A 72,089-nucleotide genomic window follows, 5' to 3' on the forward strand; every position below is an offset into this window, starting at 1 on the left:
GTTCAACAAGCACTTGGACAGAACAACGTGAATGTGATCCCATGGCCTACTCGCTCTCCGGATTGTCCTCCAATTGAACACATGTAGGGTGAAATGGACCGCCGTCCCCGATGTTTATAACATGCTCCGACTACAGTACAGGAACTGAGAGACAGGCTGGTGGAGATACGGGATGCCATCACACAATACTGTGCTTGCATTCAAGCAAGAGGGGGACACACACGCTACTACTGGCGTGTGAATTGACAATTCTGTTCAAGCATCTTTCTCTAATTATAACGTTATTTCTGTGCTCGACATGTGTCATTACATGTGTAAACTTGTTTTACTGGTCCATTGTCTTTTTGAAAATATGAATACTTTCAAATGTGTGCGTTTACTTTGATCAGGTTCTCGTTTTATAGCGTGTCACAGGAACTTTTGTTGCTGAGTATATGTACATTTTCCTGACTGATCGGTGAATAACAGCTTGTCGCCCAGTATCAGATATTGTGAAATCAGTACGTTTTAATGTTTGATCACTCTTATGATGCGTGGAATATGAAACTTGTTCATAGTTACCTAAACATAACGTTCTTGTTGACAAACGTGAGTCGCAAAACCACGGGCCCTTTTGTCGCAAAACAACGGGCAGTTTTGTACCCAAGATTGAGGCCATATATATTATCATATATACATCTGCTCTGAATGTAAACCCCAAATCCACATTGCTACCTGAAGCTCAGTTGTATAGTTCTGTATCATGGTACAATGAAACAACATAACAGTTAATAGGGAATGTAAGAAACACCTTCATGTCTTCCCTTGTGTATGGCAACGTATGAATTTTACCTTGTTTTGTAGGACTGCAGTATGTTTCTGATATCAAGTACCTGAGCCTCGATCCATCTTCCCGAGGCAAGGAAGTTAACTGACTATACAAGTCCAGTTTCCACCCTTGCCGAAGTAGGCTGGAATTATGGAGTCATGTTTTGGTTGGACTAATGAGTCTGTAAACAGCCCCGATAAAAATCGCGTAACGAAATCGACATCCGGTTTGTAAATTGCAGTTCGGATTTCGGTCGATTGCAGGATTTGCAAAGCATGTGTACCGTCAACATGCCTTCAACAGACATTTTCCAAAACCTTCATGTTTTCCGCAAAGTAAGACTCGTTTAATTACAATATAGATCTCGATTATTGATAATATCGTGTTCACTGACGTCATTTTCGATGAATGATCCATCATGTGATAAATGGCGGCTAAGGTCGCCCCTGTCGCTATGCACCGCGTAGTTCAGGCCAACAAGAAATCTGTTATTGAAGGTTCGAAACCCTGTACCATACCCCTGCTCACGGAATTTACAAAAGAGGTAATTGTCCAAGACCGGCACGACGTCTAGTTTCCCCCACAAATGATCACTGTTCAAAACCTACCCCACTCACTCTCGTGATGACAATATCATATATAGCAAATTGTATTCAATTGTCCATGGGGGGCACGAGTGGCCCAGTCGTCTAAGGCGCCGCGATTCGCTGTGCAGAGTTGCGCCCCTTGGGCACGCCAGAAACCTATGATTGTGGGTTCGAATCCCGGTTCGCCCCGATTATGTTTCTAGGTTTGTCAGCACCATACCGGGTTTCACCGAAGTGGTAAACGTCTGAGACCTGCATAACTTCGGGCTTTCCTCTCACATTAAGCTGACACAGCTCCTACCACTTCAACTACAACCAGCACTACGTCCACTTCTACAACTACGACGACTGTGGCAGGTTCGCTAAATAAAATGTTTATTCCTCTATTTCATAACTTCTATTTCTTTTACAAACCTTTGCAATATGTGTAACCGATACTCATGACGAAACGATACACTTAAAATGATAATATTGTTCTTACACAAAATATAAAGATTTCTGTTTAGATTTAACAACTGCTGGTTCAACAACAACTGCTACTCTCACAACAACTGCTGCTTCAACAACAACTGCAGCTCCAACAACAACTGCTGCTCCAACAACAACTGCTACTCCAACAACTACGACAACCCCAACCACGACTGCAGCTCCAACAACTGCAGTTCTAACCACAACAGCTACTACACTTCCCACTACTACAACCACAACCACTACCACTACAACCACCACTACAACCCCAACTACAACTACGACGACTGTGGCAGCTCCTGTAACGGGACCAGTCACGTACACATACCATGACACCGACACATACTGGAATGAGGCTCGCACAACATGCATACAGAATGGAGGTGATATGGCATCACTGGACACACAGGAACGGTTCGACGCAGTGAAGAAGTTCCTAGATGGTGATTATATAGGCATACTATTGTTTAGTCAGAAATTGTTTTATTAGAGTAGGCTAGCGTGTAATTGTATCTTGCTCGACAGCATGTGGTTGGTATGCCATATATTGATATCTGAAAGCTTTAGCGTACCTTTTGTACTTGATTATCGTATTCAATTTGCGTGTATCAATTTGTTTCATTCAAACAAGTTTTAAATAGTTACCGAAAATATTTAAAGTTCAAAAATATTTTATATGGATAGTCGAATGAGATCGATGATTAGTCGTAAAGGCGCCCATGCTTCATTAAGCCTAGTAGAAACATATGATCGCGGATTTGAATCTCAGATTCGTCCTGCTAAAATGTCTAGGTTGGTCAACACTACATCGGTGCTCGTGGATATCACGAAAGCTGTAAACGTCTGGACCCTTCCTCCCTTCTGACATTCCCCACATGACACGCAGTTTTAACCCTAAACTCACCCACTACTATTCTTTCTTTGTGAATCGACCGCCTCCGTGGTCTAGTGGTAGAGCGTACGCCCGGAGAGCGGAAGGTCCGGGGTTCGATCCCCAGCCGCGTCATACCAAAAGACGTAAAAAGATGGTACTTGTTGTTACCCTGTCTGGCGCGGCTCGGAGTCAGTATACTGTGTCTGAGTGGGGTATTCATGTTAAAACTGCGGCATGGTATCTCAGTGAGCTAGCACTATAAATCGGCATCAGTCCGGACTAGTACAAGCAGCCACACAAACACACACACGTGCATGCACCTCGCTATGTAAGTGCAATAATCTTGGACGCGACGTTAAACCCCATTTCACCTCACCTTCTTTGTGAATCATTTGAACCACTCTGAACGTGGTTGGTTGCCACATCCTGCCATCATTTACACGATGCCTTGATCATTATAAACTATAGAAGTAACTAGAAACTGAAATTGCTCTCTTTCTTTCTTTACAGACAGGAAACGTTTGGTGCAGACAGTGGCCAACGCTCTATTGGTGGGTATCACCCGAAGTGCCGCTGATGGGAAACTCTACTGGACTAACGGCGCCCTCATGGACAGCAACGACATATGGGCTAGTGGATATCCCAAAGCAAGAGAGAGTTGCGGATATACGAACCCTTTCGAATTGATGACATATGGAACCTACAAATGTTTTACTTTCAGTTCTCACTTCATGTGTCAGACACCTGCTTAAGTGAAACTCATCTTCTAATAGTTCATTGGAGGGTTAGGAAAGAACAGAATGTATATTTTATCATAAATACCACTCAGAAAGAACGTTTAAATTCATTATGTAGACATAAAGTTATCATTGTTCATTCCAATTTCCTGAATTACAAAACCTTAAATAATAATCTCTTTTCTCATATACGTTACCCACGCATTGGACATAAGAACACAAGCTCCGTCATAATAAGCTCCGTCAGCTTCGTAATAATATTCGCGTTCCATCTCAGTAATGTCTTGGCACACCATGTAAATCAGACAGGCACTCCTTAAAGTTTGAGGATATTACTTGTAGGGACATGACCATATGGTGCGTGTTATCTGTATATTCGTTGTTTTTTTATTAACATTCCCAAATACAATAAAGATGCATTAAGTACCAACAATTTGAAAACTATCTTTGTATTGTGCTGTAGAACCTATTCGATTGTGAGTAGATGTAGGGTTACACAGAATTCAATCTACCGTCCACCTCTTTATCTATGATTGGCATCTGCATCGCCATTAAGTTGTTTTACGATTTTTTAATATTTTTATGAACTTAACCTCAAATTTTGTTTGAACAAGTTCATACATGTTTCTGTTCTGAAAATGTTTTCATTCACTTATTTCTTACCTTCCGTTCGGGTTTGTTTCTGTACCTGGTGTAGGTGTTCTTCACGGAGACTGTGAAAAAGCAGATTGGTACCACCGAAAGAGCCGTCCATCAAAATATTCCGTGATGGAATTCCACAATAATTTGAAAATGGATACCATTCCTAAGTGTCATTTGTATAAGTAAAAAAGATTAAAACATTCCATTCAGTGCGTGGAATGAACAACACTGACCGAAGATGAATATACGTAGAAATATACACCATGTACCTTCATTTCTTACCGGCGGGTACGTCACATCATGAGTCGCAGTTCGCTGTGCAAAGTTGGTCAAATCTGGTCAAACTCAGCTGAATTTTTCCATACATTTACCTGTCCTTGTAATGGGCTTGTGGTATCGATATTTAAATAAATTTGATTGCTGACAAAGGACAAGTCTGTAATTGAACATGGCTCAAATTGCGAGAATATATATTACTTTAATTCGTGTTTCCAAAGCGGACACTTCAAACAGCTGTCAGAGTTACAACCGTCCATCTCAAACTAAGAGACTAAAATTACGTTTTTATTAAGGTAGGAAAGATACCAGAATTATTCTGATCAGACATTCACGTGTTAATTCGTCAAACCGAAATCAGCCTCCAAGTTCTAATAACTGCCATGTTAAAGTTTTATGGCTATTTTGCAGCCACGTGTTTCATCTATTAGCATAAAAAGTACTTGCAAGTATGAGGAACCTAATTCCCATGAGATGGCCAACATTAAATCCGGCTTTTCGTTCGAGTTAGACAAAATTGACCCATGACTGAATTATAGCACCAGACGAACTGTCCTTGCAATACATAATGTCACGTTTATTGTTTTTCCAGCGGCGTTCGTGCTTCCTGAAACAAGCGGCCCCTCGTCAACATTGTTTTGAACTTTCATGGTGCCCTCTACTAGGTACATAATGTTCAGTTCGAGTGAGTTCTTGTTCAGTAACATCGCAATATTGTATATAAACAACCCTGTGTGTTTCCATATGATGACACACAATAAGCCAGAAGACAAATATTAAACACCCATTCATCCTAGCTGTCTGCAAGCAGAAGGTGCTGGTCCCCGTGAAGATCCGGGGTAGAATAGGTCTTCAGCAACCCATGCTTGCCGTAAAAGGCGACTAACGGGATCGGGTGATCAGGCTCCCTGACTTGGCTGATGCATGTCATCGATTCCAATTGCGTTGATCGATGTTCATGATGTAAATCACTGGATTGTGTGGTCCAGACTCGATTATTTACAGACCGCCGTCATATAGCTGGAATATTGCTGAGTGCGGCGTTAAACAACAAACCAAACCAAACCAGAAGGTGCTGGGAACCTTGAATCTGACACAGACTCACACAGGGTAGTATGTAGTAAACCACCTTTGGTTACACATTGACATCTATGTCATGAAACAGACGTCTTTATCCATTTGGGGCGGTCGGGTAGCATAGTGGTTAAAGCGTTCGCTCGTCACGCCGAAGACCCGGGTTCGATTCCCGACATGGGCATAATGTGTGAAGCCCATTTCTGGTGTCCCCCGCCGTGATATTGCTGGAATATTGCTAACAGCGGCGTAAAACCATACTCACTCACTCTTTATCCATTTCGGCAGCATTAGAAACGGAGTAAAAAATAATACACACTGTTTTTTAATCTCACATTAAACCTCAATATATTCATATTCTACAATATTGGTATATCTTATATATGCAAAGTATATATGCGTTTCGCAGCATCATCGCATGGTATCATATGTTATGTTAGAAAATGTTAAAGGATTGTCGATGTTATAACCTATTTAACATCGTTTAATCCTGAATGGCCCATGAGACTTAGGTAACACAAATGTTTCAAACTTTATTATGAAATAAAATAAATCGATAACGTCAAAAGATACCAAAAACGTTGTCCCCAATGTAACACTTACCATCCGTCCTGCAGATGCAGGTAACATTATCGCATTCGATGCAGCTCCCGTGACTCATCCACATGGAACGAGAAACAATAAAGCTAGTAAACGCTACAGTACAGCGAGGGAACGCGAAGATTATTGCGAGGGAACGCAGTACTACAGCGAGGGAACGCAGTACTATAGCGAGGGAATGCTGTACCACAGCGAGGGAACGCGGCACTATAGCGAGGGAACGCGGTACTATAGCGAGGGCAGACGGTACTATTGCGAGGGAATGTTTACCACAGCGAGGGAACATGGGGCGCGAGGGCACATGGACACACGAGATATTCTCGTGACCTTGACCTTTTTCATTTTCCGTTGTGTGTGTGTGCGTGCGTTCGTGCGTGTTTGTGTGTTACGAACAATTTTAGCGAAAAGAGTAGTTTGGTCAGGGTTACGACTTTCAATCGATCTCTTTTCATTATGGCAAGTGTTTTGTCGGTTTTATTCCGACATGAAACATCTGGTTATGTGTTTTCTTTTCTGAGTATATATTCCTTATTTTCGTTCGGGACAGGTAAAACCTAAACCTTGACGTTAAATAAGAACGAGTTCTGTATCATATTTATTTCCAACGATGATATATCGCAGGAGCAGGTACAAATTATTCCACTCAGGTCATAAACGTGATATGAACTTGGAAAGGTCGTTCAATATCCTATCAATATATTTTGAAGATGCAAAACGGACTTTGTATACATGTTGAAAGAAATAAAACCCTATGAAAATAATCATGACGTTTCAGTGGTGTATTCATTTATGTGCTGAAATCACATACATAGTTGTCATTTATTTGAGACTTTACACCAAAACTTCATGAGGCGCACTTATTCACTCTCATTGCGATATGTTCATGGTTGGATTTTGTTTGTTTGCTTGTTTGTTTGCTTGTTTGTTTTTAACCCCGTACTCAGCAATATTCCAGCAAAATTGCGGCAGCCTTTAATAATCGAGTCTGGAGCAGACAATCCAGTGACTGACAACACGAGGCTCTACCTACACAAATGGGATGCGATGAGTCAGTGAGTATAGTTTTACGCCGCTTTTAGCAATATTCCAATAATATCACGGCGGGAGACACCAGAAATGGGCTTCACACATTGTGCTCATGTCGGGAATCGAACCCGGGTCTTCGGCGTGACGAGCGAACGCTTTAACCACTATGCTACCTGACCGCCCCGGGATACGATGACAACAAAACAGGTCAACGAGCCTGACAACCCGAACCAATCAGACGCCTCATACGACGATCACAGTGTGCTTTTGGCCTATATTTCTGTTATTGTTACACAAATCATGTCGCGTCATTAATCAATATAGCAGTGAAGGGTGTATACCCTTGCTAGTCGCTGACATAGCTGATAGATATACAAGACATGAAGTTGACAACTTCAAAAGCGCCTTGGCTTACAGCTGTACATATCTTTCAGTTGTTTCTATTGTCGGTTACTCATGGAAGCGATGATCGAGAGGGTCATTTTCGAGCAATGCCATCCCTGGCTAATACTATTGTAAAGGATTCTGCTTTGTGGGTAAGAGGAAACGTCAGAGTTAAAACTCTATGCGCCATGATGTGTTTGGCGGATGTGTCTTGTAGTTCCTTCTTCTACAGCAGAGACACTGAGAGCTGCCTCGGTCACTGCAACGTCTTCACATCCACAGCAACAGCTACAGCAGCTGCGGGTACTGCTTACTACAAAAAGAACGTACAAGCAGGTAAATGTGCTGTTTACGTATATTATTAGATGTGTGGTTTTTTCGATGAATGTGTTTATCAATAACCCAGGAGAAATATTGACACTGTCAGCATGACTGCAAAACTGAAATACAGCATGCATTTTTTTAGTTGGCAGACAAGTGTCTCACGAATTTAGTCCCATTAAGCCCAGACATTTTTAATTTCAACGCCCTGCAAAGAACAGAATATAAAATTGACAACATCATATCTGTAATCATAAATTATCTCCACACACACAAGTAAAGTCCATTGTACGATTGCGACCATACCCTAAGCATATGTTTATGAATCCCTATCAAATGGTGATGGTACCAGGTGTTCGCGTAAAAGTGAGCGTATCCTGCATCATCGGCGGCACCTATCACAAACACATGCAAAGGTAAGTCAGTTGATCCCCCGACAAAAACACGGGAATAGGGAATTGCATGGGACATTATTTTTGTCACTGATGCATCAAATGTCCTCCACGTCAATCTTTAAACACATTGAAAGCTTGACTGGGGCCTTTCTTGAATGTTGTAACTCTGATCAAACAACCTGTTCAGTGAGAGTCGTAAAACAGTCTTTGAAATCAACATTGGAGGTATTGTCAGTGAGTACAACTACAAACTTTTTATGTAGGGCAGCTAGACTTTGGACAGCTGGCTGAGACAAAATATATTTATTCTCTTTCTTATTCCTCTTGTGCATTCTACCAATGACAACATCACCAAGGTTCATCTTCTCCTTTGGTCCCTGTGTTTGCATATGCTTCGCCAACATCCTTAATAAGTTACAGCTGTGATCCCAAGTTGAAGGAGGCTGCTTGCGATATTTTGGTTCATATTTGAATAACTGAAGAAGGTTGCTTTTGTAAACAATAGAGAAGTCAACTGTGATTATACGACCGACATGTTAGTTGCAGCAGTATAATGAGTCTGGTTCAGCCACAAGTTGTGGAATTTACATCACGAGCTGACAAGTCCACGTTCTGCAACACGCTCCTATAATGGAACAGTTTGGATGAATTTGTGTTCGTATAAGATAATGAAACTGTTGGTGGTTCCTGAAATTTGAAATATTGTGGGATATTTAGGGAAACTGATGAAGATGTGTAGTGAGTTTAACATGAAACATAAACTCATAGTTTAACTGAAAATTTAATAAGTGGATATTCTCAGGATTCTTTTTTTAAATTTGTCTTTACGTTTTACAGAAGAAAATCATTCACTGAACCTTTTTTGATTTTCTGGAAAAAAATGTGTTGCTGATAGAATCGGGGAAAAATATTATCTATACTGAGTCAAATTAAAAACTTCACATTTTTAAAAGTAATCCCATATATGATATACAATGGACAAATGTATCAGAGAAGGTAATTTTTATCATTAATGTCCAAAGAAGGATTTTAATTAACGGTGGTAACCATAATTTGTTCCAAGCACCTACGGTATTCGGTAATAACATCAACAGTTTATAAATTATAAGTCCCAAGCACGAGAATCTGATGGCACACAAGTTCTGTAGCGTGTATGGCCACCATGTGCGTTGACAACTGCCACACAACGCCTCCGCATGGACCTTGTGCTGCTTGTGAACACATGATTGGGAAGACGACGCCATTGTTGCTGCAGACATCTGCCAAGAGCATGCCAGACGTGTTCGATGTGATTGAGGTCGGGAGACCTTGACGGCCAGCCCATGACGTTGACTCCCGCATTCTGAAGGAAATTCCTTGTCAAAATTGCTGTGTGGGGTCTGGCATTGTCGTATTGGAAGATCAAACCGGGTCCATGTCCTGCCATAAAAGGCAGAAGTTCTGGTGCCAGTACCTGGTCGCGGTAAGCAGCAGCGTTGAGGTTGCCACGGATGGCAAGAAGCCTGGAACGTGCATTGCCTCAGAAAGCACCCCATACCATGACACTTCCGCCTCGAAATCTGTCAACTTCCTGTACACAACACTGGGCGTAACGTTCATGACGGCGCCTCCACAACCTCGCCCTACCATCAGCAAATCGAAGATTAAATCGGGATTCATCACTGAAGACGACTTTGATTCCAATTCCTCGTCCATCGTAAGTGTCGCTGGGCCCACAATTGACGTTGACGTCTGGCCGTCGTGCTTTAAGGTGAGCAGTTCTCAGACGGTTTCGAACAGTTTGCGCACTCAGTCTACCCCTAAACAGTTTATTTCTAGTTGATGTAGCCGTCAAAAATCGGTTACGGAGGTGACGTAAGACAATCTGACGATCCTCTGCATGTGAAGTCACACGTGGTTGACCTGGCCGAGGGCGATCAGCGGTGGTACCCGTTTGCTGTAGACGCGTCTGTAAATCATGAACAGTCCGTCGACTACAACCCATCGTCCTTGCGACTTCAGCTACGGACGTTCCCGTCTGCAACATGCCGATGGCATGTTGACGTTGCACATTTGAAAGGCGTGACATGACACGTGTTTTTCTTTTTTTGTTAATGACTGCTAACAAGTATGGCTGAAAACACGTGCGGTATTATGGCCACGTGACCAGTTGCACGTGAAAAACACTTTTGCCACTATAGTGCTGTGCACACGATTTTGATTGATTCACCTGCACAAAAACGAGTGTTATCTGAAGACAATACGTGTCCATTACTGTTTAAATACACAATAAGGGCCCACAATGATAACTGGTCAAAATGTTAAAATTTTAGGCTTGTGAAGTTTTTAATTTGGTTCAGTATATTTTGAAAAAAGTTTAGTTTTTGAAAATGTGTATTTTGAGCGTTAACTAAACACATATTATGTCTTTTACAAACGCCTCAAGCCCGAGGAACAGTGACATGTCGCTCTTTTTAACGTTTTCTGTGTTTACCAACCTAAACTGATTTACCCACCTGAACTAGAATAAAGGGAACCAGTGGGACAGCCTCGTATGTCTCATATTTCGATCTATGCATAAACATTCAGAGTGACAAATCACTCTCCACAAGACTGTATGACAAGGGTGATGACTTCACCTTTCCAATAATCAACGTTCCCTTCATGTCCATCGATATATTTCATCAGCTGTGTCATTTCACAACTTTTGAGATACAATCGAGCATGCTCTTTCTACCAATATTTCAAAGAGCGTCATGCAACTCTTGCTCAAAAGTTGTTTGATGAAGGTTACAGCATTCAAGGCCTCAGTAAAGCTTTCAAAAAAGTTATATGGTAGACATGTTGAGGACATTTCCAAATTTGACGCATCAGTGACAAAATTGATGTCCGATGCATTTCCCTATTTTGACTTGTACCATATGTTCCCGTGTTTTTTCATGTGAACAATTGACTTGCCTTTGCAAGTGTTTATGACGGGTGCCACAGGTGGGGCAGGATACGGCCACCTTTTCGCGAACTCCTTGTATTATTACTATTTGATAGTGATTCATAAACACATAAACACATGCTCATGATATAGTCGGAATTGTACATTCGACTCTGATTTATGCAGGTGATTTCTATTGGATATTGAAAGGGTTTTGTCGCTTTAGTTATCGTGATGGGTTCCACCGTAGGGGCAGGATGCCTGGTATCATCACTACTTTGTAAAGTGATCCATAAACACATGCTAATGATATAGTCGGAATCGTAATCTACTTCTGTACGGTTTCCTTACTTGTGGGGTTATGTGATTTAGTGGGTAGTGATTCTAGCTAGCCAGATGTTTATCATATTCACAACAACTTTAGGGATATTAAGGGTGTGTGTGAGAGAGAGAGAGAGAGAGAGAGAGAGAGAGAGAGAGATATATATATATATATTGCTAGTACCAGCAAATGTTCTGCCAAATCCTTGTATCAATGATTAACCACAATCCTTAATTCAAGGAGAGAGAGAGAGAGAGAGAGAGAGAGAGAGAAAGAGAGAGAGAGAGAGAGAGAGAGAGAGAGAGAGGGAGGGGAGCTATATCACGGCGTGGCAGCTTAATGTTGGAGGAAAGCCCAAAGTGATGCGGGTCTCAGACGTTTACCACTTTGGTGAAACCAACGGGCACGAATATGGTGCTGACAACATTTAAACATAATCGGGGCGAACGGGGATTCGAAACCATAATCACAGTGAATTGCCGTGCCTGATGCGACTGGGCCTGAAAGTAAAAGAACTCAAATTTAATATGTACTGACTTTGTGCCTTTTGACTTATGTTTATATATATACTCAACACACTCGTGTATAGTTCAATTTATTTCACCGTATTCATACCCCGGATTTCTGGCTGAATAATAAATGGGCGCCGAAGTGAGAACGTAAAGAATATCAGCACAGTGCACCTTTTTCGACCACCAGAGAAATGATTAATTTGCCTGACTAAATACACTGGCAAAACGCAAGAGAGCTGCTGGAATTGTCTTGAAGTACAAAGACGCGCAAAGTTGTGCTTGGCATTCAAAAGGCTTCGGAGACGCGTGTGATTACTATTCGATTTATTCGAAAACATTTCTTGTATCCGTACCAGTATATGTGTGTGGGGGGGGGTGGGGGGGGGGGGGGGTGGGGGGGGTGGGGGGGGGGGGGGGTGTGTGTATGTGTGGGGGTGTGTGCGTGCGTGTATGTATGTGTGCGTGCATAAGTGTGTGTATGTGTGTGTTTATGAGTGAATGGATACGAGAGTCTGGCTGATTAGTACATGTGCGGTTGAAAGAACGTAAAGAATACCAGCAGAGAAAAGACTGATTTGCCTGACTAAATACACTAAACAATTCAACCCCAGAGGGGTGGAATAGTCTTTACTTGGAAAATTACAAAGACGCACAAAATTCTGCTTGGCAAAGCGTAAAATATTTCAAAAGGCTTTGGAGAAGGGTGTAATTACTGTTCGATGTTGCTTTGTATTCGTATCCGTTATTGTATCCGTTGGTATACTGCCACGCAAAAGAAACGCAAGTGGTTTTAAGCAAATAGGTAACAAACAAGGAACCATAAATTGATACGAGTTTTAGCATGTGGTGAAGCCTGATGGTGTTATCAATATTTTTTGTTGCATTTTGGAAGCCCCGAGTAAAATCGCAACATAAAAAACGAATCGCCAAAACGCACCATTTCAATGAATATGTGGGTATCATGCACCCATTTCTCGCGAAATCGAAAATGCACGAACTGTCACGAACTGTAGTGGGTATAAAACTGTGGCCGATTCTTGGACCTACCACTCCTTGGTCAACAATGCCACGCCTAACTCAAATTCAGAGAAACCAGGCTATCGGACGTTTGGAAGCTGGACAGTCTGTCCAAGATGATGCCCGTCATTTCAACGTTAACATAGCCACAATTTACCGTCTCCTGCATCGATACAATGCTACACAGACCACAGATGACCTTCCTCGGAGCGGTCGTCCTAGGGTCACCACACCTCGACAAGATCGGCAGATTACCCGTCAACACCAGCGACATCCGTTCCTAACTGCAAGTGAAAGTGCTCGACAGACCATAGGAACACATAATCGACACATTAGCCGGGACACTGTGATCCGACGTCTCCGTTCCAACAACCTCAGATGTCGCCGACCAGCACGTCGTCCTGTTCTCCAACCACGGTATCGACAAGCACGACTTCAGTGGGCACAGGGTCATCACAATTGGCGTCATCGTGAGTGGAGGCGTGTCATCTTCTCTGATGAAAGTTGCTTTTGTGTCTCCAATGCAGACGGAAGAGTCGTTTCGCTGACAGGAACGTTGTGGAAAGGGATCCATGGGGTGGACCCCTACCGTCATGATATGGGCATGGATTGGCCTTAATGCGAGACTTGGACCCATGTGCTTTCTGAATGTTGGTCAAGGTCGGCGTCACTGCTCAGCGGTATATCGACCAAGTGATCAGACCCCACGTTGTTCCATTTGTTGCACAACATCAACAACACATTTTCAAGCAGGACAACTCTCGTCCCCATGTTGCTAGAGCTGCCATGGCCTTTCTGCAACAACACAACATCCGTGTTCTACCGTGGCCAGCCCTCAGCCCTGATCTGAACCCCATCGAACACTTGTGGGGTGAGGTTGAAAGGCGTCTGCACAATGTGCGCCCAGTCCCTACAACTGCCGATGAACTACGCACAGATGCTCTGGATGTGTGCAGGAGGATTCCTAGGGCCTTCACAAATCGTCTGATCCACTCAATGTACAGGAGATGTGTGGCAGTGATCAATGCTAATGGTGATCACACCAGGTATTGACTGACATTTTGGGTATTGACCCGAAACTGTGTAAGCCCTTAACATTTGAAATTTTTTTTTTATGTCATCTGACTTTTAATCCATTAAACTGTCTTCAGTCAAATCTTTGTCAATCTTGCCCTATTAGTATTTCTTGTCTTTACTGTTGAAAATAAATAACATGTATACTGCATACTCGACTTGCGTTTTTTTTGCGTGTGAGTATATATATTTATGTTCCACCTACAGAGTGACGAACTGTGACCCTTTTTTGCATCCCACATTTTGTATGTATGTGTGTGTGTCTGTCGGTGTGTGTATGTGTGTCTCTCTGTGTGTATCTGAGTGTGTGTGCGTATGTGTGTCTGTGTGTATGCGCCTATGTGTGTTAGTTTGTGTATGTACGTATGTGTATCTGTTTGTGTGTATGTGGGTGTGTCTCTGTGTTTGTGTGCGTGTTTGTGCGCGTGCGTGCGTGTATGTGAGTGTTAGTGTGGCCGTGCGTGTGTGTGTCTATGTGTATGTGTTTCACAACGTGTGTGCAAGCTTGCGCGTGTGTGTGTGTGTGCGCGTGCGTGCGTGCGTGCGTGTGTGTGCGTGCGTGTGTGTGTGTGTGTGTGTGTGTGTGTGTGTGTGTGTGTGTGTGTGTGTGTGTGTTTTCGCTTATAGCAATACTGAACCAATATCACTGCAGAATACACAAGAAATGAGTTTCACACAATGTAAGCATGGGGACAATTGAACCCAGGTAGTCGCCATGAAGTGCAAGTGTTTCAACCAGTCAAGTTACATTCTCACCCTTGTATCCTGTAGCCTTATCATGTGAATTAACCATGGTTGCATGGCTACATACAGCTTGGATATCAAGTTACATTCACTCACCCTTGTATCCTGTAGCCTTATCATGTGAATTAACCATGGTTGCATGGCAACATACAGCTTGGATATCAAGTTACATTCTCACCCTTGTATCCTGTAGCCTTATCACGTGAATTAACCATGGTTGCATGGCAACATACAGCTTGGGTATCAAGTTACATTCTCTCACCCTTGTAGCCTGTAGCCTTATCATGTGAATTAACCATAGTTGCATGGCTACATGCAGCTTGGGTATCAAGTTACATTCTCACCCTTGTATCCTGTAGCCTTATCACGTGAATTTACCATGGTTGCATGGCTACATACAGCTTGGGTATCAAGTTACATTCTCACCCTTGTATCCTGTAGCCTTATCATGTGAATTAACCATGGTTGCATGGCTACATACAGCTTGGGTATCAAGTTACATTATCAACCATGTATTCTAAAGTTATTCTTATCGACCGACCAAACCATAGCTTCATGGTCACATTCACGTTGAGTAACAGATATATCTTGTAACCATGTTCTTGACATTGTTTTCTGGCCTAGGCACAGAAGCAGACGGATGTCTAACGTCATCAAATGCGATAGCCACAACTACAGCAGCAGCGACAGTAATTACTTCTGACACCACAGCATTATCGACAGTCTTGCTCACTACAACCATGCCCCTTACCACAACGCCGGCAACTTCAATTGCAGCTACTTCACCTCTTACAGCTGCAACTTCATTCCTGACACTTGCCACTACAACTATTACCACCCCAACAGGAATCCCTACAACTACCCAAACAACTACATCTCAGACCATTTCTGCTAATGCTCCAGCTCCAACCACTACAACTATTACCACCCCAACAGGAATCCCTACAACTACCCAAACAACTACATCTCAGACCATTTCTGCTAATGCTCCAGCTCCAACCACTACAACTATTACCACCCCAACAGGAATCCCTACAACTACCCAAACAACTACATCTCAGACCATTTCTGCCAATGCTCCAGCTCCAACCACTACAACTATTACCGCCCCAACAGGAATCCCTACAACTACCCAAACAACTACATCTCAGACCATTTCTGCTAATGCTCCAGCTCCAACCACTACAACTACAACTACCATCACCACCACAACAACAACTCCTACAACTACAATTACGAATCCTACCAATACAGCTACAATCACCGCTACAACAACTCCTACCACTACAACTACAACTACCATCACCGTTACAACAACAACTCCTACCACTACAATTACGAATCCAACCACTACAACTACAATCACCACTACAACAACAATTCCTACCACTACAATCATGATTCCAACCACGACAACGCTAACGACCATCACCACTACAACAGCATCTCCTACCACTACAATCACAATTCCAATCACGACAACTACAACTACAACAACCATCACCACTACAACAACAACTCCTTCCACTACAATATCGATTCCAACCACGACAACGCTAACTACCATCACCACTACAACAACTCCTACCACGACAACCACGATTCCAACCACGACAACTACAACTACCATCAGCACTACAACAACAGCTACTACCACTACAACCACGATTCCAACCACTACAACTACCACCACCACTACAACAACAGCTCCTACCACTACAACCACGATTCCAACCACTACAACTACCACCACCACTACAACAACAGCTCCTACCACTACAACCACGATTCCAACCACGACAACTACAACTACTACAACTTCAACCCCCACTACTACAACCACTACAACTACTACCACAACAACTACAACTACTACCACAACAACTACAACGCCTGTGATTGTATTAGGTCCTGTCACGTACACGTATTACCACTACACATTACCTTGGGAATCAGCTCGCGCAACATGTCAGAACAATGGCGGCGATCTTGCCTCTCTGGACTCTGCACAGCGACTACAAGACGTCATCGACTATTTCAGTGGTACGTGAAATCTTGTATCCCACCAAAGATAAAACATTCCAAAACATTCCGAAGTCAATTAATCATTGACAACAAAACGATGATTTCATTGGGCTCTCGTTCATAAAATAATGCATACACATTCGTACCTTTTACGATATATTTTGTAACTAAAAAGAATTAATCTCCTATTATGCATAACTATATAAAATACTAGAGGAAGTCATTACCTTCTGGCTTTTATAACTCGCACATGTATATAAAAGGACCCATCAAATAGAAAACATTCCAAAACATTCCGAAGTCAATTAATCAAAGACAAAACAATGACAATAAAACATTGATTCACGGGAGATTGAAACAAAATACACCCTTTCAAATTGCAAGCACAACAATAACGCATAACATTGAATTCGGGGATATCACCTCGAAGTGAGTCCGTCATTCCAGTCAACATAAATAAAGAAATCTTTCAAAACGTCCACTCCTCCTCAACGAACAGGAACAATATTTCAGTTTTAACATAACATATGTCTAAGATGACGCTAATCATCAGTACTCCTTCCATGTAAGTCCACGTACACGCAACAACGTGACACCTTCTTAAGAACAAATGCAACGTTTTATACGTAACGCCAAAAGAAACGCGAACTATAAAATCATATACAGAAGTTATTACCTTAGAAGAGATGTTTCCAGTGTGTATCACTTAAAAACAAAACTAACAATCAGTCAAGTGTTACCACAGGGTGTCTTTATTCCTATCACGATATGCAGCACGTGATTTCCAAACTTAACACGCTAATCCTACACAAGACAAATGGTGCATCTCGAGTCATGGATCTATGACGTCACATGTGATGCGTTCATGAGCGTCGGCTCACACAACATAACAGTACATGTATATTCGTTTGTGCATCGAACCAATCTGATGTCTCTTGAAAAGGAGTTATTCTTCCTATATTAACCAACATATATGGTATTCGCGTTTCTTTTGTCGGTGAGTATATATAGAAGATGACAACTTTTGGTCTTTTATATCAGCTTACAGATCGATGGGGAAATCTGTTTACAATTCTGTGTATGCTGGCATGAAACGGAGCTCCTCCAACAGCGTGCTCTACTGGAACAGTGGCAACACCGTTGGCAGCGTCACCGTCTGGGCATCTGGCTACCCACGTGTGAGCGATGGTTGTGGGTACACATCGCCATTTGAAAGTTTTCAGATGCGGACCGTTTATTGTACCCAAGCTTTAGCCTTCCTGTGTGAAACACCAATCGTCGCTGTCCCGACTACAACGCCTGTGATTGTATTAGGTCCTGTCACGTACACGTATTACCACTACACATTACCTTGGGATTCAGCTCGCGCAACATGTCAGAACAATGGCGGCGATCTTGCCTCTCTGGACTCCACACAGCGACTACAAGACGTCATCGACTATTTCAGTGGTACGTGGAATCTTGTATCTCACCAAACATAAAACATTCCGAAGTCAATTAATCATGGGCAACAAAACGATGATTTCATTGGGCTCTCGTTCACAAATAATGCATACACATTCGTACTGTTTACGGTATATTTTGTAACTAAAAAGAATTTATCTCCTATTAAGCATTACTATATTAAATGCTAGAGGAAGTCATTACCTTCTGGCTCTTATAACTCGCACATGCATATAAAAGTGACAAAGAACTGTCCATATTCATAAAATAATCTCTCCTAAAGCAGAGACGATTGTAAGATTCCGACTATTTCCATCATCTATATCTTCTGGGCTCGCATTTCGGTAAACCTCTGTAGGTTTACCCAAGATGCGAAAACTGGAGATATAGAGGATGGACTATATCAAGAGTAAGCATGTGTTAATGAATCACAATCAAACCACATCTGCATTTAGTCTACATTGCAATAGGTTTTACATTACTTGAAGTGTCACAAAAGTTTCATTACAAACACGAAGACTTAAACCTGCGAGGACACTTTCCATCACTAACCCTTTTGCCAATACATGAAATGTACATTGATTCTCGGGAGATGGAAAGAAATACACCCTTTCAAATTACAAGCACAACAATAACGCAAAACATTGAATTCGGGGATATCACCTCGAAGTGAGTCCGTCATTCCAGTCAACATAAATAAAGAAATCATTCAAAACGTCCACTCCTCCTCAACGAACAGGAACAATATTTTAGTTTTAACATAACATCTATCTAAGATGACGCTTATCATCAGTTCTCCTTCCATGTAAGTCCACGTACATGTACACGCAACAACGTGACACCTTCTTAAGAACAAAATCAACGTTTTATAAGTAACGCCAAAAGAAACGCGAACCCTAAAATCATATACAGAAGTTATTACCTTAAGTAGAGATGTTTCCAGTGTGTATCACTTAATAACAAAACCAACAGTCAGTCAAGTGTTGTCTTTATTCCTATCAAGATATGCTGCACATGATTTCCAAACTTTACACGCTAATCCTACACGAGACAAATGGTGCATATCGAGTCATGGATCTATGACGTCACATGTGATGCGTTCATGAGCGTCGGTTCACACAACATAACAGTATGTTTGTTTGTGCATTAACCAATCTGATGTCTCTTGAAAAGGAGTAATTCTTCCTGTATTAACTAACATATATGGTATTCGCGTTTCTTTTGAGGGTGAGTATATATAGAAGATGACAACTTTTGGTCTTTTATTTCAGCTTACAGATCGATGGGGAAATCTGTTTACAATTCTGTGTATACTGGCATGAAACGGAGCTCCTCCAACAGCGTGCTCTACTGGAACAGTGGCAACACCGTTGGCAGCGTCACCGTCTGGGCATCTGGCCACCCACGTGTGAGCGATGGTTGTGGGTACACATCGCCATTTGAAAGTTTTCAGATGCGGACCGTTTATTGTACCCAAGCTTTAGCCTTCCTGTGTGAAACACCAATCGTCGCTGTCCCGACTACAACGCCTGTGATTGTATTAGGTCCTGTCACGTACACGTATTACCACTACACATTACCTTGGGATTCAGCTCGCGCAACATGTCAGAACAATGGCGGCGATCTTGCCTCTCTGGACTCCACACAGCGACTACAAGACGTCATCGACTATTTCAGTGGTACGTGGAATCTTGTATCTCACCAAACATAAAACATTCCGAAGTCAATTAATCATGGGCAACAAAACGATGATTTCATTGGGCACTCGTTCACAAATAATGCATACACATTCGTACTGTTTACGATCTATTCTGTAACTAAAAAGAATTTATCTCCTATTAAGCATAACTATATTAAATGCTAGAGGAAGTCACTACCTTCTGGCTCTTATAACTCGCACATGCATATAAAAGTGACAAAAAACTGTCCATATTCATAAAATAATCTCTCCTAAAGCAGAGACGATTGTCAGATATCGACTATTTCCATCATCTATATCTTCTGGGCTCGCATTTCGGTAAACCTATATAGGTTTACCCAAAGTGCGAAAACTGGAGATATAGAGGATGGACTATATCAAGAGTTAGCATGTGTTAATGAATCACAATCAAACTACATCTGCATTTAGCCTACATTATAATAGGTGTTATATTACTTGAAGTGTCACAAAAGTTTCATTACAAACACGAAGAGTTAAACCTGCGAAGCCACATTCAATCAATATCCGTTCTGCCAATACATGAAATGTACATTGATTCTCGGGTGATGGAAAAAAGACTACCTTTCAAATTGCAAGCACAACAATAACGCATAACATTGAATTCGGGGATATCACCCTGAAGTGAGTCCGTCATTCCAGTCAACATATATAAACCATTCAAAACGTCCACTCCTCCTCAACGAACAGGAACAATATTTCAGTTTTAACATAACATCTATCTAAGATGACGCTAATCATCAGTACTCCTTCCATGTAAGTCCACGTACACGCAACAACGTGACACCTTCTTAAGAACAAAATCAACGTTTTATACTGTACGTAACGCCAAAAGAAACGCGAACTATAAAATCATATATAGAAGTTATCACGCGAGTGTGTTTGGGGATGGTAAATATCCTGCATTAGGAATAAACATTGTATTTAGCGAGCCTTGGCGAGCTGAATACATAGTGTTCATTCCTAATACAGGATATTTACCATCCCCAAACACACAAGCGTGATAACCTCTTTATCATATAATGTCATTCTTTAATTCTGTGCTTTAAAATCGCTTTCCCTCTCTCACAAACATTACCAAAACATTGCGAGTTTTGCTGGAATGCGCGCATTTATATTTATTACGTCACAGGGTAAGTGATGTGTCAGTCGGACAATGACAGTAGCCAATATTGTTCCAACTAAAATCTGTTTCTTATACAGAGGCGAAGCAACATATACGCAAAACAACAGTTGTTTTTAATTGCCTTTCGCGGCAATTCATCGGTCTGTCCGCTGTGGTAACTGCCCTTTGTCAAAGGGAAGCTACTCTAACCCTAGTCTATGAGACGTCACGGCCACGGTCAGACGATGTTGACAGTCGGTCTGTCCTGTCATAACGTTTAGAAATGTAGTCAGATGTACACACAGCGACAAAACGAAACAAGGTAACAATTCAAACATATTTCGGCCAAATCCAACTATTTTAATTTGTGGAAAAGGTTTCAAGCCGCAGAGGTCTACAAGCACAGATATGGCTACTGATCCCGCTTGGCTAGGCCTCGGGTCGTGCCCTCGCAAAATTGTTTCGAAATCTCCAAAGTTGCCAAAACTTATAAAATGCCTTAGCTACGTCACAGTAAGACACTGAATTTCAGTATATTAGACTGTTTTGTTTTATAATGATAGCAATTATACCTGTAGTTTATTCAGATTCCCGATGGTTAATTCTGACTCGATCGCCGAATGACGAGGGCGACGCCATGTTTGTTTATAAACAGTGAAAGTAGTCCTACTTGACCTTTGATATTTGCATCTCTATCCGCATATGACCCCAACGGATATCGTTTTTATCCGTTGGCTTTATCCTGCCGAGAAACCTACCTATTATATGATAAACAGAAGATATTACCTTAGAAGAGATGTTTCCAGAGTGTATCACTTAATAACAAAACTAACAATCAGTCAAGTGTTACCACAGGGTGTCTCTATATCTATCACGATATGCAGCACGTGATTTCCAAACTTTACACACTTACCCTACACAAGACAAATGGTGCATATCGAGTCATGGATCTATGACGTCACATGTGATGCGTTCATGAGCGTCGGTTCACACAACCTAACAATACATGTATGTTCGTTTGTGCATCGAACCAATCTGATGTCTCTTGAAAAGGAGTCATTCTTCCTATATTAACCAATATACATTAACACGTCCCATTTTAATTCTGGAAACCCAAAAGTCCAGAAACTCTACGCTCTTTGCCCAGTCTCGGTTAAAGGTATTTACAAAATTAAACATGCCGTTTTCATGGGAACATACCAAGGAAGAAAAAATGAAAAAAAATTGTTTAAAAACTCAATATTTAGACTATGTCGCCCATGGGCCTGCCCATGGGCGAAGTCTGGCCCATGGGTAGGCCCATGGGCAGGCCCATGGGCGAGAATATGTTCCTCTACTTAAAACTCATGTTTTTGTTTCGCAAATACATTTAATGTATTCATTCAAGTATCATGACACAAAATTTAACTCATTTTAACTTAATTCAACGATTTTATAGCGATATTGAAATATTTCGCCCATGGGCGAGAAAAAGGTTTGGCCCATGGGCGAGAATATGTTCCTTTACTTAAAACTCATGATTTTGTTTCGCAAATACATTAAATGTATTTATTGAAGTATCATGACACAAAATTTAACTCATTTTAACTTAATTCAACGATTTTATAGCGATATTGAAATATTTCGCCCATGGGCGAGAAAAAGGTTTGGCCCATGGGCAGGCCCATGGGCGAGAATATGTTCCTTTACTTAAAACTCATGTTTTTGTTTCGCAAATACATTTAATGTATTCATTCAAGTATCATGACACAAAATTTAACTCATTTTAACTTAATTCAACGATTTTATAGCGATATTGAAATATTTCGCCCATGGGCGAGAAAAAGGTTTGGCCCATGGGTAGGCCCATGGGCAGGCCCATGGGCGAGAATATGTTCCTTTACTTAAAACTCATGTTTTTGTTTCGCAAATACATTTAATGTATTTATTCAAGTATCATGACACAAAATTTAACTAATTTTTACTTAATTCAACTATTTTACGGCGTTATTAAAATATTTCGCCCATGTTTTCGTCAGTCCCTTTCAAGCATCAACTAATTATAACTGTTTGCAAATTATATTGTATCATGTGAAATATACTTTATATTACATCATTACATTACTATTTAAAAAGGGCTTTTGGTTGGATGTTTCCTTTAGTTCTTCAAATTTCACCTGTTTTACATATTGTAGCGATCTTTAATGAACCCGGCCTTACCTCTCAAAACGTTTTGACAGTTTATCATACGAATTCATGTGCGTGTACTTAAATTCATTGGAGTTATTTTCCACAACATTAAATTTTAGTTAGTTTCTATTTCATTTCCCATTTTATGTCCCGTTGATACATCACACTGGGCAATTACGTGACACTAGGTATGCAATATACAGGTACGCGTGCGCGTGTTTTAATGAAAAAAACTATTCGTCTTTTATTGCATAACGTTTGGCTGAATATCTTACATTCTAACGAAATCTCGAAATAATTATTTAATTACAAGCAGTGTTTCAATGCGATTGAGGAAAACGTGAGTGAATATTGTGACACTAAAGCAACTTTTAACTGCATTGTCACTTTTGGTATGAAAATGGTAACAGTTTAGAAAAAACAACAGCCTTCTTATGATAATTCTCATTAGTACGTTGTATCTAATTACAGTGTCGGCCTTATTTACAGGTGATTCTACAATACCTGCTCTCGGTCAATTACGATCTACCACACCACGCGTGAATAAACAGTTATGCAGGTGTTGCTGTGGGCAAATACCTAGCCTGAAAATGTTTATTTTTTTTAGGATACATGTTTTACAAATGTTCGTTGATATGTGGATATATTAAGCACAAAGACAAAAAAAGTTTATGAAAGATGAATTATATATATTCATCGAGATGTGTATCATCGTTTAATAGGGTCAATCAATAAACGTTTGTTTGGAGGAGCCGCCCAATATACACAGTGTCGTCCGGTGAACTACCCCCCCCCCCCCCCCCCCCCCCCCCCCTGTCCATTAGAGTTATGTAAATATATATTTGATGCGGTGTCAGTGCGGAAGGAGTTTGAATTACGTCCGCCACTTGCCACAGAAATCCTCAAAGTATAGAAACAATAAACAAGGTCAATCCGTACTAATTACCTAGTGACTCACGCAACAACGACTGTCAATAGGGAAAATGGTGAAAACAAATTGAAATAGATTTTAATAAAACATTATTGTACTAAATAACTCGCAAAAGCAGTGCCTAAAATTGTTTGACCGTGTTATGTGTGTTGTAAACTGACGAATAGCAAGTAATTGTCATGCTGTACGCATGGTTCCATATACAAATTCAGTTATACAACCGGTATGAAACTGAGAACTTAGATACCAAGTACAACCTGCATTCACACACGGAAGCAATATACTTGTGTGTATGCCCTCGTCTCTAAAAAATGTATCACTAAAGTATTTGCATTGTAATAAATATAGTAATGATAAAACTTGGTAATTTGGTAGGTCTCCGACAGATATGATTTTCAGTTTTTTTACACCTTTGATTGATACGGATTACGTACATGTAGTCTAGTCACTGTATCTAATGCATCTGCTTGTTAGAAATTTCAAATGTCTTGTTATAGCACTGTTCCTAAAATACGGCAGTTTCTTTTATCGGGTATAAATAGTTGATTCGTCTTGTCACGCAGTCATTTTTACTTGATCGAATGATTTCCACAAAAAATTACGGCAGAGAGTTTTGTATTTTATTATATTTTTAGAAGATTTTAGAAGATGCTTACATCACTGTATCTCAGAACGTAAAACTGATAATATTCAAACATGTAATTAGTACACAGTTAATTGTTACATATAATTTCCTGCATATTCCTTTTTGAACAAAAAGCCTACATGTATACTGATATCGGTGTCCACTGTTAAAAGGGTATTAGTGCAGTCAGCCATGGTAAATGGAGAGACAATAATAAGGTGATTAATTATAGTCTGTTGCAGAATATGCGGTATAAGTGTAGTCATGGATACATATACACATTACACATATACAGATGAAATACACGATATGATGCAGTGCAAGAACAAATTAAGATACGGTTTCTATTAAAAATATTTATACGATTTTGGATTTAATTAGCATGTTTAAATTTTCATGCCAACACGGCTGAGATACAGCATCGGCATACTCAACTGAAGTTGTTTTCTGCCGGTCGTAAGTTCATTGTTTGACTGAGCACACTCGTGTCGGGGTTGCGATATTTTCTTCTCTTTGTTGGCAGCCTGCCACCGGTCTGAATTTTGAGAAAGGTCTCAGCATGGGACTGTTAATTACTTCTTAATGATGTCTACAAGCTTACAAACTTGTAGATGTTGGGTGTGGTTGGGACCAAACTTTTTCAGCTCAGAGTGTTAGTGGTCCTGGAACCCATAGTGTCAAACAGGTTCTGCACAAAACGTCCATCAGATTCTACTGTTCAGCAACATTGTCACTGAATTTCAGAACTCTGGCATGATATAATAATCAAGGATTTCGAAGGTGAACGAGGGGAAAGGCAGACGCACGTGGATTTATCCTCAGGTTATTATTGTCTGGAGTTCACATTTTGGGGCATTTCATATACTAATTGAACAGAGTTCACCTGCACATGTCCACTTTAGTGATACAGACTGTAACCAAAAATGCAATGAGCCGTAGCTCTTAATCCCTTATAACAACGGTAACAACAACCAGGGTGAGGACACAGTAAGGTTAAACCGTGTCCAACAGACAATCTGAGGTGGCTATCTCCCATCAAGTCAGCTCTGTTTTTAAGCGCATAGTTATGATTTTACATATTGAAATAAAAGGATTTTAAAAAATTATATTTAACAAACCTACACATTGCCAAATACAAAACTTTATAACCCTTTCTAGACTTCGTTCCAATTAACCTGGATCATTCAACTCGCTCGCGAAGGTCGTATGCGACTTTAAAGTGAATACGTCTACAGTGTACAAGTAACTTTTAACTGTATCATATATACTCATGATATGCAATTATTTTCGTTCCTAATTCGAATGAGCACATTCTGAGGCTAAATCTGCAAAAGGACAGATAAAATATTTCTTTGTACAATGCAAACGATACAAACGTAGCGGCTGATAATAGAGACAATGATTTAATAATCTGCAATATATCAAGTGTTCTCGTTCAATCTATTGTACATATTGAAGTGATTGTAAAGTTTCAAGGAGTACTAAAATGTTGTGGTATTATGAATGTATTTAGAATATGAATAGCGAAAAACAGTCACCATATCGGATGTACATGTATAACTTGTCTTCCAACACCACGCTTGTGCCGAGGCCCATGGTAATAAAACTAATCGGTCCCATAAAAGGAGCAAATAGTTTCGCAGATACTTCTTGCTATGGTTCACTCCCAATTGTCAGACGACCTAATCATCAGTCAGACCAGTCAGGTGTGACCAACGTACCTGCCTGGTTTTGGCTCCTAATTACTGAACTGCCCAATACGGTCATACTGTGGGCAGAGTAAGCGGCCTCGTTGAGTGATACAGACTAACCAGATTATGATTGTGTTTGTAAGTTGCGTTTAATCTGTGTCGGGTTGCAGTTGTTTTATAAGTCAAGACTAGGGGTAGTTTTTTAAATGAAACCTTTTGAGTTTGTTTTGCATTCATTTCATTAAATACATTGTTAGGTAGAATAATAACACGTTATATGGATTAAACATCTCCCTAATCTGAGTATAATCTCACATGTACTCTAAGTACCGTGCTATATTACTTTGCGGAGACACTGAGTATAATTTTTTAGTTGGCATTGTATGCTGTCTGAATGACTTTACACAAATCCCTGCATTCAATAGACCCGTGAAGATCTTCAACAAACCATTCTTGGCGTAAAAGGGCGACAGCGCTTGTCGTAAGAAGCGACTACCGGGATCGGGTGGTCAGGCTCGCTGACTTGGTTGATGCATGTCATCGTATCGCAATTGCGTGGATCGATGCACATGATGTCAATCACTGGATTGTCTGGTCCAGACTCGATTATTTACAGACCGCCGTCATACAGCTGAAATATTGCTAAGTGTGGCGTTATACAACTAACAAACAAACACAACACAAAAAGAGAAAGTGTATGAGTACTAAAACTTGCAATAGATATGCGTACCCTACGTACACACATGAGTCCCATTCGACAGTCTACAACACACGAATAACTGTCAAACAAGTTTGGGTACCCCTTCTGTTCAGGCAAGTTATTTAGTTCGATAATTTTGTATTAAAATCCTTTTCAATTTGTTTTCATCCTTTTTCCCTATTCCATGCATGTTTATGTTGCTACATCTTATTGCTCATGTTTCCAAGTATTGTAAAACACTTTAATGTTTCTCCTTCTTAATCTAACGTTATAACATTTCCGGTCACTGCCATCATCTAATACACAAGAGATGATACCAAGACATATTTTATTCGGTTTTATGGTCTATGCGGTCTTACAATTGATTTTATTAGTCTTTAAATCTTATGTCTAGTAAATATTTTCACAAACAGGGCTGTTAACTGATATAAGGAATGTAACATCCAGTTGAGGACTGAATACGACGTACGTTAGTCTGGTAACGACATTTCTACAATTAATATTTTGAATAAGCCGTTAATACGCCAGTTGTGACAGGGATGATGGTATGGTAGATGTAGCAGACATATTGACAGCCGTTGTTACGCGAGTCACTAGGTTATTAGTACGGCATTGGCCTTGTTGATTGGTACTATACTTTCTGTGGCCACTGTCGGACGTAATTCAAACTCCTTCCACACTGACATCGCACCAAATATATTTGTGTACCGATTACATAACTCTTACTGACAGGGTAGGGTGGTAGTTCACGCGAAACGGACGACACTGTGTATATTGGGCGGCTCCTTTGATATCGCCTCACAACATACTTTTAATGAATGACCAATTAAACGATGATCAGGATCGCGGAGAAAATACAAGCTTCGTTCGCGTTGAATATATATATCAAGCCACAAATTCATCTTTCATAAACTTTTTGTGTCTTGGTGCTTAATATATCCACATATCAACGAAAATATGTAATACATGTATCCACAAAAATATACATGTACAGGCTAGGTATTTGCCCACAGCAACACCTGCATAACTGTTTATTCACGCGTGGTGTGGCAGATTGTAATTGACCGACAACAAGTACTGTAGATTCACCTGTAAATAAGGCCGACACTGTAATTAGACACAACGTACTAATGAGAATATGAGAATTATCATAAGAAGGCTGTTACGTTTTTCTTAACTATTACCATTTTCATACCAAAAGTGACAATGCAGTTAAAAGTTGCTTTAGTGTCACAATATTCACTCACGTTTTCCTCAATCGCATTGAAACATAATTCCTACTGGTCAGTTCGACACTGCTTGTAATTAAATAATTATTTCGAGATTTCGTTAGAATGTAAGATATTCAGCCAAACGTTATGCAATAAAAGACGAATAGTTTTTTTCATTAAAACACGCGCACGCGTACCTGTATATTGCATACCTAGTGTCACGTAATTGCCCAGTGTGATGTATCAACGGGACATAAAATGGGAAATGAAATAGAAACTAACTAAAAAATAATGTTGTGGAAAATAACTCCAATGAATTTGAGTACATGCACATGAATTCGTATGATAAACTGTCAAAACGTTTTGAGAGGTAAGGCCGGGTTCATTAAAGATCGCTACAATATGTAAAACAGGTGAAATTTGAAGAACTAAAGGAAACATCCAACCAAAAGCCCTTTTTAAATAGTAATGTAATGATATAATATAAAGTATATTTCACATGATACAATATAATTTGCAAACAGTTATAATTAGTTGATGCTTGAAAGGGACTGACGAAAACATGGGCGAAATATTTTAATAACGCCGTAAAATAGTTGAATTAAGTAAAAATTAGTTAAATTTTGTGTCATGATACTTGAATAAATACATTAAATGTATTTGCGAAACAAAAACATGAGTTTTAAGTAAAGGAACATATTCTCGCCCATGGGCCTGCCCATGGGCCTACCCATGGGCCAAACCTTTTTCTCGCCCATGGGCGAAATATTTCAATATCGCTATAAAATCGTTGAATTAAGTTAAAATGAGTTAAATTTTGTGTCATGATACTTGAATGAATACATTAAATGTATTTGCGAAACAAAAACATGAGTTTTAAGTAAAGGAACATATTCTCGCCCATGGGCCTGCCCATGGGCCTACCCATGGGCCACACTTCGCCAATGGGCAGGCCCATGGGCGACATAGTCTAAATATTGAGTTTTTAAACAATTTTTTTTTCATTTTTTCTTCCTTGGTATGTTCCCATGAAAACGGCATGTTTAATTTTGTAAATACCTTTAACCGAGACTGGGCAAAGAGCGTAGAGTTTCTGGACTTTTGGGTTTCCAGAATTAAAATGGGACGTGTTCATGATTTTATTCGCGTTTCTTTTGTCGGTGAGCATATTTAGAAGATGACAACTATTGGTCTTTTATTTCAGTTTACAGATCGAGGGGATATTCTGTTTACAATTCTGTGTATGCTGGTATGAAACGGAGCTCCTCCAACAGCGTGCTCTACTGGAACAGTGGCAACACCGTTGGCAGCGTCACCGTCTGGGCATCAGGCTACCCACGTGTGAGCGACGGTTGTGGGTACACATCGCCATTTGAAAGTTTTCAGATGCGGACCGTTTATTGTACCCAAGCTTTAGCCTTCCTGTGTGAAACACCAATCGTCGCTGTCCCGACTACAACGCCTGTGATTGTATTAGGTCCTGTCACGTACACGTATTACCACTACACATTACCTTGGGATTCAGCTCGCGCAACATGTCAGAACAATGGCGGCGATCTTGCCTCTCTGGACTCCACACAGCGACTACAAGACGTCATCGACTATTTCAGTGGTACGTGGAATCTTGTATCCAACCAAACATTAAACATTCCAAATAATTCCGAAGTCAATTAATCATGGACAACAAAACGATGATTTCATTGGGCTCTCGTTCACAAATAATGCATACACATTCGTACTGTTTACGATATATTTTGTAACTAAAAAAGAATTTATCTCCTATTAAGCATAACTTTATAAAATACTAGAGGAAGTCATTACCTTCTGGCTTTTATTACTCGCACATGCATATAAAAGCGACAAAAAACTGTCCATATTCATAAAATAATCTCTCCTAAAGCAGAGACGATTGTAAGATTCCGACTATTTCCATCATCTATATCTTCTGGGCTCGCATTTCGGTAAACCTATATAGGTTTACCCAACATGCGAAAACTGGAGATATAGATGATGGACTATATCAAGAGTTATTAGCATGTATTAATGAATCACAATCAAATCACATCTGCATTTAGTCTACATTACAATAGGTTTTACATTACTTGAAGTGTCACAAAAGTTCCATCACAAACACGAAGAGTTAAACCTGCGAGGACACTTACCATCAATATCCCTTTTGCCAATACATAAAATGTACATTGATTCTCGGGAGATGGAAAGAAATACACCCTTTCAAATTACAAGCACAACAATAACGCATAACATTGAATTCGGGGATATCACCTCGAAGTGAGTCCGTCATTCCAGTCAACATAAATAAAGAAATCATTCAAAACGTCCACTCCTCCTCAACGAACAGGAACAATATTTCAGTTTTAACATAACAACTATCTAAGATGACGCTAATTATAAGTACTCCTTCCATGTAAGTCCACGTACACGCAACAACGTGACACCTTCTTAAGAACAAAATCAACTTTTAATACTAGACGCCAAAAGAAACGCGAACCTTAAAATCATATACAGAAGATATTACCTTAGAAGAGATGTTTCCAGTGTGTATCACTTAATAACAAAACTAACAATCAGTCAAGTGTTACCACAGGGTGTCTTTATTCCTATCACGATATGCAGCACGTGATTTCCAAACTTTACACGCTTATCCTACACAAGACAAATGGTGCATCTCGAGTCATGGATCTATGACGTCACATGTGATGCGTTCATGAGCGTCGGCTCACACAACATAACAGTACATGTATGTTCGATTGTGCATCGAACCAATCTGATGTCTCTTGAAAAGGAGTCATTCTTCCTATATTAACCAACATATATGGTATTCGCGTTTCTTTTGTCGGTGAGCATAATTTATTTAGAAGATGACAACTATTGGTCTTTTATATCAGTTTACAGATCGAGGGGATATTCTGTTTACAATTCTGTGTATGCTGGCATGAAACGGAGCTCCTCCAACAGCGTGCTCTACTGGAACAGTGGCAACACCGTTGGCAGCGTCACCGTCTGGGCATCAGGCTACCCACGTGTGAGCGACGGTTGTGGGTACACATCGCCATTTGAAAGTTTTCAGATGCGGACCGTTTATTGTACCCAAGCTTTAGCCTTCCTGTGTGAAACACCAATCGTCGCTGCCACGACTCCAACGCCTGTGATTGTATTAGGTCCTGTCACGTACACGTATTACCACTACACATTACCTTGGGATTCAGCTCGCGCAACATGTCAGAACAATGGCGGCGATCTTGCCTCTCTGGACTCCACACAGCGACTACAAGACGTCATCGACTATTTCAGTGGTACGTGGAATCTTGTATCCCAACAAACATCAAACATTCCAAAACATTCCGAAGTCAATCAATCATGGACAACAAAACGATGATTTCATTGGGCTCTCGTTCACAAATAATGCATACACATTCGTACTGTTTACGATATATTTTGTAACTAAAAAGAATTTATCTCCTTTTAAGCATAACTATATAAAATACTAGAGGAAGTCATTACCTTCTGGCTTTTATTACTCGCACATGCATATAAAAGCGACAAATAACTGTCCATATTCATAAAATAATCTCTCCTAAAGCAGAGACGATTGTAAGATTCCGACTATTTCCATCATCTATATCTTCTGGGCTCGCATTTCGGTAAACCTATATAGGTTTACCCAACATGCGAAAACTGGAGATATAGATGATGGACTATATCAAGAGTTATTAGCATGTATTAATGAATCACAATCAAATCACATCTGCATTTAGTCTACATTACAATAGGTTTTACATTACTTGAAGTGTCACAAAAGTTCCATTACAAACACGAAGACTTAAACCTGCGAGGACACTTACCATCAATATCCCTTTTGCCAATACATAAAATGTACATTGATTCTCGGGTGATGGAAAGAAATACACCCTTTCAAATTGCAAGCACAACAATAACGCATAACATTGAATTCGGGGATATCACCCTGAAGTGAGTCCGTCATTCCAGTCAACATAAATAAAGAAATCATTCAAAACGTCCACTCCTCCTCAACGAACAGGAACAATATTTCAGTTTTAACATAACATCTATCTAAGATGACGCTAATCATCAGTACTCCTTCCATGTAAGTCCACGTACATGTACACGCAACAACGTGACACCTTCTTAAGAACAAAATCAACGTTTTATACGTAACGCCAAAAGAAACGCGAACTATAAAATCATATACAGAAGATATTACCTTAGAAGAGATGTTTCCAGAGTGCATCACTTAATAACAAAACTAACAATCAATCAAGTGTTACCACAGGGTGTCTTTATTCCTATCACGATATGCAGCACGTGATTTCCAAACTTTACACGCTTATCCTACACAAGACAAATGGTGCATATCGAGTCATGGATCTATGACGTCACATGTGATGCGTTCATGAGCGTCGGTTTACACAACATAACTGTACATGTATGTTCGATTGTGCATCGAACCAATCTGATGTCTCTTGAAAAGGAGTCATTCTTCCTATATTAACTAACATATATGGTATTCGCGTTTCTTTTGTCGGTGAGCATATTTAGAAGATGACAACTATTGGTCTTTTATTTCAGCTTACAGATCGATGGGATATTCTGTGTACAATTCTGTGTATGCTGGCATGAAACGGAGCTCCTCCAACAGCGTGCTCTACTGGAACAGTGGCAACACCGTTGGCAGCGTCACCGTCTGGGCATCAGGCCACCCACGTGTAAGCGACGGTTGTGGGTACACATCGCCATTTGAAAGTTTTCAGATGCGGACCATTTATTGTACCCAAGCTTTAGCCTTCCTGTGTGAAACTCCTATTTGAGAAACCAGTTTAATCATTATTGAACTATAACAGACTGAGCACAAAAATAAGGGATCATGAATATGTTATGGGATTCTTTGTAGTGATGCACACAATTCCATAAAAAAATATTTTCTGGTTCAGTATGTATAGCGAGGCACCTCCCTGTGTAGCCATGTAGCTGATTCAAGAAAACGTTTTGTGCATAGTATCAACACGGCGGCAAACCCTTTGTTCAGCAGATTCGTTTGCAATAACATAAATTCTCCAAAATATTTAATTATTTTTAAATGTTTAAGTTGTCAACGTCGAAAGGTGGAGAATGGCTGTGTTATCGTGTACATATTCGTCCCAATTCGTTGAAAATTCCTTACATTATTTTAAATCCAATTTATCAAAACTACAGCTTATATTATAATAAAAGATTCCCAACTTAATCTTATATACCTGTCTATCCAAATTCTTGTACATTCAAAATTAGCTACTTTTATTATTCTACTTTTATTTAATTTTAATTATTTTACTTTCCATATGTTTTATATAAACTTAATATTACTTTGATAAAAGTTATCCAGGCTTTTTTCATTTCACATCCTACTTAAATAAACAATAAGCCGTCCAAGTTCATACCGATAGGCACAAAATCAACATGTCCATTGTCCAAACATAATCCCCTTCTATTTTTATTCTATACCCGTCAGCGTCTACTAGTGAGCGTAGCTCAATCACCGCCAGTGTCTACCTACCCATCACCTCTAATTATCGATCTACCGCAAGGCAAACCTTATACCAGATGCATTGTTTTTAGAAAGTAACCCTCTTATCGTTAATGTCAAACAGTAGGTTAGTAAAACTTGGGAAATCAGTCAGTCATTACAAGACTTAGGTCAGAAATTCTTATGCAATCAGAATTGGCGTTACATACTTTTGACCAATAACAGTAAAGGCGCAGTTCCAGCTCCTCGGCCTCTCAACTATATAAAAAAACCAAGCAGATGCCCCATTGGTATCACATCTGCTCAAGAATAAATACTGGAACTGTCGCCATCAACTCTGTGATTTATATTCTCAACTTTATGTTCTAAGGTAGGCTGGTTCGTCTTGTTCAAATTATTTACATGTGTTCTTATTGTTTAGAAATGTTAGAAGTTAGACCAAATAACTCTGTTTAAATATGCAGTGAAGTTATCTCACTTGGACCGAGTACAGGTAATGTATTTATGTTGTCGTTGTAAAATGTAAGTAATTATTTGGAATGTTTGTGTTTATAACGTTCTATTCAGTGTTGTTGCAATTAATTATAAAATGCAGTTCATATTTTTATAATACTGCTAACATTTATCATTAATTGTATGTCATACTTTGTTGTGAATAGTTGTATTTTAAATGTATTAAACAGATCTCAACATTGTTAAGTTACCGCACATATCGTTAATGTTAGTATTATTAATAATATTGTTAACAGGCTAGTTTAAGGAAATGCCAAGGGCAATACCTATCGTAAGCCTCCAGCTGTTTGAATGTGTACATATCTCAGCCCATATTATTAAAATGCATAAATTTTCATTATCTTGATAGATGCAAATGTGGTAGTCTGTATATCTGTGAAATCTTATGTGTATGTGATTAGTCTCGAGTTTAATTATGTCCTTTCTACTTTCAATATCCAGTTAATTGTAAATGTAAAATGATATCAACTGTAGCCAGTCATCTTCCCGCCATTGTCAACTCTACCATGCTAATTCCCCCAACAATCAATTATCAACTCTATAGGCTTATTCCCTCGAGAAAATTCATTGATTAAATGTTAAATTGATTTAGTTGATAGAGAACAGTTTTTATATAGGTTATTATTAAATGGATTTCATGGTAATATAATGTTCTACAAAGTAAGTATAGCCGTGTAAAGGCATGTGTTAAAGTCGGTAGTAAGTATACTGAAACATTTTGTACTACATCTGGTGTTCGATAAGGGTGCATCATAAGTCCCATATTGTTTATATTTTTCATAAACCAGTTGACTGATGATATAAAGGAAGATTCAGACAGGGTAATATTTGTAAATCAGGATATTGAAGACATTTTACTGCTTTAATTTGCAGATAATGTTGTGTTGGTAGCGGATTCAGTTATCAATCTTCAAAAGCGGCTAAATAGTTTAGAAAATTTCACTAAGAAATTGGGGTTAGAAGTTAATTTAGGTAAGTCAAATGTTGTTGTGTTTAGAAATGGAGGGACCCTCAGAGCTTGTGAAAAATGGTTCTATAAAGGAATTCAGTTATCGGCTGTTACATATTATAAATATTTAGGAATTGTTTTCTCTTCTCGTTTAGTTTGGTCAAAGGTATGTGAAACATTGGCGATCCAGGCTAGAAAGGCTGCTTTTTTCTGTCATTCGAGTATTTTATAAGCTTCCAAATATTTCGTTTCTGTTGCATGTAAACTTTTCGATACTAAAATATTACTAATTTTGACATATGGTTCCGAGATTTGGGAATTTAAATATAACGATAAAATAGAAAAGGTTCAAAGTTGGTATTTTAAAAAATTCATAGGTTTATCTAAATATTCTTCCAGCAATGCGGTTCTCGGAGACTGTTGAAGAAATTATATTTATGTTGAGTGTTTCACAAAAGTTTTAAGACACTGTTAATCCTATATTCTACATTTAGAACACAAGGATTTGATCAGAATTATGTGTAAAGTTAGATGCTCTTCTCACTACTTGAATATTCATAAATTGCGATCCTCAAATGATTTTAATTCCTATTAGAAAGTTTATGTGAAAAATGTGATTTGGCAGTTAAAGAAGATGAGTATCATTTTTTCTTGGTATGCCCGGCATACAGAAATAGTCGCCAACAATTTATTCCATCATATTTTCATAAATTTCCTTCAGAGGATAAGTTTAAATTGTTATGTACATGTACAAAAAAGAATGGCTCTGTTCCTTAAGAGAAATTTAATTTCTTTTTAGTCTGAAACTGAACAAACAAATCATTGTATGACATTTTGTTCCACGCATGCATGCATGTTGTAATGGATGAAATTTCACATTTGTTCTATAAAATATGAATGGAGGCCATGAGGCCCATTATACAGAAATAAACACCCTTCAGAAAAAAATGTAATATAATATAATATCCTATGTACATCTTTATTATTGTAATAACTTGAAATTGTGTATTGAATGTATCTACATCACATCTGTTCAAAAATAAATACTGGAACTGTCGCCATCAACTCTGTGGTTTATATTCTCAACTTTATGTTCTAAGGTTACCCAAATATATGTGAGAGCGCACAGCGCGCGTTCTCAGCTGCATGAGATAAAAGCGACATAAACCCGTTCCATATTCAAAAGAAATCTCTTCGATTGTACGATTCCGACTATATCATGAGCATGTGTTCATGAATCACTATCAAACAGTGATGATACCAGTGTTCACGAAAAGGTGAGCGTATCCTGCCCAACTAGTGGCGCCACACATGCAAAGGCAAGTCATTTGTTTTCCTGAACAAAAAAACATATTGGAGCCCATGGTACACGGCAAAATAGAGAATTGCATCGGCCACCATTCTTGTCACTGAGCCAGCAAATTTGGAAATGTCCTCAACATGTCAAAACTTTACCGAGGCCTTGAACGTTGTAACATTGTAACAACTTCTGAGCAAGAGTCGCATGACGCTCTTTGAAATCTTAGTAGAAAGAGTAGGGTCGATTGAACCTCAAAAGTTGTGAAGTATAAACACCAAGGGCTGAAGCTTAATGAATATTGCTCGATATATAGGGAAAGTTGACTTTTGGAAAGGTGAAGTCACCCTTCTTGTCATACAGTCTTGTGGAGGGTGTTTTGTCACTCTGACTTTTTATGCATAGATCTAAATATGAAACAGATGAGGTGGTCTCACAGGTCTCCTTTATTCTAGTTCAGGTGGGTAAATCAGTTCAGGTAGGTAAACACAGAAAACGTTAAAAAGATTAAGATCATCATTTCACTGTTCATCGGGCTTGGGGCAATCATGCAACCGCTAATAGCTCTTACCCTGTGTGGACCTGGGGTAGAAGGTGTCCTCAGCACCTCATTGCTTGTCGTACGAGGTCACTTAATTGGGCAACCTATTTGCCGTGGGTTGCGCCCCTGTGTCGGTGGAGGACGGGATTCTGGTTGTTTAGGGCATAGGTTCCAGGAATAGTGTTCCTTTGCCCAATACATCACTTCGACCCTTACTTCACCCAGACGGGTAGTAGGATGGGCCCGGGTCTATCAATCGGCTGGTCATGCCAGGCCCTGTGAATTATATTTCATCAGCACATCTATAAAAAGTCTGTCATGAGATTTCATTCATGCTATTGACTTTATTAATTATACTTCTGATGGGTTTTTTTGGCAAATAGATCAATGTCATATTACACTCATACACATGTAGACTTTTTTAAATGTCTATTATGAATCAACAAAATCAACAATTACTAAAATATTTCTATAATTGCCTAGTCTCAATGCCCAGAAGGCGGTGGCTCATGGGACAATCTGGTGGAATACTTTCTTGATGCTTCTACTTGAGTAGGTTGTTGAAGATGCCAAAAGACTACGCAGTGGATGACTGTTGATAAGATGTTCCGGCATAAATTGAACAGCAACAAGGGTATAGTGAGAGACAGAGGTCGTGTCCTTGCTGATATGCCCGAGGATAAAATTTTGGAAGAACTATAAAAGCAAAGTGTCATAGCTGTAAAATGTTTTTCTTCAAAGGGGAATGGTGAGGTCATTAAGACCAATACATACCTCTTCACATTCGACCTTCCAAAAATCCCAAATTCAATCCGTTGTTATATACATCCCTAATCCACTGCGATGCTACAAGTGTCAGCAGTATGGTCATGGTTCAAGATCATGTGTCAAACAACCTGTTTGTCATACATGTAGATGTGGTGGCAACTGTGTGGACAATGTTGCTTGTGAAAAGGATCCCCTATGTGTTAACTGTGGCAGTAACCATTTTTCCTCCAAAGAATGTCCTACATTCAAACGTGAGTCAAAAATTGTTAAATTGAAACATGAAAGAAACATTTCATTTCGTGATGCGAAGAAGATTGTTTTGGATGAAGAACAGTCTCCTCGCGGTTCTTACTCCGCAGCCGTTCCTAGACCAAGTTTTACAACCTGCTCCACAACGTGTTCAACAAGCTGTTTCATGCGTAGCCGTTGGAAGTCAGACGGACTGCATCTAGACCAATACAGAATCTCCTACAGAAATTTCTCTATCTGCGGATTCAACAACCGTTTTGGAAACCGCCAGTTCACAAACAACTTCTCACGACCAATCACCTTCTCAGTCGCCTCCAAGATAGCAATCTGAAACAAATGTAAAACAAGTGATCAAAAACAAAAACAAACCAAATCAGAATCGTCAAAAAAGTATCTAAGTGGCAGGGTGTCAAACAACAAGATCCAACTATTCAACAAGTTTGGATCCCTCGAGGACACGGATGTGTCTGGCAGAAGCCATCTAGATCCACAATTAAAATTCCAAAGAGGTAAATGTCTTCTCATGTTGTACAATGGAACTGTAGAGGACTCAGAAACAATTTTAATGATTTACAACTTTTAACTCAAAATTTCACTCCATCAGCACTATGTTTGCAAGAAACCTACCTAAAATCCAAATTTGATTCACGACGTTATGATTCCTACCAGTGCTTCTCTCCTCCAGGTGTGAAGGCAACTGGAGGATCTTCTATTTTGGTGAGTCAGAGCGCCATTCTCAGCCCTGTTCTGCTCAATACCCCTCTTCGGGCAGTTGCATATCGTATTTACTATATATTCCGCCATCATCTTCTCCACGTCAGTTTGATTTTCAGGCCCTTTATGACCAACTCCCTAAGCCCTGCATTATCATGGGAGATTGCAATGGCCTTAATCCACTTTGGGGCAGTAATAACATCAACACAAAGGATAAGAAACTCGAGTATTTCTTCTCAAATAATGATTTATGTATTTTAAGCGATGGCTCTAACACGTATCTACATTGTGCAACAGATTCATACTCTTCTCTGGATTTATCTGTCGTGGATGCCAATCTATTTAATGAATTCGAGTGGTCAGTCCACAATGACCTTTGTGGAAATGACCATTTTCCAACTGTAATTTCAACCGTAAATCCAACTGATGCCCCATCATCAAGATGGAAATTTACAAAGGCCAATTGGTCTTTATTTCACAAATTATGCACTGAAAGATTAAAAGCCCGAATTATTTCTAAATGTTAATGATCCTATTCAATTTGTTTCTGATGAATTAGATATAATTGCTGATGAATGTATCCCAAAGTCCTCTACGGTTTCACATATCCGTAAACCATGGCTTAACATGGACTGCAAACAAGCTAGAAAGGCTAGGAAGAAGGCAGAAAAATATTTTCGTCGCCATCCAACAGTCCATAACTGAAATCAATTTTAAATGCCAAATGCCAAGGCTCGTCGCACCTTTAAGCAAAATAAACGACAGTCATGGCAAAAATGTCTTTCTCAAATTAATTCACGAACACCTATTTCTAAGGTTTGGAATATGGTTCAGAAAACTAAAGGAAAAGGGTCCAAATCAAGTGTTCGCCAGCTAAAGGAAGATGACACTCTTCTAACAGATAAATCTGATATTGCAAATAAATTAGTTGAAAGATCAGTTAAACATTCCTCAGCATCCAATTATGTACCAAACTTTCAGTAATATAAGGACCAGCAAGAAAAAACGAAAATTATTTTTTAGTCAGATAACGATGACGATTATAATGAAGTATACTGAACAACAAAAGTTCCTGTGACATTGAATAAGATTTATGCAAAGTTATGTTTTTTACCAAATCTAAAACAATTTCGGTTTGCAACAGATAAAAGACTCTTGTAAGTGGTCGAAAGGTTTAATTAGCCATACTGACTTCAGAAAATGCGTGATTTCATAAAAAAAACATGAACATGCCAAAATGTCAATTTACAAATCAATAGCGTGTGAGTCCACCTCTGGCTGCGATTCAAGCAACACATCTTCGTCTCATGGAATGGACCAGGAGTCGCACAAAGTCCTGTGGGATATCTCTCCATATCTGCTGGAGCATGTTTCGAAGTTCCTGGAATGTCTGTGGAACACGTGGTTGACGTCGAAGGCGCCGATCCATTTCATCCCACATGTGCTCGATTGGTGAGAGTTCAGGGGAGCGAGCCGGCCAGGGGATGACATTCACGTTGTTTTGTTGAAGAGAATCCTGAATAAGTCGAACAATTTGAGGCCGGGCGTTTATTTTGAAAGGTAATGCCTGGGCCATGACGACGCAAAAACGGTAGAACAACAGGGCCGATGATCTCGTCGCGGTAGCGCTGTCCATTGAGATTTCCCACTACCAGTATCAAACGGGTCCTCTGCCTTGCTGTAATCCCACCCCATACCATAACGCTGCCGCCCCCGAACCAATCTTCTTCCATGACACAATGATTGACGTAACGTTCACCTCGACGTCGGTACACTCGAATCCGTCAATCGCTGTGGCTGAGGTGAAAACGAGACTCGTCAGTGAATAGAACTTGTACCCACTGCATGGCCGTCCAGCGTAGACGATGTCTGCACCACTGTAGACGTGCTTGACGGTGGTTTCCTGTCAAAATGGGACGTCTGGTGGGTCTTCTGGCGACAATCCCAGAACATCTGAGGCGAAGACGTACGGTTTGTGAAGGTATTCGTCGAAGGCCAGGAATGCTTCTTGCAGTCACTGTTGCTGGCTGGAATCGATTTCGTAGGTGTGTTGTTCGAATCCAGTTGCCTTGTCGATTATTGGTTACGCGTGGCCTGGCACTCCGAGGATGGTCTCGGACTGCATTCGTCTATTGCCAACGTTGCCATAAACACCAAATGGTGTTTTTGTCGACGTTAAATTGTCTTGCAACATCACGTTGACTCGATCCTGCTTCAAGCATACCAATGGCCCGCAGACGCTCATTTTCGGACAGGCGTGGCATTTCGTAATGTTGAATAATTGCGTAATTTTGTTGTTTTTCTGAGTGGTTGTTGTCAGCACGATGCTAAACAATGCATATGGAATCCCGTCAAAGCAAATGTTTTTATACCCATTCTTGGGTAGTGAAATGCATGGGACTTCCATAAAAGTCAACTTTTGCATGGAATGCATGCTTTTCTGTAGCAGTTGCGTTTTTGTAACTTGATTCCATACATGTACTACAATATTGAAAACCAAACTTTACTTGTTTGAAAAATACACTAAAATATTGGTGTCACGGGTAATTTTGTTGTTGAGTATATTTTCCATTTATGAGCTCCATACTGACCTTGGGCAAGCTCATGATAGTGCTTCGGGGCCAGATAATATTCATTATCAGCTCCTTACACATTCATCTGAATCGTGTTTAGAAACAATTCTAAATATATTTGAGTGAGTGAGTATGGTTTTACGCCGCTTTTAGCAATATTCCAGCAATATCACGGTGTGTGTGTGTGTTGGGGGGGGGGGGGGGGGGGGCAGAAATGGGCTTCACACATTGTACCCTTGTCGGGAATAAATATATTTGACAATATTTGTACTTTTGGTAATTTTCCATCTCAAGGTCAAAATGCTACTGTCCTTCCTTTACCTAAACTTGGTCGAGATCATACCGATCCCTCTAACTACAGGCCAATATCCCCTACAAGCTGTGTTTGTAAGACTATGGAACGTATCTGGTAAATAATCGTTTTGTTTGGTACTTAGAAAACAACAATCACATAACTAACATTCAATGTGGTTTCCGCAAAAATCGTAGTACCATCGATAATTTAGTACGTATAGAATCTTTTCTTAAAAATTCCATAATAAATACACAGTATGCTGTTTTCTCGATCTCGAAAAAGCATATGATACCACATGGATGTATGGTGTTTTAAATGATCTACATGATTTTGGTTTAAGGGGCCGTTTGCCTCTATTTATATCGCAGTTTTTAAAAGATAGACAATTTCAAGTTCGATTGGGTTCAACCCCGTCTGACCATTACAATCAAGATCAGGGTGTCCCACAAGGCAGTATCTTGTCTGTAACATTGTTTAGCATAAAGATTAACAGTTTGTCAATGGTTTTAAACGATTCACTTTCTGCACACACACTCTGTGTTTACAGACTGAACACACACGTCTCCAGTTTACAACAGACTGGGCACACGTGTCTCCAGTTTACAACAGTAAAAGCAACGTGTCTCCAGTTCACTACAGTCAGAGCACACGTGTCTCCAGTTTACAACAGACTGAGCACACACGTCTCCAGTTTACAACAGTCAGAGCATACGTGTCTCCAGTTTACAACGGTGAGGACACACGTCTCCAGTTAACAACAGTCAGGGCACATGTATCTCCAATTTACAACAGTCAGAGCACAGATGTCTCCAGTTTACAACAGTTAGGGAACACGTGTCTTCAGTTTACAACAGTCAGGGCGCACACGTCTTCTGTTTACAACGGTGAGGAGATACATGTATCCATTTTACAACAGTCCATATGGTCAGGGCAGGGTACAACTGTTTTTGCTTTATCAAGTATACCTTAAATATTAGCAGTAGCAGAAAAAGTTAAAATGCTCGGTTTGATAATACGCTTTTAGTATTTTCTCGGTTTGTTTAAACCACTGGGGTCGATTATATTACTTTATGAAAAGATTTTTACTCCTTTTTCTTGGCATTACCAAAACAATATGTAAAACACAAAATATAAATGCTCTGCCCTTGAATAAAGTTTTTTGTTCAGCATATGCTAGTATTATTACATGAAAAGTGCACTATGGGTGTGCAGCGACACAAGTGTCAGGGCACAATACTTCTACAGCAATTCACAATATAACTGAACCTTGTTTGTTTGTTGTTTAATGCCGAATTCAGCAATATTCCAGCTATATGTAGGCTGTCTCGTAATAATCGAGTCTGGACCACACAGTCCAGTGACTGACATCATGAGCATCAATCTTTGAAATTGGGATACAGGAATTGGGAATCGTACTATCGACACTGCTTTATGCATAGATTTCTATTGGATATGGTAAGGGCTTTGTCACTTTATTTCCATTCCACAGCCTCATTTTGCTAGTACAGGGTTTATTTTTATTATTTTCACCCGCGAATAAAATACAGGGTACTGTGGTGTCACTGGTGTGTTCCATTAAACAAAACAATACATCTTAAGAGGGCAGCAGAAGAAACAGCTTCATTTTCTCAGCACTTACCAAAACAACAAAACAATGGCACATGCTCCATAACATTAATTATTTTCTATTGGGAAACAAGGGCAAGTGCCTGATATTTTCAAGCAGGCTGTTCTTGCCATGTTCCCTTTGCCGGTCTTCATGGAACTACTACATCTTTGGTCTCGTACAGTCGTGACACCCCCCTCATCATCCCTGATATGACTAAGTATGTTAAAAACATAGTATGTTTTATTGTTGTTTAATGACACGGGCTATTGTTTTTTTTAAATTTTAGGTAGTCTAACTTTATATCAGATACCTCTTATTTTAATTTGGAAACGAGAATTCAAGGATTTTGTGTGAAAGGCATGTATATTTTGAGGCATCAAATGGAATTAGATACCTGATTTTACATGGGTTTAAAGTTCATGATTTTTAATTCTATTTTGACCAGTCAGGATCAAGCATTCTTCAGTGTCATCATGTTTCTGGAAGAATCACACACAGTCAATCAAATAACAGAGCTTGATCACTGTTACCCGTTTTAGTCTTTCACCATTGTTTACAATAGGCATTAAGTACTGAGGACCTATTCTGACCTAGAATTCCCGAAGTGAATACATAGTAGTATCTATTTATATCTACATTAAGAACATGAAATAGCAACTAAATTAACACATAAATTCACTCTGTATATTCAGCTACTGTGTTGCACATGTTGAACACTATGAGCATTCACAATCACAAACATTCACACACATTCATAATCACACACATTCGCAATCACACACATTATTCCCAATGTTTCTGTTCAGTACACTCTGTGAAATATACAGGAGGTCGCATGATGTTGAAGTTGGGAACAATAAATGCCATCCGATCTACAATTAACCTGTTGTGTATTATTTATGGCCTAGTGAAAATTAAGTTTGTAATCAGGAACATTATTCGGGATTATTTTGATAATAGATTATAGGGGATAGATTAGGCCCCAAATAAGCCATATAAATCATTAGAGCTGACTAATGATGTGTTGGTTACATTGTGTGACTGATAAGTCTTGGCTCTGACTTAAATATTTACAAGATGACTTGATATGGCTGATATTGCTTACTTCGCATATCACATTTTGAGGACAGGTACCCCCGCTACCTCTTCACAGTCCATAAGGAGTATAGTATGACTCTCTATTATCGCGGTATCGGTAAATCTCCTCCACTCGATGTCGACTGTGTACTTGTGCAAATCTAAGCACGATACAGGACTGATTGCGGTTTGTCACGTCTACTCGAAAATATACACGTTAACCTTTTTATGGTCGTTCCTGGAATGATTTTGAAGTGGAATCTCCCTACCCCCATTTGCAATTGATTAGAAAAGACCCCATTTGTTTGGACGAAGTGCCCTGACCCAACCTAGATCAAACGCTTACTGATTATGCATAATCCAAAACAGGAAGTGATGTAAAACGTATATTCCACACGTATCATACCACAAAATAGCCATACCGATATAATATTGCCCGCCCTTGAGTAGCTCGGTAAAAAAATCAGCATTGATCAATTCTAATTGACCGACCGACAGACAGACAGACAAATTAATACATAATACAATGGAAATATACTGTATATATATTTGCATGCTGAGTAGATTTATGACTGATTTACCGTTCAATACTATGTTTCCGTTCGAATGTTCATGACTTGGAAGAGAAATTTTACCTAAGCTTTTTATAATTTGTTCGTTTTCAGCTGACATAAGTCTTATAAAATTCTCAATAGAGGGAGGGGTAACGAGACGCTTGAGAAAAGAGTTTCTTCTTGCTCTAGAATACTGGTCACAAATCATAAGAACATGGAATTCATCTTCAACATGGTTATGTCCCTTCGAAAAACAGAAAGTGCAGACACTTTCATTATATGGGATGTTGTTGTGAGGCCCCAGTTCAACAGCAAGTCTGAAATTATTACACCGGTACATGGCTATAAGTCTACGTTGGTAAGAAGACATATCACAAGTAATACATGATTCCATATTTAGTAATGACTTGAACTGTGAGTAGTAATTGCATTTCGTTGATGATGTCAGGGAAAAGTGCCAATAGTGAATGAGGCAGTCGTAAAATCGTCGTTTAAAATCTGTCATGAAATGTTGAATATTTCCAATGTCTTGGCTTAGCCAAACAAAACCAAATCCAAACTGGAATAAAATCATTCTAATATGTGATGCCCATGTAATTTTAACATTATCATCAAGAGATTTTAGTATATAATAAGCTTGGATGGGTAGCCTGTGCTGTTTCATCTGAATTAGTCTGTACCAGTACTTGACTGCTCTTGACATGTAGTTATACTGTAGGGGGATCCTACCACTGCCTCCTAGAACCATGTTGTTGTTGGTGAACTTATTTACTTTCAAAAAGGTTTTGCAGAATCTGTTATGGACACTCTCAATAATGTTACAGTAGCTGGTTCCCCAGATCTCTGATCCATAACATAAGATTGGTGAAATCATAGCATCAAAAATATTAAAAAGATCATGGTGATTAATGTATCCAAATTGTTTTTGATAATTATATATTGATAAAAGTGCTTTCCTTGCCTGGGCTGCTAGACATGCTTGGGCTTTGGTCCAAGATAACTTTGGTGAGAAAATGTTGACAGCTTCTATCTGTTGGCCATTCAAAAACCACTCTTCATAACTGCGAAGAGGACCTCTATTCCGAAATACTATTAATTTAGTCTTATTCAGATTGACTTTCATGCCAGTATCGACACAGAATTTCTCCAGAGTCTTTATTTTCTTTTGAAGCTGTAGAGCAGTATCAGAGACGGTTGACACATCATCAGCAAATAACAGAGCAAATACATCAGGGATATGAGTAGATATAAACACACCTCTACCACCTTCTTCCTCCAACATTGAAACTAACTTATTAATAAATATGATGAAGATCTGAGGGCTTAAGATACACCCCTGACGAGTACCCATGGTACACTTGAAGTATGGCGATAGTCCACAAACAGTTCTCACACATGCACATAGTGTTGAATACATCTGAATTATAAACTTGAGAAATTTACCTTTAACTCCCAGTTCAAGGAATCTGTTAAATAACATTTTGCGGTTCACACTGTCAAAAGCTTTTGAAAAGTCTATAAAAAGACAATAAAACCTTCCATTTCTCTTTGATAAGTATTTGTTGACCATAGCTTGTAGGGTAAATATTTGGTCAATAGTGGAATAATATTTTTCTGAAGCCAGCTTGAAATTCAGATATAATATTGTTGTTATCACACCAATGTTGAAGTCTGTTGTTAACTAGTGTTGTAAGACCTTTACACAATAAATTTATCAAGGAAATGCCTCTGTAATTATTTGGGTCTGAGAAGCTGCCTGATTTGTGTAGGGGACAAATAATACTCTTGTCCCAGCTCTAGGAAATATACCACTGTTTTGCTATTTCAAAAGCTATTAACGGACATTGTGGAGAAGTGAAAAATGTCCCTCGTCTCCGTAGTGGTTCTATCCTTGTGGAGTGTCTGAAGAAATAGCAATATTTAAATCTCTTGTCAATCAGTCAGTTTGTTAATGTTGAGGTTGCTGTTTCCGCACACAAGACTCTAAACTCAAGTCGAGGCATTGTTCGTGACAGAGCTTGATGCCTTTCTGACATGTCCAAACTGGAAATTATTTCAGAATTGAAGGATCAAGCAGTAACAGCTGTGAAACGATTTACCCAAAAGGTCGATGGTCTTATCACTCCCCTGAACACCTATCTTATTTGATCGACCAAATATTCCCCAATCCACTCCGGTGTTATACTTGCCAAACGTTTGGCCATGGTTCCAAATCCTGTGATCGACCAAAGGTTTGCCAGCGTTGTGGTGGTAAACACGACAGCACTGAATGTAGGGCAGATGTCAAGTTTGCCAACTGTAATGGCCAACATGAGGCCTGATCAAAGTCCTGTCCACTATAGAAAACTGAATCCCAGATATTAAAACTCAAACATCAATACAATATTTCATATCTGGAAGCCAAAAAGCAAGTAGCCATCAACATTAACGTATTCTGCTGCAGTGTCTCGTTCTGTTGCCACTTCATCAATAGAATGTCAGACTGAGTTGACATGGGTTCACTCTGTTCAACCAGTTGAAACAACATCTGTCATTCAGCCTAACAAATCAGATTGTCAGCCCACTACATCATCTTCAGAATCACAGACTGATTCACAATGTTTACCAGAAATTGAAAAGCCAGGAAATGTTCATATGTCAAAAACAGAAAGAAAGAAAATAAATAGACAACTTCTTAGGACACCCTCTCCTTCAGAGGTGTCTGTCCATAACCCCTTTGGACCTTTGGATAAGGAGGTAACTCCGTCTTCACAGGTCAGTGCTAGGAGTTCTTCACGCTCGCGTGTGAGGTTACCTATTGAGCCGCCATGACTCAAACGCCTCATTTGATTCAGTGGAATTGCAGAGGACTCAGGAAAATTTTTAATGAGATACTATTGCTCATTCAGGACTTTACACCATCAGCACTGTTCCCCTCAATACAAATCTTTAAGCTGTAGCTGTCCAACTTACTTTGCACATTGCACTTACTGTGTGCTCCTTGTATATTCCTCCTTCAAAATACTCTTCAGCAGGCTGATCTTCAGAATATCTATGATCAGTTACCAAAGCCCTGTATCATCATAGGCGATTTAAATGGGCATAACCTTCTATGGGGAAGTCCAAATACAAACAGTAAGGGGAAAGTGCTAGAAGACTTTATTTCTGACAACAATCTCTGCATATTTAATGGCGATTCAAACACTTATTTACATCCTGCTGCAGGTACATATTCAGCACTGGATCTGTCAATCACAGATTCAAACCTTTACAACGAATTTGAATGGTCAGTTCATGATGACCTTTGTGGGAGTGACCATTTCCCTACCATCCTTGAAACTGTTAACCCTACTGATCGTCCACCAACAACACGGTGGAATTTTACAAAGGCTGATTGGCCATTATATGAATTATTATCCACTGAAAAATTAACACCTGATATTTTTCAATATGTTCAAGATCCGATACAGTTGTTTTCGGACATGTTGAATGAAATTGCTGATGAAGTCCTCTGTAATTCCACATATTCGTAAACCATGGTTTAACAACGAATGCAAACAGGCAAGAAAATATAGGAAGAAAGCGGAAAAGAATTTCCGCCGCCATCCTACAGTCCATGATCTAGATAAGGTCAAAATTACAAATGCCAAGGCACCACGTGCTTTTAAACAAAATAAGCGTCTGTCTTTGAGGAACTATGACTCCAAAATATATTCCCGCACGCCCATATCCAAGGTGTGGAATATGGTACAAAAATAAAAGGCAAAGGTTCAAAATCATCTGTTCACCATCTTAAGGAAGCTGACACGTTATTAACGGATAAAACTGATATTGCAAATAAGCTTGGAGAAACGTTAGCAAAACATTCTTCAACATCAAATTATGTCCCGGAGTTTCAAAAATTTAAGAAACAACAGGAAAAGATAAAAGTAAATTTCACTTCTGATAATGATGAAGACTATAATGAAGTCTTCTCATTACAGAGGGCACGGGTGGCCCAGTCGTCTAAGGCGCCGCGATTCGCTGTGCAGAGTCGCGTCCCTTGGGCACGCCAGAAACCTATGATTGTGGGTTCGAATCCCGGTTCGCCCCGATTATGTTTCTAGGTTTGTCAGCACCATACCCGTGCTCGTGGGTTTCACCGAAGTGGTAAACGTCTGAGACCTGCATCACCTTGGGCTTTCCTCCCACATTAAGCTGACACGCCGTGATATAACTGGAATACTGTTAAAAGCGGCGTTAAACCCAACTCACTCACTCACTCACTCTTCTCATTACATGAGCTACATACCGCCCTTGGGCAAGCTCATGACACAGCAACGGGAGCTGATAACATACACTACCAGCTTTTAAAACATTTACCTGAATCATGTCTGGAGACACTTTTAGATATATTTGATCAAATATGGACATCAGGGAATTTTCCTCCTTCATGGCATAATGCCATTATAGTCCCAATACCAAAGCCTGGCCGAGATCTTACAGATCCCTCCAACTATCGACCTATATCCTTAACAAGTTGCGTATGTAAAACCATGGAACGAATTATGAATAATAGATTAATTTGGTATCTGGAAACCAATAATCTAATTACAAATATCCAATGTGGTTTCCGAAAAAATCGAAGAACTATCGACCATTTAGTACGATTAGAATTCTTTGTTAAAAATGCTATTGTAAATAAACAACACGGAGTATCAATTTTCTTTGATCTTGAGAAAGCATACGATACTACGTGGAAGTATGGCATTTTAAAGGTTTTACATCATGATTTTGGTTTGAGAGGTCGTTTACCTCATTTTAAATCACAATTTTTAACAGACAGACAATTTCAAGTCCGAGTGAAATTATAATCAGGATCAGGGTGTCCCACAAGGCAGTATTTTGTCTGTTACCTTGTTTAGTATTAAAATAAATAGTCTGTCCAAGGTTTTAAGTGATTCAGTGGATGGATCACTGTTCGTGGATGATTTTAATATATCTTGTCGTGGTAAAAATATGCATACCATAGAGAGGCAGTTACAAATCTGTCTCAATAAAATTCATAAGTGGTCTCTCGAAAACGGGTTCAAATTTTCTAAATCTAAAACCAACTGTATACACTTCTGCAGAAAATATAAGCCGCATAAAGACCCTGAAATATTTTTGAATGGCACCCCTATCAAAGTTGTAAAAGAGGCTAAATTCTTGGGACTCATCTTTGATAGCCATTTTACTTTCTTACCATACATTAAATCACTTAAAGCTAAATGCATGAAAGCACTCGATTTGTTGAAAGTTGTATCTAATTCAAAGTGGGGAGGGGATCAGACAACCCTCTTACACTTATACAGGTCACTGATACGTTCAAAACTTGATTACGGCTCCATCATCCATGGTGGAGCCTGTAAAAGTAAGTTTAAAAAACTTGATACTATCCATCACCAAGGACTGAGGCTTTGCCTTGGAGCCTTTCGCACTTCTCCTATTACAAGTCTGTCTGTTGAAGCGGATGAACCTTCTCTTAAACAACGCCGTCTGAAACTTTCTTTACGGTACATCACTAAATTATATTCCAATCAGTCAAATCCAGCTTTTAATTGCGTATTTAATCCTCTTTACGAAGATATTTTCAATAAGAAAACATCTCTTGTTCCACCACTAGGAATTAGAATTAAATGAGTCGTTTCTGCTGCGAACATTAACTTTCAGGATATAGCTCCCACACAACTTTTTTCATCGCCCCCTTGAAAAATGTTAAGGCCAAATGTAGACCTCACATTAACCAGACTTAAGAAATCTGATACAAACCCTCTAATTTATAAACAAGAATACAATCAATTACGAAACACATATGACCCTTATAAATCTATATTTACAGATGGATCAGAACATTATCTTCACGATTATCCGATAACAGTTCAATCTTCACAGCAGAAGCACACGCAATTTTAACAGCTCTAAAATATGTCAAGAACAAATCAAAATATAAACAATTCATTATTTTTTCAGATTCACTTTCGTGCCTTCAGGCTATTAAAAGTATGACTTGTAAACATCCATTTTTAATTGAAATTCTTGAGTTATTTAATGATCTTGCTACTGGCCAATATGACATCGTCTTTTGTTGATTACAAAGCCATGTTGGGATTGTTGGTAACATAATGGCTGATGCTGCTGCTAAGGCAGCACTCAACAAATCTGTGACACTTCTTATACCCTATAAAGATTATAAACCTGTTATTAGATGTTTCATCAGAGATCTTATGCAGAAGAAGTGGGACACCCAAGTGGGTATAAATAAATTACATGCAATAAAAGCAAATATCGGTTATACCTACTTGGGTTGTCAGTCCAGATTTGAAGAGGTCCTTATAAGACGATGTCGTATTGGCCATTTGCGTTACACTCATGAATATATTTTAAAAGGCGAGGATCCTCCATTCTGCATCCCTTGTGGTGAAAGAATCACGGTCAAGCATGTCCTGCTTGACTGTGTTGATTTTTCCATCACAAGGGACAAGTATTTCAAAGTTTCAGCTATGAAGGACCTTTTTACACAGGTAAGTACTCATTTTATTCTTGATTTTTTAAAGGAAATTGAATCAATTCATAAATTTTGATTGCAATATTTTGTAAATAAATAAATAACTTTTAAAATTGGTAGTATGAATCAATAACTGATATTGTTAGTGGCTATATCCTCGAAGGGGGTTAAAGTAGTGTAAAATAATTGTCCCCCTGAGAGGGTATGTAAGACCACGTCTTTCAAAGTATGTTTATTTCTGCCACTTTTTTAATCGTAGTATATATGTTAGTTTAATTTGGATAAATTTGTCATTAATCGCCAACAGCGGAAGGGATGATGTAAATCCGTCTGGGGTCCATGCGGGTAGCAAAAGTACTGTAAGTCCCCATTGGCCCTAGCATGGTGATCTACCTTCAGCTGCTGGCGATCTGTAGCCTTTTTTTATATTGTACTGTTTCATATCTTTTTATGGTTATATACTAGTTTTAAACAGTAATCTGTGATATTCTAGTAATTTTACTGTCCATCGATGACAGGTTTTATTCAGTTTAAATATATATATTAAAAATGTATAATTTCTCGTCACGATATGGCTGAAATATTGCCGATGTGACGTAAAGCATTAACTCACTCACTCACACGTCTTGCTGAGCTGAATCTTGATGGGTTTCATTACCAATATGACAAGTATTAAAAACATTGGGGTTGCTGTTGGATTCCTCAGAGTAATTAAGTGGAAAGTCAATAGTACGGTAAAGAGGGAAGTGATTAGATTCATCTCTCTCATGAACACCAAAGGAGCTAAAATGTGGAAATAAATCTGTACTTGCCAGAAAATAGTCGACCACACTGGCACCATTGTGAGTGATACAAGTAAAGTTCCCATCCATATCATCAAATAGCCGCCCGTTTCGTACATGAACATCATGTGTGCAACATAATTCTGCTAGTTTTACACCATAACTGTTGTATCGAGTGTTATCCTTTGTTTTACAGGGAATATCCAACCCATCAGTTGGATAGTCATCACTGTTCTCATGAATGAAGTTGAGATCATCAGATGGGAAATAATCCAGAAATGTACGCATCCTTGCATTGAAATCTCCAGCAAGTAGTACGTATTGATTGTTATAAATATTTATGATTGTCTCTATACAACCCTCAAGACGACTTATGGGATCAATGTTAGCCTCATTATAGGGGAGTATTCTGGCGAGATATAAACAAATATTAAAACTGAATCTTTTTGTAATCCAAAATAACTTGTTTGAAAGTGCAGCACAACACAATCGATAAATGAATGACATATTCGACGAATAAGATTGTTCTCGATGAAAATCTTAATTGATGTGCCATAAAAGTTGAACAAAGAACAAGGGTCATTTTGCGTATGGGATATTTAATTGGTTAGGAAGTGTGTGCCATTTACGATCCATTATAAATTAACTATGGCGATAATATAGCGTACCACGCTAAATCTAAGGTACAAAGGGATAAATTTTGCTTCACCTCGTAGTTCAATGCCCTGGATACAGCAAAAAGATACTCTGATCGAGAGTGGCGCTATCAACCACGCTAAGATTAAGACATTGCAGGGGTCTTTCCTCGGGATGTCGTCAATCACTGGATTGTTTCTAGATGAGGCTAGGGTTTATGTACAAGCTGTTATGATACAGCTGTAACATTGATCAACAACTCGCTCAGCTCAAACTCTCACATTTCAAAACTGGTTATTTCCCCCAGCTCTCCATCGTCATCGAAGTCCTCTGCAACGTCGAAGGATACTTGCGTGAAGGTCCCCGCCTTCCCGAAGCCGACAAAGTTACACCTAGAAGGTCAACAAGGCAGCCATGAAGTCGACTTCTAAGTCGCGGGAAACATGCTTCCTGCACGAAACCGCCGACCTCCACGCAGCTGTCGTCTCCAGTGAACCGTACACAGGTTTTACGCAGGCAGAGCTGCATGCAGGACCAGGCGTACTGGCGCAGCCTGAGACCCTCCCTCAACCCCTGCTGTTCACGCCACCCCCACTGTTCACGACACCCACACTGTTCACGCCACCCCCCACCCCGCTGTTCACGCCACCCCTACTGTTCGGGACAACCACACTGTTCACGACACCCCTACTATTCTCGCCACCCACACTGTTCACGACACCCATACTGTTCGCGACACCCCCACTGTTCACGACACCCCCACTGTTCGCGACAACCACACAGTTCACGACACCCACACTGTTCACGACACCCCCACTGTTCACGACACCCATACTGTTCACGACAACGACACTGTTCGCGACAACCACACAGTTCACGACACCCACACTGTTCACGACACCCCCACTGTTCGCGACAACCACACTGTTCACGACACCCCTACTATTCTCGCCACCCACACTGTTCACGACACCCACACTGTTCACGACACCCATACTGTTCACGACACCCCCACTGTTCGCGACAACCACACAGTTCACGATACCCACACTGTTCACGACACCCCCACTGTTCGCGACAACCACACAGTTCACGACACCCACACAGTTCACGATACCCCCACTGTTCGCGACAACCACACCGTTCACGACACCCACACTGTTCACGACAACCACACTGTTCACGATACCCCCACTGTTCACGATACCCCCACTGTTCGCGATACCCCCACTGTTCACGATACCCCCACTGTTCACGACAACCACACTGTTCACGATACCCCCACTGTTCACGATACCCCCACTGTTCACGACAACCACACTGGTCACGATACCCACACTGTTCACGATACCCCCACTGTTCACGACAACCACACTGTCCACGACACCCCCACTGTTCGCGACAACCACACTGTTCACGACACCCACACTGTTCACGCCACCCCCCATCCCGCTGTTCACGCCACCCCTACTGTTCACGACACCCACACTGTTCACGATACCCCCACTGTTCGCGACAACCACACTGTTCACGACACCCCCACTGTTCGCGACAACCACACTGTTCACGCCACCCCCCACCCCGCTGTTCACGACACCCCTACTGTTCACGACACCCACACTGTTCACGATACCCTCACTGTTCGCGACAACCACACTGTTCACGACACCCCCACTGTTCGCGACAACCACACTGTTCACGACACCCCCACTGTTCGCGACAACCACACAGTTCACGACACCCACACTGTTCACGACACCCCCACTGTTCGCGACACCCACACTGTTCACGACACCCCCACTGTTCACGACAACCACACTGTTCACGATACCCACACTGTTCACGATACCCCCACTGTTCGCGACAACCACACAGTTCACGACACCCACACCGTTCACGACACCCCCACTGTTCGCGACAACCACACTGTTCACGACACCCACACTGTTCGCGACAACCACACTGTTCTTGCCACCCACACTGTTCTCGCCACCCACACTGTTCTCGCCACCCACACTGTTCTCGCCACCCACACTGTTCTCGCCACCCACACTGTTCTCGCCACCCACACTGTTCTCGCCACCCATACTGTTCACGACACCCACACTGTTCACGACACCCACACTGTTCTCGCCACCCACACTGTTCTCGCCACCCACACTGTTCTCGCCACCCACACTGTTCGCGACAACCACACAGTTCACGATACCCACACTGTTCTCGCCACCCACACTGTTCTCGCCACCCAGACTGTTCACGATACCCACACTGTTCTCGCCACCCACACTGTTCACGACACCCATACTGTTCACGACACCCCCACTGTTCACGACACCCCCACTGTTCACGACACCCCCACTGTTCACGATACCCACACTGTTCTCGCCACCCACACTGTTCTCGCCACCCATACTGTTCACGATACCCACACTGTTCTCGCCACCCACACTGTTCACGACACCCATACTGTTCACGATACCCCCACTGTTCACGACACCCCCACTGTTCACGATACCCACACTGTTCTCGCCACCCACACTGTTCACGACACCCATACTGTTCACGACACCCCCACTGTTCACGACACCCCCACTGTTCACGATACCCACACTGTTCGCGACAACCACACAGTTCACGACACCCACACTGTTCACGACACCCCTACTGTTCGCGACACCCACACAGTTCACGACACCCCCACTGTTCACGACACCCCCACTGTTCGCGACAACCACACTGTTCACGACACCCACACTGTTCACGACACCCCCACTGGTCTCGCCACCCACACTGTTCACGACACCCACACTGTTCACGACACCCATACTGTTCACGACACCCACACTGTTCCCGACACCCACATTCACATGATTTAGTGTTTTTTCATGGATTTTAACTTGATATTAAAAACAGATGTTCTGCAAGTTGCTTAAGGTCTGGTGGCATCATAATAGTAGGAAGCAATTTGATGCCATATTTTCTATTGCACACAATTAAATACTTAACTATATGCATGGATCATGTAGATTCAATGATATTGTTAATACTAGCCAGGATACCTTTATTGCTGACAACACATATTATGAATTTAGTAACATTGAAACATAGAATGGGACAAGTGTTTTGCGCTGCAATATTAGGAATTGTTTAGTGGTGAAGATGGTGGTGGAGATGTTAAAGGCATTGTAGATGTAACGATTGTTCAATATCGAGGTAAGTTCCACATGTGAAGACACTACTATTAAAGTTGTACATCAAGTCGACTGTAAACACACTCGACCTTCAAATTTGCCGAGAAGCACCAACATTGTTTGCATAAGAAGTTTGATTGTCTGGTACTAAACCATAATAACTCTTGCTCACCTGATGTGGTATCTGTATAAAAAAGGGAATCAACAGTATTGGCCATTGTTTATTGTTTGCATAAAACCCGCGGTGCTCATTGCTCAAGCGAGAAATGATAAAAACCGGTCAATAAAAAGTAAAGTACAAATCAAACCAACTAAGTTGACTCACCACGACCTTGTGACCCGTGAAGATCCGTGGTAGAATAGGTCTTCAGTAACCCATGCTTGCCGTAAAAGGCGAGTTTGCTTGTCGTAAGAGGCGACTAACGGGATCGGGTGGTCAGGCTCGCTGACTTGGTTCATGCATGTCATTGATCCCAATTGCGTGGATCGATGTTTATGATATCTATCACTAGATTTTCTGGTCCAGACTCGATTATTTACAGACCGCCGTCATACAGCTGGAATATTGCTGAGTGCGGTGTTAAACAACAAACCAACCAACCAACCATCACGGCCTTGTGATCTTTGCAGAGACAAATAGACTCACAGCTATAGTCTGGAAGGTAATTTAAGGTTAAGACGTTTAATACAATATCTGAAAAACTATTGGACCTACTCCAGTCAAAGTTGGTATGAGATTATCAAACAGTCATGCATAACTGGATATTACATTTAAGGAGGAGACTAAATGTGACTGGGACTTGTTTAACTATCCCCCGCCCAAACGAAGTTTGTCGGGGATATAGAAACGGGCTCCGTTCTTCCGTCACGTTCACTCAGTACTCGCACGCCGACCTACTCCAGTCAAAGTTGCTATGAGATTATTAAACAGTCATACATAACTGGATATTACATTTAAAGACAATCGGTGCATGAATAGAAAATCAACAACCAGACCTGTTCGTCTCGGGTGGAACGAGCATTCATTGAAACAGCCATCTGCATAATGCTACCCCTGCGTCACAGGGCCATATGACACAGTTGAACCAATCAACTCAACTCGAAAGGGTGCACGGGAATCACGCACGTTGAGACGCCCAACGCTAACACCGTATTCGTGCTCGTTCCACCCGTGACGAACAGGTCTGGTTGTTGATGAAATATAGTGATAGCTAAATAGACAGATTTTTTATTCATTCACCGATTTTTTTAAATGTAATATCCAGTTATGTATGACTGTTTAATAATCTCATACCAACTTTGACTGGAGTAGGTCGGCGTAGGAGTACTGAGTGAACGTGACGGAAGAACGGAGCCCGTTTCTATATCCCCGACAAACTTTAAACATGTCACAGAGTCACATTTAGTCTCTTCTATCGACAATCATAAGTACCTGGGACCTGTATTAGTCACTGATTACCCACCAACACTATTCCTGGTGTGCTCCACCCTTGTTGGGACACTGATCAGTGAAGAGTTTACACTTGCTTGAATCTGCCACAACTAAAGTATATACAAGACATGAAGTTGTCACCTTCAAGAGTTCTTTGGCTCAGACTTGTGCATGGCTTTCTGTTGTTTCTATTGTCGGTTACACGTGGAAGCGGTGGTCGACAGGGCCATTTTAGAGCAATACCATACCTGACAAATTATATTGTCATAGATTCTGCTTTATGGGTAAGATGGAACGTCCCAGGTGAAACATTGTGCGCTATGGTGTGTTTGGCGGATGTGTCGTGCGGGTCTTTCTTCTACAACAGAGTTACTGGGAGCTGCCTCGGTCACCACCTCGTCTTCACATCTACAGCATCAGCTGCAGCAGCTTCGGGCACTGTTTACTACAAAAGAGACGTACAAGCTGGTAAATATGTTCTTTATGTGCAATATTAAATGTGTGGGGTTTTAATGGTGGAAGCGTAGGCTCTTCAGTTCTGAAGAAAAGGAAGTGTTTTGTGCTTGGTGATAATGAATGTAGACTTTCTTGTATCACTGCTGAAAATGGTGAGAATTTATGTGCTGAAGGTCGTGTTGAAAGTCCTGACATTAATGGAGTACAACTTGATATGGGAGGCAGTGATGCAAGCCTGTCTGGGGATGAGCAGCTCAGTGGAGAAAGCAACTCCCAAACCCATTGAATCTTTATTTTCCAAAGCCTGTATTCTGGAATGGAAGTCGCCAGTTTGAAGCTTTTTCCGTAAAGCTCGAGAAAGCTTCTTTCTGATTGGCTATTGCTGACTTCTTGTTAATCGTTTCATTGGTCGGTCAAAGTTTGCGAAAGGTCGTTCTGGCGTGACCTGTAAAAGAGGAGTCCTCAAATTTTTATGTAGCAAGAACTAAGATCTGATTTTAATCATATTGAAACCCCACGACTTAAGGAATTATGTTTTTCCCTAGGCTTGTCACGTGGGACAGTGGTGTACAAAATTGAAAAATCAAATGTTTTGACAGACTTGAACTTGGTTTTTTTCTGAGCTTGACAAATTTCAAGCAAACACTTTGAATTTTTGAAAATCCACATTTGCTGGACCCAGCAATATATCTTTTTTTAAGGAATTTTATAGACCCGGTTTATCCAGTACAAAAGAGGAATGGGCAGTTGTGATCTCAATTGGTAGGAGGCTGGTCACGATATGTTGGTATATATTTGAATAACTGACGGATGTTGTTATTGTTAACAATAGAGTGAGTGAGTATGGTTTTACGCCGCTTCTAGCAATATTCCAGCAATATCACGGCGGGGGACACCCGAAATGGGCTTCACACATTGTACCCATGTCGGGAATTGAACCCGGGTCTTCGGCGTGACGAGCGAACGCTTTAACCACTAGGCTACCCGACCGCCCCCTCAACAATAGAGACGACACCTGTGGTTATATGACCAGCAGGCTTGTGGCAATATAGTAAGGCTTGGCAGCCACAAGTCGTGTAATTTACATCAAGAGCTTCAAAAGTCCGCGTCCTGCAACAAGTTCCTATAACTGAACAACCTGGATGAAATTGTGTTCCTAAAGGGCAATGAAATTGTGTTCCTATAGGGCAATGAAAGTGTGTTCCTATAGGGCAATGAAATTGTGTTCCTATAGGGCAATGAAATTGTGTTCCTATAGGGCAATGGAAGTGTGTTCCTATAGGGCAATGAAATTGTTGGTGGTTCCTGAAATGTTAAATATTGTTGGAAATTTGGGAAAAAACAATATGCTTTATCTTTGTTTATCGTGTAGTGATAATAAATCCTATAACTTCAGTTTGGTTTATCTTTGTCATTGCGCCTTAAAGCAATCGGTCTGTCCAGTAACTCATTGTTCGACTTTTCACGTTTGTGTACTTGCGCTAATGCTATTATCTCCTTTTGATAATTTTAGCTTCTCTGTGTCAATTAATCATAGGCAGTGTAATCGTAAGTTAAACACCGTGACATGGCAAAGCGGGGGGAAATCGAATCGAAAGCTGAGAGGGAATATAGGTTCGCCTCATACTCAATAATTCCTGTCTGTCAGACAGGTTATGTGAAAGTAAATGTTGATTGTTCGCGAAGTTGTAATAACAGTTAACTGATAGAGTAATAATTTATTCATAACGTTTTGGTGTGAGCCAAGTTTACTTCCAACTGCACGACAGATTTCGGTCACACACCATTGTCTTGTTAATCATGCCATGTGGTTATACAGCGGCGGATATAATTGAACAAGAAGCCAGTCATCCAGTTCATTTATCAACATGGCTCTATCAATGCCATATTGGATACAAGACAGGTGTCTTCATTCGACCTGATTTCTAAGATGTTTGATATAATTTCAAATAACTACAAATTTTCCAACAGTAGCAACGAGCGTTTTTCACCAGCCATAAGCAAGATGTTTCGTATTTTCAAATATAAAATATATGATAAAAACTAGTTGAAATTTTTATCTCTTAAAACTTTATGGTCTGACTCGCTGACTTCTTGGCTGATGTATGTCGTCGTATCCCAATTTCGTAGATCGATGCTCATGATGTCATTCACTGGATTGTCTGGTCCAGAACTCGACTATTTACTATATAGAATTATTTACTATATACTATATATACTATTTACTATATATAGCTGGAAAATTGCTGAGTGCGGCGATGGCAGCAGAACTATTGGCCTGATTACATAATGTGGCGTCAGATGCGATGGGTGACGCAATGGTACAATCGCCTCTGCTTTTCAATCAGCATTGCGAATTGCTAAAATATCAGAAAGCTATTACATTCGAATTTTAAAGTAATATATACACACTGGGGAATGAAATATTAGTCTAATGCTTAAACAAAAGCGTATTTGTTTGTGTGTGGTGTCAAGCAATATGACGTCAGTCTGTAAATAAGTGAATCTGGACGAGACAAAACCAAACCATCAGAGTGAGTGAGTGAGTGAGTTGGGTTTAACGCCGCTTTTAACAGTAGTCCAGTCATATCACGGCGTGTCAGCTTAATGTGGGAGGAAAGCCCGAAGTGATGCAAGTCTCAGACGTTTACCACTTCGGTGAAACCCACGAGCACGGGTATTGTGCTGACAAACCTAGAAACATAATCGGGGCGAACCGGGATTCAAACCCACAATCATAGGTTTCTGGCGTGCCCAAGGGACGCAACTCTGCACAGCGAATCGCGGCGCCTTAGACAACTGGGCCACCCGTGCCCCCAAACCATCAGAAGGGAAATACATCCATTTTACATTTTTTACACTTAAGATTATCTGAATAAATAGTATATTATTGTGTAATTATGCATTTATCTGTCTTGTAACTTTTATCAGTTATACATATCCTGTTTCTGCTGTTTCTGCTAATCCTACAAAAATAACAACATTGCATACATTTTTGAAAGTGTGAAATGACCTTTGAACTTGCCATTGAGAATAATTAGAATAACAATCAATTGGTATCTACCGTTCTATTATGAACATCAATAATGGGGAAAAAATCGTCAATTGCCCCCATGTCCAAATCCAAAAAAATGAACTCCTGAGTAAACAAACGAAGACATTTTAGTGTTGTTACTGATAAGGCATAAGGTGATATCAGTTGTGGACACAGTAATCAAATGCAATAGCAGGCAGAAAAATGCAGTAATGTATTAAAAAATCATAGGCGGAAGCAGGCAGTCTCGGTGAAATTACGCATCGCGCCAAACACCGGGAACCCGTTTTAACCCCAGTGAGGGGAATCCCCTCAGTGGCGGATTTTTTTCGTCGTTTTATATTCATCTGTTTAGAAAAAAAACAATTGCATTTTTAAAGCATAACTGTATTTGACAGTACGTAAGACGTTTGCCAATATGTTTAACACAACATCCAGTGGAACAACAATAAGATCCTGGCCAACAATCAGTCAAACTACAAAATCAGGAAATTCCAAGAAGCCATCTACATCAAAAGTATCCAGCAAGCAATGAACAGAGATCAAGGCTACTACATCCCGCCTGCCTACCATCACCTAATTGCTAAATCCCTATGTCGACCAAATATCTTGTTAGAGACTGCTGGTCTGGTGGGAAGTTTTGATGCAATTACTATGGGTAAGATAGATCACTCCATGCTAACGTGGAACCTTTCATTCAATATACAGGAAGAGTGAGTGAGTGAGTTGGGTTTAACGCCGCTTTTAACATTATTCCAGTTATATCACGGCGTGTCAGCTTAATGTGGGAGGAAAGCCCGAAGTGATGCAGATCTCAGACGTTTACCACTTCGGTGAAACCCACGAGCACGGGTATGGTGCAGACAAACCTAGAAACATAATCGGGGCGAACCGGGATTCGGACCCACAATCATAGGTTTCTGGCGTGCCCAAGGGACGCAACTCTGCACAGCGAATCGCGGCGCCATACAGGAAGAGGATAAGAGTCCCAGCTCTAATGAACAGCTTTCATATGTGCGGTGTGATACTATAGTAGTTCCAGACACGTTTATGAATTCGAGTGAAATAGCACAGAGTGTTGAGTGTATTGTGGAGAAATTGGAACTGTCAAGTAAACATCAGACCGATATAAACAGTGCATATGATGCGTTTGTTGAATGTGTGAAAACTGAAATGACTGCAAAGCTACCTTCAAAGAAAGTGACTGTTAGTGATGTATCTAACCATAGATAACGCAGATGTAGAAAGCGGTGGTGGAGTGAGGAGCTCACTTCTATGTGGAAGGACATGTGTAAAGCCGAGAGAAAGTGGAATCGACACAGAGGTCCAAGGAAGCGCGAGTATAAGGCTGTGTATGTAGAAAAGAGAAAAGGTTTCGACAGATGTGTTACAAAAGCTAAACGCCTACGCCATGACCGCAAGACTATTACTGATATTGAAAATCTTTGCCAAACAGAACCCGGTGAATTTTGGAAGAAAATTGGAAAAGTTGGAGTTGGTAATAGTAGAACTGAGAATATTCCGTTTGAAGTGATGGACGCGTGTCGAGTGATAGAGAAACTGTTCTGGGAGCGTGGAAGGACGCATACTCGGACCTGTTGAACTGTAACGCAAACACTACTGGAGACCGCGTAAAGTATGATGCTAGGTTTGAAGATGGGACAAGTAATCTTATCAAAATTGTTTCCAGAGATGAAGTAAGAGAAGCGATTCTACAGGCGAAGAGTGGCAAATCAGCGGGATGTGACACGTTACCATCAGAGGTTTTAAAGAATGAACAATGTCTGAATTTTGTACATAAACTTATTGATGTTTGTTTCCGCGTTGGAAAAATACCCGACCTGTGGACTAGGGGTATAATCACACCTGTACCTAAAAGTACTACAGCCGACCCCAGAGACCGCCTATCATATAGGGGTATCACACTAGCGAATTCGTCGTACAAGATTTATTGTGGGGTCCTGAACAATAGACTCTCTAAACATGCAGAACTTTATGACCTCTTATCAGATTACCAAAACGGATTTCGAAGAGGACGCTCTACTGTTGAACATGTGTCAACTCTGACATCTATTACATCTTTTACAGACATAATATATAAGGAAATGGATGAAAAATTAAAGAAAATGGGTAGTAGAAGAAATAATATCAAGAGAAGATTTAAATCAAGGTTCAAACCATATTGGAATGAAGATCTTCAGGGAAAATGGGACTGTATGTGTGAAAAAGAAAGACTGTGGTTATCTTGTTCAGGTTCACAACACAATAAAAGAGCTTTAAGAAGAGATTATGTTGGTAAAAGAAAACTATTTGACAAGTTTCTAAGGAAAACAAAGAGACTGTATCAAAATCAACAAAGAGATGAACTGTTATCTATGTGTGAAGAAAACAAAAGTAATGAGTTCTGGAGAGAAATTGGTAAACTTGGGTTATCAAATGATAGGAAGAAACAAATTCCCATTAAGATGAAGTTAGACAATGAAGAAATCACATCTGATGCAAACACTGTATCACAACACTGGAGAGACTCATATCATTCATTGTTTTCTGCTAATGAAGAAAAGAGTAGTAAACTGTTTGATGGTGAATTTTATCAAAATATAATAGAAGAATTAGCTCAATTGAAGAAAACAGAAGAAGACAGAGATATCTCAAGTTTAAATGAACCTATTTCATTCAGTGAGGTTGAGATAGCTGTTAATCATCTCAAGAAAGGTAAAGCTGCTGGTTTGGATAATATTCCTGCTGAAGTCCTACAAAATAATCACTGTATTAAGCTACTCCACAAATTAATACACTTTTGTTTTGAGAATTCAGTTGCACCTAATGAATGGAATAAAGGAATCATAAATCCTATTCCAAAGTCAAATAGTGATCCACTTGACCCACTTAGCTATAGAGGAATAACTCTGTTATCTATTCCATGTAAGGTATACACAGACATCCTAAATAGGAGGATTCAATCCTGGTTAGAAGATAATAATACATTAGTAGAAGAGCAGAATGGATTCAGACAGAATCGCAGTTGCATAGATCATGTTTATGCACTTTACAACATCATCAATGTGAGAAAGTCCACTAAAAAGTCAACATTTGTGTGTTTTGTTGACACAAAGAAGGCATTTGACTCTGTTGACAGGCAATGCTTATGGTTCAAGCTTATGAAGTGTGGTATAAAAGGAAAAATTCTTCAATGCATACAGTCACTCTACAACAATGTGCAATGCACAGTTAAATCAAATGAATTGTATACAGATCCATTTGATGTGAATTATGGTGTTAACAAGGCTGTAAATTATCCCCAACTTTATTTTCTATTTACATCAATGATCTTGCTGAGGAATTGAAAGGTTTACAATGTGGAATTGAAATAGAGAACTATATGTTATCTGTTCTCCTATATGCGGATGACCTAGCATTAATCGCCCCGGATGAAGAATCTCTACAGAAAATGTATACTCAGTGAATGGTGCAGAAAGTGGAGGTTAGAAATAAACTGTGAGAAAACACAAGTTGTGCATTTCAGACCCAAGTCTACAATCATTTCAGATTACCAGTTTAAATGTAGCTTAAATGTTGTACCATATACAGAGAGCTATAGATACCTGGGCATCTGGTTGAATCAACATATGGACATGCAAAAGACTGTAAAAGAACTTTGTAAATCTGCCAGTAGAGCACTATCTGCATTGTACACTAAATTTAGAAGTTGTGGTGGGATGTCCTATGAAGTGTATACCAAGTTGTACAATACCCTTATCAAGCCTGTTTTGTTCTATGGAGCTGGTATATGGGGGATTAACAAATACAGGGAGGTGCAAGTCATCCAAAACAAAGCTTGTAGATTTTTTCTAGGAACCGGTCAAAATGCATCTAACTTGGCGATTCGCAGCGATATGGGATGGTCATCAAGTGATGTGGATCAAAAGATAGAATTATTTAGACAATTCTTCAGATGTGAATCAATGCCAGATAGCAGAATTCCAAATATTATTCATAAGTGGGAACTGTATCAAAGTAAATCTCTTGATAAAAGAACTGAAATGCTGATACGAGACTTAAATGTGGATGGGATTATCAGTGACAGTGACAATAACAAGAAAAAAGTGAACTTACTGAAGGATATCTTGAAAGAGAAAGATAGTGAATCATGGTGTAAACAAGTGTGGGACGATGAGAACAAACCAAATGGTAACAAGCTAAGGACTTTCAGACTTGATGTGAATGTGAGCCACTATGTGAAATGTGTGAAGCGAAGGGATTATCGAAGTGTTTTATCTAAGTTTAGGTGTGGTAACCTCCCTCTATTAGTCGAAACAGGCCGCTATTCCAAGCCACCTATTCCTTTAAATGATAGAATATGTAAATTTTGTGCAGAAAAAAATAATTATGTTATTGAGGATGAATCACACTTTTAAATAGATTGTTTTGTATACAGTGACCTGAGATATCAACTACTACACAAGGCAGCTGAATTAAACCAAGACTTTTATTATTTTAATAGCATTCAGCAATTATCTTATTTGATGCAAGAAGTGATTTTACAGCCGCTTTTAGCAATCACATTATACAGCATGTATAGAAGGAGAGTGCATCTCTTCTAGTCTTAACATTGTATATAATATTTTTATTTTGTGTTTTATATTTAATAATGTTATATGTTTTAAATGCTTTTAGAGTGTCTCATAAGCCCTAGAGGCTGGATATTGTACTTTTAATGGCAACTTGCTTTTGTTTAAAATGTGTTTTATGTACAATATGTGACACTTAAATAAACATTTCTTCTTCTTCTTCTTCTTCTTCTTTATAGACTTTCGCAAGGCCTATGACTGCATAGATCGAAACATCTTATGGGAAAAACTACGAAATATCGGTATTCATGGAAAGTTTTTTAATGCCCTTCTATCCCTATATACGAGAACGTCATGTGTTGTGTGCGTGTGAGTGGGCCCTAAGTTTTATAAACGTTTAAGTTCATTGCAAGACCACATACTGTCAAGAAGAGTTTTTATTTGGGCTAACAACCACGCTTTTAAAAATAAGAAGAATTTGAATTTTAGAGTTCATTTTAAATATAAAACCCTTGGAAAAGAAGTTTTTATCCCCACAGAAAATAATTACCACTACAGGCGTATTGCCATGGAGATCAAAGACGAAGTTTTTAAAATGTTCCGAGAAATGGGGGAAAGTGCAATAAATCAGGATAACAGTGTCAGAGGCAAGGGAGGAAACAAACTAAGGCTATACAACCAGTTCAAGAAAGATTTCAACGTGGAACACTACAATAAACTCCCGATGTCAAGACAAAACAGAAAAGCTCTCGCCGTATTTAGATGTGGATTTGCACCGATACAACTGGAAACTGGGCGCTATAATAACCTTCCGGTCCGTGATAGAGTATATTATAATTGTACAGATTGTGTGGAAGATGAGCTGCATGTTCTACTTCAATGTCCAGTTTATAATGATGTCCGTAAAGAGCTTTTAACAAAATGTATTGATGTGTGTGATGATTTTAATCTTCAAAATGATTATGTTAAATTGTGTTTTATTCTCGCCAGTCCTATTGTTGTACATGTTGCTGCCAAAACCTGCAAGGCTATTTTAAACATACGGAAAGATATTTGATATACTGTATAGTGTGTTTAACTTTTGTGTGTACCACTACCTTTTATTTATTTGTATTTTAGTAATCTTTATTTGAATATTTTAACGTTTTCGTCTCTCAAAACTTCAATAGGAGTGGCTCATTTAAATATTATATATACATTTAAATATTATATATATATATATATATATATATGTAATATTTGAGGTGAGACGTAAATAAAATATCTGTCTGGCTTTCAACTGGCTTCCAATCATCCCAATCAGCCTCCTGGTTGTTTACCCTGTCCCATTAGTCATCAACTGGCTTCCAGTTATCTTAATCAGCTCTCTGTGCCATCGACTGAGCGGGATTCGCTAACCTTTTCGCAAAAACCTGGTTAAATCATTATTTAATATTGATTCTCTGTCGCAGACGTTTTATGTTTAGTCTCCTAGGACAGTGGGTATAAACAAATGATGATTACTATCTTTGTGGTTGTAGAGTAAAAATATACGTCTCATGCAGGTTAAGGACAAACCTCGGTTTAATCTACAGGTAACCTAGCTCTACATTAAAAATACACCTCCTACCTCCTATTTGTATTCAATTGCCCATGTATGACAGAATTCTAGTAAACGAAAACCTGTGGATGCAGCATCTTCCCGAAGCAAGAGAGTAAACTGACTATAAGAGTTCAGTTTCCACCCTTGCCGAATTAGGCTGGTATTATGGAGTTATATTTTGGCTGGACTAACGAGTCTATGCATAGTCCAATCAAAATCTCGCAACGAAATCGAAATCCGGTTCGTAGAGTGTCATACAGATTTCAGTCGATTGCAGGATTTGCAAAACATGTGCACGGCCAACTCCTTGTCAACAGATATTTTCTGAATCTTTTCATGTTTTTAATCAAGGTGCTCACGTGATTTGATGCATTTCACAATGTAAGACCCATTTTATCAAAATATAGACCTTGATTATCGATCAGATCGTCTTGACTGGGCGCCGCTGTTTTGTTTGAAGCAAATGAGAGTGATACGAGAGGCGGAATCTGATTGGTCCATAGGAGAGGCTTAGAAGGGACATAACTCATAATAGCCACTGGTGGCGCTACGATCGAGCCCAGGAATTCCAGCCAAGTTCGACAAGGGTGGAAACTGGACTTTTAAAGTCAGTTACCTCTCTTGCCTCCGGAAGATGTGGATGCAGTGGACTTCTTCGTTCAAAAAGATATATCTTTTTACTTTTACACACCTCTACCTCAAACAAAATATATAGAGGATATTTGATGTGTCGAGTGAAATATCATGTTTCTCACGTGGAATATCATCCTTACTATAAACTTTTTGTGTAGTTTAACAAAAAAATATTCTTGAAAACTAGGAGACCGCTGTTGGTAGAGAAATAATACACGCTGGTCAAGTTACAAAAATGGCCCTTTGCGAAACGAACAGTCTCGATTGACGAGTTAAATGAGAAATCTACAGTTTATAATGAAACATTTTCGAGAGAATAACAAACGGCAAGAAGTGACTGTAACTCCATAAACGACCGTCTGTCGTTATTTTGCCTTTTCTGTGTGGACCTAACGTAAAAAGAACGTCCACAGTTTGTGTACGGGCATGTCACTTACGACAAAGGGAGACAATGTAAGGGGAGGTAACTTTTGTATGACAATAGTTCCGTCAAATTGTTATGCTCACTACAGTGAAATATCAAGTGTTATGTTCACTGCTATGAAATTATCACTTTTGTTAACTTCGGAAAAGTCAGTGTTTTACACTGAAGTATTATATGATAAAAACATCTTTTACACTTAAGTATTATATAATAAAAACATCTTTTACACTGAAGTATTATATAATAAAAACATCTTTTACACTGAAGTATTACATTTCTGTTCAGATCAAACAACTGTCGCTCCAACAACAGCTGCCACAACAACTGCAGCTCCAACAACTACAACAACTACTATAGCAACTCCAACACCTACCACAACAACAGCCAGCACAACTACAACACTTCCCACTACTTCAACCACCACCACTACAACTACAACGCCTACCACCACCACTACAACTACAGCACCTACAACCACCACAACTACAACACCTACCACCACAGCCACCACCACTACAACTACGGCAGCTCCGGTTACGGCACCAGTCACGTACACATACCATGTCTCTAAAAAACACTGGAATGCCGCACGCACAACATGCATACAGAATGGAGGCGATATGGCGTCACTGGACACACAGGAAAGGTTCGACGCAGTGAAGATGTTCCTAAATAGTGAGTATACAGGAATGCTTCTGTTTTGTCAGAATTTGTATTATTCGAGTAGGCTAGCGTGTATCTTGCTAGACTGTATGTGGTAGGTTTCTATATATTAATATCCGAGAGCTTTTGCGTAAATTACTGTAGCCGGTTAACGGATTTAATTTATTTGTTTCATTCAAGTTCAAATGGTTACTAAAATTGAAAGTTTATAAATTTTCTAGGTTTTTTTATTAAAATATGGTCGAGCAAGGTCGATGAATGTTTGGAAAGGCGTCATTCCTTAGTTCTACAAGAAACCTATGATTGTGGGTTTGATTGTGTGTCTCGTTTTGTCAGCACCACAGTACTACCCTTCTGCCTTTCCTCCCACATCAAGTTGAGACGCCGTTAGACACCTGAAATAGCATTTTAAGTGGCGTTAAACCAAACTCACTCATTCATTTCTGATTTGAGCTATCATAGGTCTATGTTAACGTGGCTGGTTGTCACATCTTGCCATCATTTGCATTTAAATTATGCCTTGATCAATATAAAGTACAGGGGTTCTTTAGAGAGTGAAATTGCTCTTTCTCTTTCTTTAAAGACAGGAGAAGTTCAGGAGAGTCCATTGCAAATTCGGTATGGGTTGGTATCACCCGCAGTAGCACTGACGGGCAATTCTACTGGACTAACGGCGCCCTCATGGACAACAACGACATATGGACTAGTGGATATCCCCGAGCGGGACAAAGTTGCGGATATACGTCCTTTTTCAAAGGGATGAAATACAGCTCCTACACATGTTCTACTTTTCAATCTCACTTTCTCTGTCAGACACCTGCTTAAGTCAAACGTATCTTCTTATTGTGAATTGAGGGGTTAGTGAAGAACAGAATGTATATTTTATCCTAAACACCACTCAGATAGAGAGCTTAAATTCATGAGATGGACATAAAAGTATCATTATTTTATTACAATCACCTTAAAATGACAAAATTATCTTTTTTTCTCAAAAAACCTAGCCCACACAGTGGACATAAGAACAGAAGTTCATGGATAAAATAAATTATCGATACCGTTCCCTCTCTATACACTCGCGTTCCCTCTTAATAATCTTCGTAATCTTAATAATCAACCCTCGCAGTAATGTCTTGTTGCACCATGTAGATCAGACAGGCGCTCCTTCAAGTTTGAGAATGTTACTTGTAAGGACGTGACATTGTGGTAAATGTTATCTTTATATTCGTGTTTTATTTCCCAGGTTCAATTCAGATGCATAAAGTACTAGCAATGTGAAAACTATCTCTATATTGGAAAACATTTCAATTGTGAGCAGATGTGTATATATTGTCTCCTGGCGTATATTACAACATTCACGGCACATATTGTCGCCAATCGTCACATATTATCGCCGGCGACGATATGCCGGGGGTGCAGTGATTTGAAAGCAGATAGATATGATTGGTATTTAAATGACTCAGGATATTGTTAAGGCGGATACCATTATGGAAGAAGCTGTACATTATACTTTCATTTGCCCTCAGTGTACAGTAACTAGACGAAATTGTTATTTCTAAAGGAATGGATATGATCTCAGGACTGTTTTATTTTGAAATACAAATTGGACTGAACATATTATTCTACGACCAGAAACCACTATTGTTTTGTCTTATGAAATGGGTAGTGTTGGAATATACCTCTGATACGAGGGCTGGTCAAAAGCTTATAAGCCTGACTAACTTTCAACTTTGGGCCATAACAAAGTGAACTTGTCAATGTAGTTCATTGTTCGAATATGAACACACAATGCCATTTAGAAAGTATTTAAATATAACACATGATATAATATGGATAACACTTTCTAAGTAAAGTACAGATTCTCGTACTTTTTGAATTGAGTCCCATCCACTTGGCGTTGTCTCACTTTTCATTTACAAAACTTGCTGTTGGCAATTGCTATGCTTTTCCTTCTTTGATATCCCCAGATTTCGCAACCATACAATTTTCTTATCAAGTAAGTAAAACGAATCTTTAAGAGTAAATTCCAGTCCCCTTATCAGGGATTTTACTGGCCACAATTCTTTAGAAAACTGTTCAGAAAAGGTTTTACAGGCTCATTTGACACTTTCCATTTGTTTACCTTGATCTTGATAAATGGCCATCCATTTTATAAACAGTATTTTAGTCCTATCAAAATTAATTTCCATTCCCCATTTCCGAGAGTAAAAATATAAAGCATCAAGACGCCTCTGGAGCTTAATAACGCTATCTGCCACAAGCACCAAGTTATTAGCAAATAAAAGTGCAATTATATTAAACATGTGTTCAGTTCATTTATAAAAATAGAAAATAGCACGGGGCTTAAGGTACACCCTTGTTTCACACCACAAGAACTTTTTCTTTGTTTCTTACCATGATTATATGTTACAGTAGCTTTAAACATTTTCATACATACTTTTGATGTCTGTGAAAATTTAGTCATGCATACCATTTTCAAGTATAACATACAAACGCTTTTATCTGTTTACCATGTCAAATGCCTTACGAAAGTCAATGAAAGCACAACATACTTTACCATTTTTATGTGATAGAAATGCTATCGATAGTCGAGTGATCCTTCTTTAATCCTCCTCGATATTCATCAATCAATGTACTTCAAGAAAAAATTCTAAACGTATGTTAAAAATATATGCAAACATTTTACTCAAACACTGAGAAATGAAATACCTCGAACGTTATTAGGATCATTCACGGAACCTTTCTTATGTAATGGTAATATTATTGCAGTGCTCCACGATTCTAGGTTGTGACCAGACTGTAGTACTTTGTTGAACAGTTTACCAAGATATGGTAACAGCGAATCTTCAGCAGCTTAATAGAATTCCGAAGGTATCCTATCATCCCCGGGGCATTTATTGTTCTTAAGATTTCCTCTAGCATGTATTACATCTTGTCCTGTAAAGACACTTGATAACATTTCGGCTTGACAAAGTTAATAATTCCTTAAAATAATCTAACCAAGAGGAAGGGAGGGCTTATACTAGGTTTCTGTGACCGAGAGGATAAATATTTCTTAACAAGACGCCAAAATGCTGTACAGTCACTGTTCCTTGCTGCCTGATGGAGTTCATCGA

At 39.7% G+C, this 72,089-nt stretch overlaps 2 protein-coding genes across 2 annotated transcripts; both read left to right on the forward strand.

The window, feature by feature from the left end:
* The first annotated feature begins 7,482 nt into the window (after positions 1–7,482).
* On the forward strand, positions 7,483–36,512 carry LOC124118384 (serine-rich adhesin for platelets-like). Its single transcript, XM_048402941.1, has 8 exons — positions 7,483–7,812; positions 15,394–16,812; positions 17,836–18,243; positions 19,509–19,916; positions 29,591–29,998; positions 31,293–31,700; positions 32,995–34,298; positions 36,491–36,512. The coding sequence occupies exons 1-7, from the start codon at positions 7,584–7,586 to the stop codon at positions 33,231–33,233; spliced, it is 3,519 nt and encodes a 1,172-aa protein (XP_048258898.1). The 5' UTR covers positions 7,483–7,583; the 3' UTR covers positions 33,234–34,298; positions 36,491–36,512.
* Positions 36,513–53,404: 16,892 nt separating this feature from the next.
* On the forward strand, positions 53,405–55,861 carry LOC125384377 (proline-rich extensin-like protein EPR1). The gene has a single exon (XM_048403413.1). It carries the CDS (start codon positions 53,405–53,407, stop codon positions 55,859–55,861), a length of 2,457 nt encoding a protein of 818 aa, XP_048259370.1.
* Positions 55,862–72,089: the final 16,228 nt, after the last annotated feature.

This window comes from Haliotis rufescens, unplaced genomic scaffold (assembly GCF_023055435.1).
Source record: "Haliotis rufescens isolate VD_foot unplaced genomic scaffold, xgHalRufe1.0.p SCAF_3, whole genome shotgun sequence".
NCBI lineage: Eukaryota > Metazoa > Mollusca > Gastropoda > Lepetellida > Haliotidae > Haliotis > Haliotis rufescens.

What these genes read in the sequence shown, in the direction of transcription:
- LOC125384377 (XM_048403413.1), top strand. Translation starts at nt 53,405, where the DNA reads ATGAAGTCGACTTCTAAGTCGCGGGAAACATGCTTCCTGCACGAAACC.
- LOC124118384 (XM_048402941.1), top strand. Translation starts at nt 7,584, where the DNA reads ATGCCATCCCTGGCTAATACTATTGTAAAGGATTCTGCTTTGTGGGTA. An exon ending in CGTCATCGACTATTTCAGTG is followed by an intron (nt 18,244 to 19,508) that starts GTACGTGGAATC and finishes CTTTTATTTCAG; the next exon opens with CTTACAGATCGATGGGGAAA. An exon ending in CGTCATCGACTATTTCAGTG is followed by an intron (nt 19,917 to 29,590) that starts GTACGTGGAATC and finishes CTTTTATTTCAG; the next exon opens with TTTACAGATCGAGGGGATAT.